At 39.5% G+C, this 72,089-nt stretch overlaps 1 protein-coding gene and 2 pseudogenes across 2 annotated transcripts; 2 read left to right on the top strand and 1 right to left on the bottom strand.

Annotated features, from left to right (window-relative positions):
* Nucleotides 1–32,978: 32,978 nt before the first annotated feature.
* LOC121767091 lies at nt 32,979–34,819 on the top strand (annotated as a pseudogene).
* A 2,827-nt stretch (nt 34,820–37,646) lies between these two features.
* Nucleotides 37,647–48,342, top strand: LOC121767092 (annotated as a pseudogene).
* Nucleotides 48,343–63,187: 14,845 nt separating this feature from the next.
* Nucleotides 63,188–66,217, bottom strand: LOC121768075 (probable serine/threonine-protein kinase PBL11). 2 transcript variants are annotated; one of them, XM_042164426.1, is made up of 6 exons: nt 65,836–66,217; nt 64,770–65,047; nt 64,558–64,704; nt 63,935–64,071; nt 63,743–63,857; nt 63,188–63,518 (listed from the first exon to the last, which is right to left on the bottom strand). In XM_042164426.1, the coding sequence occupies exons 2-6, from the start codon at nt 64,924–64,926 to the stop codon at nt 63,376–63,378; spliced, it is 699 nt and encodes a 232-aa protein (XP_042020360.1). In that variant the 5' UTR covers nt 64,927–65,047; nt 65,836–66,217; the 3' UTR covers nt 63,188–63,375. The 2 variants fall into 2 exon arrangements, with proteins under 2 accessions (XP_042020360.1, XP_042020361.1); XM_042164427.1 differs by having other exon boundaries at nt 64,558–64,693; nt 64,774–65,047; nt 65,836–66,196.
* Nucleotides 66,218–72,089: the final 5,872 nt, after the last annotated feature.

The following is a 72,089-nucleotide window of genomic DNA, read 5'->3' on the forward strand; positions in this document are numbered from 1 at the left end:
GCACTACTAGGACTACCGCCAGACAGGAAACTAGAGTTATAAAACGAAGAACATCAAGATTCAACAATCACGCAATATCACAAGCATAAAAACAATCATCCATCACTTTTTTCAAATATGTAGATCTACACGAGTGGAACACAACAGACATAGATCTAGAATAAACTATCATAGATCTACAATATTCTTAATCAAGAATATTCTTATAGATCTAGAATATTCCATTTAATTACTAAATAATATAGATCTAGAATATGTTCTATAGATCTTGGAATACTCTATTGTAGATCAAGACATTCCTCATCAATTTTGAATAAAATTCATAGATCTAGAATGTTCTTTAGCCGATCTAGAGTATTCACTTATGATGTGTGGAGGCTAGGGTTTCACTCTTGTGATGTGTGTTTTTGTCAAGCCTCATTCGTCCCTTTATATAGAGTTTGTGTGGGCTAGAATAGGGATCTATGGGGCTTGGATTGGGCCTCCCTCATTGGACCTTCTTTACTAATAAAATAATAACCCATAATTCAATATAAGGCCAATGGAATATTTCTTGTTCCACTATCGAAGAAATATTGACCGTTCATCCAATCCGTGATTACAAGCAATCCGAGTTAACCTCTTTAATATATTATTTCCTGTGTCTAAGACTTTCTATATCCATTAATTAATTTGTAGTCTGCTATGGACTTTAAATTAATCAATATCTTTTATTTCCAAGTGTTTGTCTAGTACGAGAAGTATATCAAAATATACTTTGCCTTTTCTATTATTCATGGATAAAATCCAAACCGCCCGAGTTTCAGAATAATAGAACTTTTCTCGAACACCTCTTGGGGATATAGTCATACACACGATTCATTGTAATAATAAAACTGACACCATACTAGTAATCAATTACTACTACCCAAGATATCAGGAATATTGGGTTACGAAAAACCTGCACCTACTGATAAGTCAAAGCAGCGTATGATCGAATAACGTGTGTCCTATATTATTACAAAGATTAAGAAATGCTAAATCTCCAAGACATCGTCTTACAGTAGATAGCAATAAAGACGTGTCTATTATTTAGAAGACTTAGACTGATTTTACTCTCCGGCGCTTTAATTATATAATTTAATATATAATTAAATACGGCCAATACCCATTAAAGTAAAATACACAGTGTGAAGAAAACATTTATTATTCTCATTAAATGAGGAGAGTTTACAAATATACAAGCAATTTATCAAAATCGGTGCCTCCTCCCTCTCATTCACTTGTCTCGATTTTCGTGCCTAGCACGTGGGAGAATTAGGGTTTTGAAATTGAAATCGAAATCAAAAAACAAAAAAAAAATCGAAACTAGGGTTTCGAAAAACCCTAGTTGATCACCCACCGTGAATCGCGACGGAGGAGCGGCTAGGGGCGGCGGCCGGTGCTGGTCGTCGTCTAGTGGGTAGCTCGGGTCCAGTGGGAGCAGCGATGGACGGCGGTGGCGGCAGGCGGCGCGGCTGTTGGCGACGCGTCGGATCTATCAAGAGATCCGACGACGTAGGTCGCTGGCGGCTGCTACGGCGGCTGGTCGATGTACGTGGTGGCTCCAGGAGGTGTTGAAGGCGGAGGTTCAGGCAGGCGGAGGTGTTGGCGGCTCGTCGGGTCTGTCTCGGTGGATCTGGCGGCGTAGGCTGTCGGCAACTCTCTGCGGCGGCTGACCTTCGTCCGCAGCGACGCCAAACGACGTTTTCAGGCCGTGGCAGCGATGGCAGGGGCGACTCCAGACACCGGTCGTCGGAGGGAGCAGTTCCCGACCAGGGGAGGCGGCGGCCCCAACGGCCGCAAGTGTCGAAACCCTAGCTAGGGTTTGAGCGCGCGTTTCGTCTCGTCTCGTTGATTCATTTCTTAACTCACAAGTAATTTATAATTGTGGTTTAAAATCCTAAACCTAGAATAATTCAATAACTTGTGGAAATTAGAATGATTCTCTAATTAAATCAAGATTCTAATTTAAAAGAGAATAATTGCGTTCTTTAAAATTGCCAATTGAATAATTAGGTAAATAATTGATTTAATTTTTTAATTAGTTGATTTTGATGGATTATTTCCATCTAGATAATATCATGGTAATTAACATAAGGAAATTCAATTTTAATTTATCTAATTTTTGGCTTCTCCATAATAAGATGGAAATTTAAAGAATATTATCTCTAGATGCTTTCATGTTTTATTTTAAGATTTAATTGAAAAATTGTCTACATTTTAATTGGTATGTTATGGAATGATTTCCTAGATATATACCTAAGTAAAAGACATAAGTTTTTCAATTATATGATCCCTTCAAATTTTTCGAAAATTACACTAGTTTGAATTAATTGGTATGTTATGGAATTATTTCCTAGATATATACCTAGTTGGAATTTTATCTTTAATTTTGATGAAGGTGAATTTTGTTTCATCTAGAAAACGTCAATTTAGTAAAAGAAGTTAGAAATTCATTTAGCATTATCATGCTACTAAAATCCTATATTATTAATGTGTGAAGTGATTAATTGGATTTTAATTGGAATTCAATTCCTAGTTTAAAATTTGAATTTTTATCTTTAATTTTGATGTAGGTGAATTTTGTTTCATCTAGATAACATCGAATTGTCTTAAAGATATGAAAAATTCATAGCGCATTAATCTTGCTATTAAAATCCTTAGTAATCCACAAAGTTGAAAGTTGTCTTTAATCTTTGATGAAGGTGAAATTTGTTTCATCTAGAAAACATCGTTATAAGTTCAAGATGCAATAAATTTCTTCTAATCATGAAAGCTAAGAGTGTTTTAAATGGATTTAGTCTTAATTTGATAAGTGCGGATTTATGTATCCAAGTGGGCATTTTAAATTAAGACTTAGCTAATCTTTTATGATATACACCTAGATATTAATTTTTAGGATAATGATTGATTAATTCTATCTAGGTAAATCCTAATAGTAATAAAAGGTAATTCTAATAATCAAGATACGTTATTTTAACTAATAATGTATGATTGTTTAAGATTGGACTTAAAGTCAAGATAATCTTGTTTATGTGAAGGTAGAATTTTGTTTTTATCTATATTTATTTAAGATGCTTAATTAAATGATCAAGTTTCGTCATTATGGTTATGTGAACCTTTTATAAGTGTGTTTACATGTTTTTAATGATGATTGATGGATATTTAATTGGAGTTATGATTTTATTTGTTAAAATCTAGCTTTAACTCATGCATCGCCTATGTACTTATTGCTTTGCATGCATAGATAGTACATATTTAATTATGCTTTGAATGTGGATGCCTACCTAATCTACTTAAGTGATAATTAAATTATTAAAACCACCAACACAAAAATATGAAGCGATAATTACAACACGTTTGTATATAGCCTCCATAAAATTGATCTAAGTATGAAGTAGTGACCGGTCTGTCTTTACGGGAGGAACATTACCAGTTTGTATGTTTAGATTTCTCTAGATAAAGGTTATTAAAATCGTAAAATTAGTTTTCAGTAATATCGCGACTGGTCTTTACCGGAGCAATATTGCTGCGAAATTATAAGGATTGTATTTTAATAATGCTTAGAGGGAACTATAGGAGGAGGTGCTTGTCCGGTCCGACCATTCTTTAGAGGAGTTCACGCACAAGTAAAGAATCCTTAGTGCTTAATTTTATGGTTATACGCTTTAGCAGTGTTAGTCAGCCATGCCATTCTTATGGTCTCTGGACTATCTGTCGACATTGTGGCCAGTAAAAATTATGGATTTCTTGCATGAATATGACACAACTTCCTCGTTGAAGAACGTTTGTGCTTGATTTTTGTTGATGTAAAATGGAAAAATTGTTTTGTGGTTATTTGCAATTCTTTGAAATTTTACATGTTTATATTATTGGTCTTTTGTTCTCAGCTTGAACGAAAGATGTTTACTACTTGGGATGTTTATAGTGCGATCTTTAAATAAAAGGAACGCGATTCTGATTCTTATTTGGACTGGAAAAGGAGACTTGATTTTGATCAGTTGGCTCGTGATTTGAAATTAGTCCTCAGTAAGAATCGCCCCTCTGCTTATTACATATCAGACAAGGAAAAGGATGCTTATGATCGATGGGATACCGAGAGCGGTCATGTCAAGAAGTTTTTGTTGGCTTTGGTTGGCAATGCTCTTGGCTGGATTGACAAGCCCGACAGGTGGATTGAAGAACCTAAATGATTTGATGAAATGTCCACCAAGTGTCTCATGAGATCAGTGGTGAACATTTTGAGGAGAACTGTCTTGAAGGAGAACCAAAACATTAACGACTACGTCGTGGAAATGGTTGACGGTTTTGATAGACTCGAGGCGTTGGTGGGAAAATAGGCCCAGAAACCCAACAACTCATGATCCTCGACGGACTTCCAAAGAGCTATGAGAAAGTAAGGAAAGAGATAATGGACAAGTTTTGGCCAACATCTCTTCTAGTACTCTCTACCAAGCTCATTGAGGCACAAGTCCAGATAAGGAAGATGGAGGGTGGGATGGTCAATAACTCCACTGACCTAAGACGCAAGTCTGACATGGCAGAGAGTTCGACCCAACCCAATGTGAGTAGGAGGAAGACGTGATCTCAATCTAGCTATGACATTTATGTTTTGAACAATGAGAGTCTTATTTTGCTTTATTTACATTGTTGAATTTTGAGGTTTTTGATATTTATACATTGTTTGGTTTTGATATCATATGGATTTTTGATATGGAATTATATTCCTGGATTATCAATTGTGTTTTTGGATTATCAATATCATTTTATAATGCTTGCATTATTAGATAAATGAAGTTTTGACTATCCGAATATTTATGACATCAAGTGTAACATGGTTTTAATATCAAAATGTTTACTTGTGGATATATTTGTTGATTCAATTATTAAGAAGTTTACTTCTAGTAATGTTGGTTATTAAGTTTCTTTAATCCTTAAGTCCTTTGAACCATTATTTTGTCGATGAGTCAATAGAACATTTATGTTCGACATGGATTCAATACAAAATAAAATGATCTTATGATCGCGTTTGTTCAAATAAAGGTGTAAGAAAAATAATCACAATAATTGATTACAAGACAAGTAAATTAAATTCAACTAGTCACAAGATAAGTATTTGTTTTAAATACTAGAAGTTCTTGTATAGTAAATATAGTATGCACATTAATTTTATTTTAATGTTCCAAGCCAAGAGTTGACTATTTGAATAGTTATTATTTTATTTATTTTATTCTGAAAATGATAATTAAAATAGTGGGAGCTTCTCTTAAGAAATAATTAAATTCTAAGTGTTTAATAAGAGCGTCATGACTCGTTTTATTAAACTAGGATGAATTTAACTCCAAGACACTGTTTAAATTGTTTTAATAGTTTTAAAATGTAGCATCCCAAAAATTTTGTGACTTTTATTTTTTTTTTAATGCGGATGTCAAGTGAAAACTTCTTTTATGAAATTTATTGGTTTCTATGTGATTGAGTTGATTATGTGAAATAATTGCCATTAGTGATGTGGAATGAAGTGCTATATATTTTTATATTTTTCAATGTGGGGAATTAATTAAGTGAGATCATGCATTTTTATTCTAGCCAATTTAATGGGATATTTTCGGCCCCTTCAATTATTGGAATTAATATTCTCTTCTTGGATTTAGTTAATTGTTTTGGGATATTTATCCAAATTAAATCCAAACCAAATTATCCCTAAATTGTGTTACATGAAATTCGAACCCTAGCCTATTTCTTTCGGGAGTTTTCAAAAAATCCCATATTCAATAGGAGGATGAATTATTTCTTTTGATTTAATTGGTGTCTTATTGATTCCCTTCTTTTATTTTAAATCCAATTAAATCATACCACATTTTATTTTCTCACCCTAATTAAATTGATATTTGAAATATTTCCTTGTGGCAATTAAAGCCAAATTTTTGCTCCTTCCCTATTTGTTGAGAAATTGTATTTGTTTCCTATTGTTGTGGAATCCTTTTATTTTTTTTATTCAAATAAATGCCAAATTAATACCTTTGCCTAATAAATTGGGGATGTGAATATTTTCATTCTATTTTGTCTCCGTCCCACACGCCCCATATGCTTCTATTTTCCTTGTGGAAATTTATTTAGTTGTTACCTATTTTATGGGAGTCTTTTCCTATAAAAAAAAATTACCAAATTTAAATCCTATTCCCATTTAATTGAGGATTTAAATATTATTCCTTCCATGCCTTCAAAATACACGCCCCCTCCCTTATTTTTCCTACTTGGAGATTTAAATTATTTTGTTCCCTTAATTGTGAAATACCCGCTATTTTATTTCCTAAGTTGTGAATATATTTCTCTCCAAATAAATATTGCTATTTTTCCTTGCTAATTAAATCAGCAAATTTCGAAATCCTCCCCCATTCACACGCCTATTTTTATTTCCTCCATATTGTTGGATTTTATTTTATTCCTTCCACAATTTAATTACCACTATTTTCACACGCCTCCCTCTCCCTCATTCTCTCCTCACACGCCTCTCTCCTCCCTCTCTTCATTCTCTCCAAAAATCCTCCATTCATCCTTGTTCTTGCATCAATTGGAGTTGAAACTTCAAGGTTCACCGAAGAATCGCATCAATCTTTGTTTCTACCGTTCGTTTTGATCAAGAAAGGTATATTTGTTTCACTTTTCCTCATCCCTTCCATTGGAACCTTGATTTTGATTCATTCATGCATATAGTGAGTGTAGAGATCGTAGATCTAAGTTTTAATCGGGGGGAATTGTTTGATTGCACAAGAAAAGATGTGTGTATGCGTTTATGGTTGTATATGAATGAATTTGCGGACGATTTATGGTAAATGCTATGTGAATATATGAGAATATGATTATGAAATCTTTTTGAATCATGATTATGTGTTAGAAGCATGAATATATGTGTTTAGATGAATATTTGAGAAACCCTAATTCGAAATTGTGAAGCATGAAAACTGTGGTGTTCGGGCAGTAGGTTCCGACGTGTGTTTGACCGACTAAACGTTTTGGACGAAAAATGAATTTTTAATGAATTTTTGAATTTGACTGCGCAGTTCTGCCAGAATTTGTATTCTCGTCTAGTAAGTTTCGTTTTTGATTTGAACGACCTAAAGATGTGAGTTTGATGTGAAATATTAACTGTATGATATTTGATGTGTCTACTTTATTTTGGTAAAATTTCAGCCCCAACGGATGTCGGATGAGTTTTTAATAATTTTTACAAAATGATTGCGCTGTTCTGCCAGATTTCTATCTTACAAAAATAATCTTTGTTGTTAAGTCTTGAAGGATATACATGATGCATATGTGTTAAGGAACTCATTCTATGATGAAGTGATGTGTTGTTTGTTGATGTATGTTATGGTGTGTTTCCTTGTATTGATAAACGTTTGGGATGGGTAAAAATTAAAGAGACGATGAAAGGAACGTTAGGGCATGCATGATAATGGTTGTGATGAAGGGCTGATTTTATTGTGTTGTTGATAAGGGTTGTCGTGCGTACGTGAGCACAAGGAGCGAGAGTTACATTGAATTGTGTTTTGTGATATCTAAGCAAGCGAGGTGGGCTTTCTTTAACTGAAAACTCTTTTATTTTTCTAAAGTATGATTGTGGAGCTATAAGGGTGGTTTAAAGTGTTATGTCATGCCATGGACAGTTTTGATGTTGAGATTGTGTGCCTGATGCCTAGTTCGTCTGAGGTTACTCCGTTAGGCTATATGGCTTTGTGTGAAACGAATTCGGGTCTGAGTAGCGCCGCAAACCCTATCAGGCTGTGTACACTGGTGGGATCGGGAGCCGTCTTAGCTAGTCGGCCGGTCTCGTGGGCGAATAGTGTGGCCACACTTTCGTCGCACTGTGGATGATGATGTGATTGTTGGTTTGTGATGAGAAAGTGGGGAGATTGTTTGACTGGCCAGTCTATGAAAATGTTTTGGTGATACTCGTGATATTTTCTTTTAAATAAACGTAAAACTCGAGTTCACTATGGTATGGATGACATAACTTATATAAAATACTTTGGCACGTGTTCACTGAGTATATCAAATACTCAGCCATGCACATGTTTTCCTTATGTGCAGGTTGAGCGGGATGTTGCAATGGATGTTGAGTCGGCATAGGAAAATTGGATGCGTTGTGTATTCATACATAGGCGTCATCCTATGACTCTCTTTTGATAACTCTTTTCCGCTGCTATTCATTGAAACTTATGTCATAAGAATTTACTTTACGTCGTATGGTTTTGGCTGTGTAAAACACTTAGATATTTTGAATTCCGCTGCTTACTTTAACAACTAAAGCGTTTTGTGGTCTAAACATTTATTCTTTTGGAAATTAATTGACTTTGGCCTTAAGTGTCCATTTTTTGTGCGTCCCCCATTTCTTCCCCGCTTCTTAGTCCCTCCCTTAGTCGCGATTTCCCCGTCCTTGCTATCCTTAGTAAGGGCGGCCGTGATAGAGTGGTATCAGAGCTTCGTTTCTTTCGCTCTGGTCCGAGAGCCTTCTTTCACCGTAAGTCTAGAATAGTAAACCTTAGACTAGAAGTGTCCCGAAGGCTCAACATCCAAAGCATCACGCTCAATCAAAGAAAGTGAGGTATGTTTTAAGTTGTTGAAAGAATGTGAGATCGATGTATGAAATTGATGATGATATGATGATGATGTTTGGCAAGTGTATGCAGGTAAATGAACGCTAAGCATGAAGATGAATTGTAATGACATGATTATGTGAAATATGAGCATGATTGCCATGAAAATTTAAGCATGTGTTATGTGCGTGAATATGATGTTGTGATAGTATGATTCTGTGGAGTATGAGCATGATTGTCAAGATAATCTAAACACGTGTGGTATGTGTTAACGTGATATTGTTATGGTATGAGTATGTGAGACATGAGCACGATTGGCATGATGACTTAAGTATGTGTTATATGTGTATAAGTGATATGACAAAAGCATGTGAACATAGTGAGCCTTTAGGTGTCCTCACATTAGTGATGCGTGACAAGCCTTAGACTTAGCACGAATAGCGAGTTGAAACTTAGTTTGAGGAATCTTCGGTTACTAAAGAAAATCTTCGTCTTCGCGTAGATGGCACGGATGAAACGAACCGCACTTAAGAGCTCCCAGTATAGTGACCGAATGCGACAGGCGATACACGATTTTCGCAGCTACGAGAGAGAAGAAGGAAAAGCTCTAGGGGAGGTCGTCACTCACTTCGAAACCCTGTGGCGAGATGTCCTCGGGTACCATGCGACATCCTATGGTGGCATAATGAGACTAGTTGAGCTGATGCCCGAGAGTTGGAAAGATTGGATGGAAGCAACGTCCAATCGATTCACGTGGTACGAACCACGAATTGACGGGATGGATGGCGACATGAAAGGCTTTCTGAAGGTCTTGAAGTGTGCTCTAGTTGACTCCCGTTTTGAGCGACCACCGTCGGCAGAGAAGAAGGAAGATGAGATAGTATGGGAGGACAAGCACATGGTCGAGATTGAACTCGTAGCAGGGGGCGAAGGCGGAGCAAGAGTAGGAATGGTTCCGGGCTTCGAGGATGACTATGTGATGGACATGATGGATGATGATGAGGCCCTCCGTCTGATTGATGAGTATCACGGGATAGAGGACCTGGAAGAAGAAGAGGATCCGGAAGAGGAAGAGGATCCGGAGGAAGAAGAAGACCCAGAGGAAGAAAGTTAGCGATAGCTAGTTCGATGTCGTTTTCCTTTTAAGTTGTTAGAACTAAATAGAAGTAGTATGTTTCCTGTTTTTGAGTCGAACGAGTGTTTTGTTTCCTTTTCCGAGCTTCTATAAAAGTTCCACGTTTTGATCGACCTTGCGTGTTTTTTTTTAGTTTATCGTTTCATGCCATGTTTAAATGCAAGCGAGTTATGTTTTGGTTTTGATCACAACGAATACTATCAAAGATGCTAATTTGTATTTTGGATCAGAATGCCACCGAGACGAGGACGTGGACGTGGACGTGGACGTGGGGCAGGCCGAGGCCCACGAGTGGAAAGTACTGTGGAAGAAAGATCCGAGGGAAGTATCGGAGGTCAACCCCCGCCTCCACCGCCACCTCCACTACAACCTCAAGATAAGGAATACATTAAGACGTTCCGCAAAGAGAAACCCCCAAAGTTTGATGGGTTAGGAGAGCCACAGAAGGCAGAGGCCTGGATCCGCGAGATCGAGCGCATCTTTGAGTTCATGGTGTGCACGGACAGGGAGCGTCTGGCATGCGTGACTTATCAACTGACTGGGCCAGCAGATCATTGGTGGGAAACTAGGCGAAGAACAGTGGACCCCGCCTGCCGAGAGGCTTTGACTTGGGATGAGTTCAAGGAAGAGATATATAATAAGTACGTCCCTATGAGCTACCGACGAGCCAAGACGGCAGAGTTCCACACTTTGAAGCAGGGAAATATGACAGTGTCGGAATATGACCGCGCACTTTGCGAGATGACTCGTTATGCACCTGAGTTGGTGGACACGGATGAGAAGGTGGCCGCGAAGTTTCACTCTGGCCTTAGGACTGAGATAAGAGTGGCCGTGGCTATCTGACAAGGAGTTCCTTACGCCGAGCTTTTGAGTTGCGCCTTGGACGTAGAAGAGGCACTTCCTAAGAATGAGAGAGTGACAAATCCTACACCACCCACACAACAACAAAATTATCGGGACAAGAGGAAGTGGGAAGGAAACCGAGCCCAGTATGACAACAAGAGACACCATCCTACTTTCCACCAGCCTCAGAATTTTGGCCGACAGGTTGTGCCACAACAAAGAGGAAATCAGCCAAGGACACCTTACTGCAATCGGTGCTCCAAGTTCCACGTTGGGGAGTGTAGAGTCGGAGGCACCCGATGCTTTGCTTGTGGTGGGAATGGCCACATGTTCCGAGAGTGCCCGAACAACAACAAGGGTGGTGTAACGCCCGTACTTTTTATGAAAGAATGACGACGATATTGCTACATTTAGCATGACGAATGAAATACGTGGAGATGAATATTTTCTTATGGAAGACGACGTGCGTAAATCGAGGAATGGTTGAAGGAATTATATTTGGAACAACACCAAATATAAGTTGTATGATTTTCCCGTACTTTAATTTTTTGTTATGAAGAACGAGATAACAAAATAGCTTGGATCCTAGTTATGTTAAATCCACCAAATAATAGTATATTTATTTTTTTTGGGTTTTTCTAATTTGGGCTTCCAATTATTTTGAGCCCAAATCAAAGTAAATTAATTTGAGCCAACAACATAGAAGTGAATTATTTCCAAGCCCAAAAGCTTTTCTTCTTCCTCTTACTCAAAGGTGGCCGACGGTTTCCTCCTTCATGGAAGAGACTCTCCAGTTTTCCGCCCCTCTATCTTCCCCCATGAGACAACCACTACCTCTTTAACCCATTCCTATCAAAGCATGAGTTTATTTTAGCTTTGCATATATGTTTTTATACCTTCTTGTTCCATAATCAAACCAAATAGCAATCCACTAAGAGTCAACCAAACGATCGCCGTACGTAACCGAAACTATGAAAGAACTTAACTTTATAACTATAACGTATATTGCAGGACGTTTCGGAGTGGTTTCGGAGGAGGAGAAGCCACCGCCGGCGACGGGCAGCGGCAGACAGCCGCGCTCGACGTTCCGGTGCGGGCGACGGCAGGAGCTTTCCCCGTGGCAGCGGCGTCGTGCGACCCTTCCCGACGACAGCAGCTACCCGACGGACAGCCGCGTCGACGACCGCAGCAGCTTCCCGACGGCACAGCAACTCCCGGCGACTCCAGCTGCGACGGCGGGCGACTCCAGCAGCGACGGCGTCGAGCCGGAGAGAGGGCGACGGCGGCTGCTCGCTGTTTCGGTCGGCAGAAAGAGAGACGGGGAGAGAGAAAGAAGAAAGAGAGAGAGAAGATAGAGAGGGGGATAAAAGAATGGGCCATGTGTTTTTTTTAGTTGGGCATTTTGTTGCTTATGGAAATTGGGCCTCATACTTTTGTTGGGTATTGTTTTGTTTATGGAGGAATAAAGTGGCTAAGTAGCTTAATCTTTTGGGCCGGTAATTAAAGATAAATCGGGGGAAAATATGTAATTAATTCCCGGAATGATTTTGAAGAATGAATAATTTTATCCTAAGGATGGAATAATTTCGAGGAGAAATAATTGTGATAATTAAAGTATACGCTTAAATAATTTTTAGAAATTAATTTCGACGTCAGGGAAAATATGAGGAGCCAACGGAGGAAAGAATGGGTGTAAGCGGCAGACCGGCGACGCCTTGGGCAGCCGCCGAATAATCAAAAATGCACGAAAACCGAGAAAAGGAATTAAAAGATTTTAATTAGAGTGCATGCATTCTAAATACCTTCGTTACCGAGAATTGATGTGAACTTTATGTATTTTCTGAAAAGGTGGTTCGCACGCACGCTAGAAGTCGGAACGAGGAACTATTTACGGAAATTCTTAGCTTTTGAGGTGGGCTCTATTACTTAAACTCGTTTATTTGCAATGATATGTAAATGGGAGAGATAAGGGTGGTTTGAATGTTATGTCATGCCATATTTTATGTTTTGAATTGCATATCTGATTGTCTACTAGGATAATGTCCTACTAGACTTTGATGGTTACCGAATTCGGGTCTGACTAGGGAGTGAGTCCCTACTCAGGCTAGTGCACTGATGGGGATCGTGAGCCGTCCTATGAGTCGGCCTGTCCAGTGATCGAGTTTGTGGCCACATTCTCGTTTCACATGATGGTTCAGATATGGTACATGATGGGGGATGACGATGATATTTGCCTGCAGACACCTATTTACTTATGGAAATGATTTTAGTGTTTCTCGGCATTTTTAAAGTAAAACCCGAGTTTCACTCAACGGTGGCTTGACATAACTTTATTGATGAAATGTATTTTGGGCATGAGTTCACTGAGTGCATCAAGTACTCAGCCCCTGCATATGTTTTCCCTATGTGCAGGTTGAGCGTTGACGAGGACGGATGATGTTGAGCATTTGGACAAAGACAGTATTCAATAAATGTTCCGGTTGCTATTGTGTCTTCATACATAATAGTAGCCAACTCTCAAATGCTTCCGCTATGTCAAGTTTTAGAACTCTGATGTTTTCTTTAATCCGTTGGACTATTTTTATTCGAACTTTGTGATCTAAGACTATGATTTGTTAATGAAGTTCGTCTTTTGATCTACATGTCGTACCCTTTGATTGTTTTTCCCCTTTCTTTCCCGCTTCTTAATTCCCCCATTAGTCGCGACCCACCGTGCTTTCTATCCTTAGAAAGTGTGGTCGTGACAGGTGGAACGAGGACGGGCAGGGACAGAGACCGCCGCAGCAACCACAACCGATTCCGGCAAGTCGCCCCACAACCAGCAAGGGCGTATGCACTGAAAGGGAATCCAAGACAGGAGCAACAGGCCAATAAGGGCAAAGATAACTTGGCAGGTATGGGAAAGATCCAACAACTCCCTATTATTGTGTTGTTTGATACGGGTGCTTCGCACTCTTTTATATCAATGTCATGTGTGAATGCCCTAGAACTTCCTACTGTTAAGCTTGAACCGATTTTGAACGTGTCTTCACCTGTTGGAGGTCTGATTGACATGCACGAACTTGCTCGAACGTAGAGTTTGTGTTAGGAGAATTAAGAGTAGTAGCTCGACTTTTGCACATTATGCCTTTGGAGAACGTAGACATAATTTTGGGATGGATTGGCTGACCGAGAACCACGCAACGATTCACTGTAAGGAGAGGCAAGATTTCTGTTTCGAGCTCCTGGCGACGAGCCGACCATCTTGCATGGGATTTTCCTTGAACCGACGAACCTCCATAATCTCTGCTTTACAAGCAACCACGATGATAAGAAAAGGGCGTTCGGCGTATCTTGTGTACTTAAACGGAGAAGAAAAAGAAGGAATTGAAAGTGGAAGACGAGGCAGTAGTGCGAGACTTGACCGATGTGTTCCCTGAAAACTTACCTGGACCGCCGCCCGACAGACCAAGTGGAGTTTACGATTGACCTTGGAACCCGGATCTGCGCCAGTATCGAAGGCACCATATCGAATGACGCCTAAAGAGTTGGCTGAATTGAAGATTCAGTTGCAAGAACTGCTACACTTGGGATTTATTCGGCCTAGTGTATCACCGTGGGGAGCGCCTGTTCTGTTCGTAAAGAAGAAGGAATGGAACGATGAGGACGTGCATTGACTATCGCGAACTCAACAAGTTGACATTGAAGAATAAGTACCTACTGCCAAGAATCGACGACTTATTTGACCAACTTCGAGGAGCGGTCGTATTTTCAAAAATGGATTTGAGGTAGGGGTATCATCAACTAAATGTCCGATGAGAGGATGTGCCTAAGACTGTTTTCGCACTCGTTATGGCCATTATGAGTTCGTCGTGATGCCATTTGGACTTACTAACGCCCCGGCAGTCTTTATGGACTTGATGAACCGAGATTTCCACGAGTATCTCGACAAGTTTGTTTTAGTCTTCATTGATGATGTGTTGGTATACTCGAAGAACGAGGAAGAGCATGGATGGAACCTGCAAACCGTGTTGGGAGACGTTACGAAAAGAAAAGCTTTATGCCAAGTTCAGTAAGTGTGAGTTTTGGTTGACTCAAGTTGAACTTTCTTGGCCACATGATAAGTTTGATTTGACCGAGCTAAAGATGTGAGTTTGATGTGAAATTTTAACTGTATGATATTTGATGTGTCTACTTTATTTTGGTAAAATTTCAGCCCCAACAGAGGTCGGATGAATTTTTAATAATTTTTACAAAATGAGTGCGCTGTTCTACCAGATTTCTATCTTACAAAAATCTTTGTTGTTAAGTCTTGAAGGATATACATGATGCATATGTGTTAAGGAACTCATTCTATGATGAAGTGATGTGTTGTTTGTTGATGTATGCTATGGTGTGTTTCCTTGTATTGATTAAACGTTTGGGATGGGTAAAAATTAAAGAGACGATGAAAGGAACGTTAGGGGCATGCATGATAATGGTTTGTGATGAAGGGCTGATTTTATTGTGTTGTTGATAAGGGTTGTCGTGCGTACGTGAGCACAAGGAGCGAGAGTTACATTGAATTGTGTTTTGTGATATCTAAGCAAGCGAGGTGGGCTTTCTTTAACTGAAAACTCTTTTATTTTTCTAAAGTATGATTGTGGAGCTATAAGGGTGGTTTAAAGTGTTATGTCATGTCATGGACAGTTTTGATGTTGAGATGTATGCCTGATGCCTAGTTCGTCTGAGTTTACTCCGTTAGGCTATATGGCTTTGTGTGAAACGAATTCGGGTCTGAGTAGGGCCGCAACCCTATCAGGCTGTGTACACTGGTGGGATCGGGAGCCGTCTTAGCTAGTCGGCCGGTTCTCGTGGGCGAATAGTGTGGCCACACTTTCGTCGCACTGTGGATGATGATGTGATTGTTGGTTTGTGATGAGAAAGTGGGGAGATGTTTGACTGGCCAGTCTATGAAAATGTTTTGGTGATACTCGTGATATTTTCTTTTAAATAAACGTAAAACTCGAGTTCACTATGGTATGGATGACATAACTTATATAAAATACTTTGGCACGTGTTCACTGAGTATATCAAATACTCAGCCCTGCATATGTTTTCCTTATGTGCAGGTTGGGCGGGATGTGGCAATGGATGTTGAGTCGGCACAAGAAAATTGGATGCGTTGTGTCTTCATACATTGGCGTCATCCTATGACTCTCTTTTGATAACTCTTTTCCGCTGCTATTTATTGAAACTGATGTCATAAGAATTTACTTTACGTCGTATGGTTTTGCCTGTGTAAAACACTTAGATATTTTGAATTTCGCTGCTTACTTTAAAAACTAAAACGTTTTGTGGTCTAAACATTTGTTCTTTTGGAAATTAATTGACTTTTGCCTTAAACGTCCATTTTTTTTGCGTCCCCCATTTCTTCCCCGCTTCTTAGTCCCTCCCTTAATCGCGCTTTCCCCGTCCTTGCTATCCTTAGTAAGGGCGGCCGTGACGTAAAGAATATTCAGACTTGTATTTTTCTACTTTTAAAAGTGGATTATTCATAAATGGAATTAAATGTAATGTTTGATAGAGTTAAAAAGGGCTCACACCCTAGAATGAAAGGAGTGATGAATTGCACAACTTTTTCGAAACTCTAATAACATTAAAAGGTATTTCGGCCCATGAATTTATTATTTTTGTCTAATATCTTTGAATTCCTAGTGGTCTATCTAACCCACCTAGAATAAAAAGGATATAAATTATGATAATATTATTATTATCATACATGGTTAAGTACACAACTTCGTGTACAAATTTTTAACATGCATGTTACGTGGAAGCAACTGCAGAGATTGGCAGTCATTCTATAATTAATTAAATAATTTATTGAAATTACCCGACAAAGACGGGAGCATCACTATAAAAAAAAGGTTAAATAAAATGAAATCAAATTAAGTATGCCATTCTATTGTTCAATAAATAAATGTTGAATTGTTGAAAATTCGGTGCAATATCTCTCTCTAGGAACCGTGTATTTAGTAATATTTTAAATCAAAATTGACAAAGTATTAGATGCAAGTGGTACCATAATAAGGATTCAAATCGATTAGTTATATATGCAATACATCAATAGGTTGTAATGACAAGTTAATCCGACTTAACTTCACATTCCTCCACCTACCCAACCAATTTTCCTAACACTGAATTTAGAGTAAAATAAAGTTAATCAATTAGTAGTATAATTCTTATAATCTCTACACAAATATAAGGACTAATTAAATTGAATTTAGTGTTTCCGGTATTAAATGGTCATTTAAAGGACATGAAAAATGAAGTAAGGAATATAAGTTATTTTTCACTTTTCACCTGTCCAAGGTCGTTCCCCCAGCAGCACCGCCCCTGACAGAACCATCCTAATCGAGTTCAGGTCGAAGTTATCCACCAACGGAATTATTATTGACATAGATGTTTCACATTTTTATTAAAGTGATGGTAGAACGTGTCGCAGAATTATTTCACCTACTGACATAGATCAATTGTTGTAATACCCCATATTTTGTATTTACATTCACATATATATATATATATATATATATATATATATATATATAGGGAGATGATCAAAATAAGTATGTGTTTAAATCCAGAAATGCAGCCCAATCTTAGCCCTAGGATTAGATGATCTAATGGTTAATAATTAACCAAAAACACGGAAGGTCATAATTAAGCATTTTTTAGGTCATGCTTCGGTTGCCGGTACGTCAACCGTCATCTCAGGGAACATTGTTCCGTACATCTTGGATTTCTTATTGTGGCGGATGAGATGTCTATGCACTACAAAGATGAGTTGAGATTGAGAGGGTTATTATTTATAAAATAAGGGTGTGGTTGAATTGGTAAATAGGGGCATTCATAGTGCATTTAATGGCCCAATGTAGAATTTGATTTGTTGGTTAAATTTTCTCTGTGACTCGTTTAATGGGCAAGGGCCCGTTGAATTAAGGCTGGAAATGACTGTTTTATTATCATGAAAAATTCAGTGATATTAATATATGCAACACTATTTCAATCTTAAATTACATAGAATTTACTAATAGAGCCCAGCGGTAGAAATATAAAAATCATCTTTATTAGCTTTGAAACATCACTTGAAATGACTAGTTCAAGACAAAATTGATCTATGTCAGTAGGTGAAATAATTATGCGACAATTCAACCATCAATTCAACCTCACACTAATAAAAAATATGAAACATCTACGTCACTAATAATTCCACTGGTGGATAACTTCGACCTGAGCTCGATTAGGATGGTTATGCCAGGGGCGGCGCCGCTAGGAAGGAGCTGGAAGCGGCTCTGCTCAGCCGTGTGTCGCATGTGGTTTTTGGACAGGTGAAAAGTGAAAAATAACTAATATACTTAACTTCAATTTTCATGTCCTTCAAGATTATTTAATACTAGAAACACTAAATTCAATTCAATTACTCTCTATATTTGTGTTGAGATTATAAGAATTATACTACTAATTGATTACTTTATTTTACTCTAAATTCAGTGTTAGGAAAATTAGTTGGGTAGTTGGAGGAATGTGAAGTTGGTCAGAAGATTTGTCATTACTCCTTATTTATGTATCAATATAATTTAATCGATTCGATATTTTATCATGGCACATTTTGCATCTATACTTTGGAATTTTTTTGTTTCCTATTGTTGTGGAATCCTTTTTATTTTTTTTTATTCAAATAAATGCCAAATTAATACCTTTGCCTAATAAATTGGGGATGTGAATTTTTCATTCTATTTTGTCTCCGTCCCACACGCCCCATATGCTTCTATTTTCCTTGTGGAAATTTATTTAGTTGTTACCTATTTTATGGGAGTCTTTTCCTATAAAAAAAATTACCAAATTTAAATCATATTCCCATTTAATTGAGGATTTAAATATTATTCCTTCCATGCCTTCAAAATACACGCCCCCTCCCTTATTTTTCCTACTTGGAGATTTAAATTATTTTGTTCCCTTAATTGTGAAATACCCGCTATTTTATTTCCTAAGTTGTGAATATATTTCTCTCCAAATAAATATTGCTATTTTTCCTTGCTAATTAAATCAGCAAATTTCGAAATCCTCCCCCATTCACACGCCTATTTTTATTTCCTCCATATTGTTGGATTTTATTTTATTCCTTCCACAATTTAATTACCACTATTTTCACACGCCTCCCTCTCCCTCATTCTCTCCTCACACGCCTCTCTCCTCCCTCTCTTCATTCTCTCCAAAAATCCTCCATTCATCCTTGTTCTTGCATCAATTGGAGTTGAAACTTCAAGGTTCACCGAAGAATCGCATCAATCTTTGTTTCTACCGTTCGTTTTGATCAAGAAAGGTATATTTGTTTCACTTTTCCTCATCCCTTCCATTGGAACCTTGATTTTGATTCATTCATGCATATAGTGAGTGTAGAGATCGTAGATCTAAGTTTTAATCGGGGGGAATTGTTTGATTGCACAAGAAAAGATGTGTGTATGCGTTTATGGTTGTATATGAATGAATTTGCGGACGATTTATGGTAAATGCTATGTGAATATATGAGAATATGATCATGATTATGTGTTTGAAGCATGAATATATGTGTTTAGATGAATATTTGAGAAACCCTAATTCGAAATTGTGAAGCATGAAAACTGTGGTGTTCGGGCAGTAGGTTCCGACGTGTGTTTGACCGACTAAACGTTTTGGACGAAAATGAATTTTTAATGAATTTTTGAATTTGACTGCGCAGTTCTGCCAGAATTTGTATTCTCGTCTAGTAAGTTTCGTTTTTGATTTGAACGACCTAAAGATGTGAGTTTGATGTGAAATATTAACTGTATGATATTTGATGTGTCTACTTTATTTTGGTAAAATTTCAGCCCCAACGGATGTCGGATGAGTTTTTAATAATTTTTACAAAATGATTGCGCTGTTCTGCCAGATTTCTATCTTACAAAAATAATCTTTGTTGTTAAGTCTTGAAGGATACATGATGCATATGTGTTAAGGAACTCATTCTATGATGAAGTGATGTGTTGTTTGTTGATGTATGCTATGGTGTGTTTCCTTGTATTGATAAACGTTTGGGATGGGTAAAAATTAAAGAGACGATGAAAGGAACGTTAGGGCATGCATGATAATGGTTGTGATGAAGGGCTGATTTTATTGTGTTGTTGATAAGGGTTGTCGTGCGTACGTGAGCACAAGGAGCGAGAGTTACATTGAATTGTGTTTTGTGATAACTAAGCAAGCGAGGTGGGCTTTCTTTAACTGAAAACTCTTTTATTTTTCTAAAGTATGATTGTGGAGCTATAAGGGTGGTTTAAAGTGTTATGTCATGCCATGGACAGTTTTGATGTTGAGATTGTGTGCCTGATGCCTAGTTCGTCTGAGGTTACTCCGTTAGGCTATATGGCTTTGTGTGAAACGAATTCGGGTCTGAGTAGCGCCGCAAACCCTATCAGGCTGTGTACACTGGTGGGATCGGGAGCCGTCTTAGCTAGTCGGCCGGTCTCGTGGGCGAATAGTGTGGCCACACTTTCGTCGCACTGTGGATGATGATGTGATTGTTGGTTTGTGATGAGAAAGTGGGGAGATTGTTTGACTGGCCAGTCTATGAAAATGTTTTGGTGATACTCGTGATATTTTCTTTTAAATAAACGTAAAACTCGAGTTCACTATGGTATGGATGACATAACTTATATAAAATACTTTGGCACGTGTTCACTGAGTATATCAAATACTCAGCCATGCACATGTTTTCCTTATGTGCAGGTTGAACGGGATGTGGCAATGGATGTTGAGTCGGCATAGGAAAATTGGATGCGTTGTGTCTTCATACATAGGCGTCATCCTATGACTCTCTTTTGATAACTCTTTTCCGCTGCTATTCATTGAAACTTATGTCATAAGAATTTACTTTACGTCGTATGGTTTTGGCTGTGTAAAACACTTAGATATTTTGAATTCCGCTGCTTACTTTAAAAACTAAAACGTTTTGTGGTCTAAACATTTGTTCTTTGGAAATTAATTGACTTTTGCCTTAAGTGTCCATTTTTTGTGCGTCCCCCATTTCTTCCCCGCTTCTTAGTCCCTCCCTTAGTCGCGATTTCCCCGTCCTTGCTATCCTTAGTAAGGGCGGCCGTGATAGAGTGGTATCAGAGCTTCGTTTCTTTCGCTCTGGTCCGAGAGCCTTCTTTCACCGTAAGTCTAGAATAGTAAACCTTAGACTAGAAGTGTCACGAAGGCTCAACATCCAAAGCATCACGCTCAACCAAAGAAAGTGAGGTATGTTTTAAGTTGTTGAAAGAATGTGAGATCGATGTATGAAATTGATGATGATATGATGATGATGTTTTGGCAAGTGTATGCAGGTAAATGAACGCTAAGCATGAAGATGAATTGTAATGACATGATTATGTGAAATATGAGCATGATTGCCATGAAAATTTAAGCATGTGTTATGTGCGTGAATATGATGTTGTGATAGTATGATTCTGTGGAGTATGAGCATGATTGTCAAGATAATCTAAACACGTGTGGTATGTGTTAACGTGATATTGTTATGGTATGAGTATGTGAGACATGAGCACGATTGGCATGATGACTTAAGTATGTGTTATATGTGTATAAGTGATATGACAAAAGCATGTGAACATAGTGAGCCTTTAGGTGTCCTCACATTAGTGATGCGTGACAAGCCTTAGACTTAGCACGAATAGCGAGTTGAAACTTAGTTTGAGGAATCTTCGGTTACTAAAGAAAATCTTCATCTTCGCGTAGATGGCACGGATGAAACGAACCGCACTTAAGAGCTCCCAGTATAGTGACCGAATGCGACAGGCGATACACGATTTTCGCAGCTACGAGAGAGAAGAAGGAAAAGCTCTAGGGGAGGTCGTCGCTCACTTCGAAACCCTGTGGCGAGATGTCCTCGGGTACCATGCGACAACCTATGGTGGCATAATGAGACTAGTTGAGCTGATGCCCGAGAGTTGGAAAGATTGGATGGAAGCAACGTCCAATCGATTCACGTGGTACGAACCACGAATTGACGGGATGGATGGCGACATGAAAGGCTTTATGAAGGTCTTGAAGTGTGCTCTAGTTTACTCCCGTTTTGAGCGACCACCGTCGGCAGAGAAGAAGGAAGATGAGATAGTATGGGAGGACAAGCACATGGTCGAGATTGAACTCGTAGCAGGGGGCGAAGGCGGAGCAAGAGTAGGAATGGTTCCGGGCTTCGAGGATGGCTATGTGATGGACATGATGGATGATGATGAGGCCCTCCGTCTGATTGATGAGTATCACGGGATAGAGGACCTGGAAGAAGAAGAGGATCCGGAAGAGGAAGAGGATCCGGAGGAAGAAGAAGACCCAGAGGAAGAAAGTTAGCGATAGCTAGTTCGATGTCGTTTTCCTTTTAAGTTGTTAGAACTAAATAGAAGTAGTATGTTTCCTGTTTTGAGTCGAACGAGTGTTTTGTTTCCTTTTCCGAGCTTCTATAAAAGTTCCACGTTTTGATCGACCTTGCGTGTTTTTTTTTAGTTTATCGTTTCATGCCATGTTTAAATGCAAGCGAGTTATGTTTTGGTTTTGATCACAACGAATACTATCAAAGATGCTAATTTGTATTTTGGATCAGAATGCCACCGAGACGAGGACGTGGACGTGGACGTGGACGTGGGGCAGGCCGAGGCCCACGAGTGGAAAGTACTGTGGAAGAAAGATCCGAGGGAAGTATCGGAGGTCAACCCCCGCCTCCACCGCCACCTCCACTACAACCTCAAGATAAGGAATACATTAAGACGTTCCGCAAAGAGAAACCCCCAAAGTTTGATGGGTTAGGAGAGCCACAGAAGGCAGAGGCCTGGATCCGCGAGATCGAGCGCATCTTTGAGTTCATGGTGTGCACGGACAGGGAGCGTCTGGCATGCGTGACTTATCAACTGACTGGGCCAGCAGATCATTGGTGGGAAACTAGACGAAGAACAGTGGACCCCGCCTGCCGAGAGGCTTTGACTTGGGATGAGTTCAAGGAAGAGATATATAATAAGTACGTCCCTATGAGCTACCGACGAGCCAAGACGCAAAGTTCCACACTTTGAAGCAGGGAAATATGACAGTGTCGGAATATGACCGCGCACTTTGCGAGATGACTTGTTATGCACCTGAGTTGGTGGACACGGATGAGAAGATGGCCGCGAAGTTTCACTCTGGCCTTAGGACTGAGATAAGAGTGGCCGTGGCTATCTGACAAGGAGTTCCTTACGCCGAGCTTTTGAGTTGCGCCTTGGACGTAGAAGAGGCACTTCCTAAGAATGAGAGAGTGGACAAATCCTACACCACCCACACAACAACAAAATTATCGGGACAAGAGGAAGTGGGAAGGAAACCGAGGCCCAGTATGACAACAAGAGACACCATCCTACTTTCACCAGCCTCAGAATTTTGGCCGACAGGTTGTGCCACAACAAAGAGGAAATCAGCCAAGGACACCTTACTGCAATCGGTGCTCCAAGTTCCACGTTGGGGAGTGTAGAGTCGGAGGCACCCGATGCTTTGCTTGTGGTGGGAATGGCCAATGTTCCGAGAGTGCCCGAACAACAACAAGGGTGGGTGTAACGCCCGTACTTTTTATGAAAGAATGACGACGATATTGCTACATTTAGCATGACGAATGAAATACGTGAGATGAATATTTTCTTATGGAAGACGACGTGCGTAACTCGAGGAATGGTTGAAGGAATTATATTTGGAACAACACCAAATATAAGTTGTATGATTTTCCCGTACTTTAATTTTTGTTATGAAGAACGAGATAACAAAATAGCTTGGATCCTAGTTATGTTAAATCCACCAAATAATAGTATATTTATTTTTTTGGGTTTTTCTAATTTGGCTTCCAATTATTTTGAGCCCAAATCAAAGTAAATTAATTTGAGCCAACAACATAGAAGTGAATTATTTCCAAGCCCAAAAGCTTTTCTTCTTCCTCTTACTCAAGGTGGCCGACGGTTTCCTCCTTCATGGAAGAGACTCTCCAGTTTCCGCCCCTCTATCTTCCCCCATGAGGACAACCACTACCTCTTTAACCAATTCCTATCAAAGCATGAGTTTATTTTAGCTTTGCATATATGTTTTTTATACCTTCTTGTTCCATAATCAAACCAAAATAGCAATCCACTAAGAGTCAACCAAACGATCGCCGTACGTAACCGAAACTATGAAAGAACTTAACTTAATAACTATAACGTATATTGCAGGACGTTTCGGAGTGGTTTCGGAGGAGGAGAAGCCACCGCCCGGCGACGGGCAGCGGCAGACAGCCGCGCTCGACGTTCCGGTGCGGGCGACGGCAGGAGCTTTCCCCCGTGGCAGCGGCGTCGTGCGACCCTTCCCGACGACAGCAGCTACCCGACGGACAGCCGCGTCGACGACCGCAGCAGCTTCCCCGACGGCACAGCAACTCCCGGCGACTCCAGCTGCGACGGCGGGCGACTCCAGCAGCGACGGCGTCGAGCCGGAGAGAGGGCGACGGCGGCTGCTCGCTGTTTCGGTCGGCAGAAAGAGAGACGGGGAGAGAGAAAGAAGAAAGAGAGAGAGAAGATAGAGAGGGGGATAAAAGAATGGGCCATGTGTTTTTTTTAGTTGGGCATTTTGTTGCTTATGGAAATTGGGCCTCATACTTTTGTTGGGTATTGTTTTGTTTATGGAGGAATAAAGTGGCTAAGTAGCTTAATCTTTTGGGCCGGTAATTAAAGATAAATCGGGGGAAAATATGTAATTAATTCCCGGAATGATTTTGAAGAATGAATAATTTTATCCTAAGGATGGAATAATTTCGAGGAGAAATAATTGTGATAATTAAAGTATACGCTTAAATAATTTTTAGAAATTAATTTCGACGTCAGGGAAAATATGAGGAGCCAACGGAGGAAAGAATGGGTGTAAGCGGCAGACCGGCGACGCCTTGGGCAGCCGCCGAATAATCAAAAATGCACGAAAACCGAGAAAGGAATTAAAAGATTTTAATTAGAGTGCATGCATTCTAAATACCTTCGTTACCGAGAATTGATGTGAACTTTATGTATTTTCTGAAAAGGTGGTTCGCACGCACGCTAGAAGTCGGAACGAGGAACTATTTACGGAAATTCTTAGCTTTTGAGGTGGGCTCTATTACTTAAACTCGTTTATTTGCAATGATATGTAAATGGAGAGATAAGGGTGGTTTGAATGTTATGTCATGCCATATTTTATGTTTTGAATTGCATATCTGATTGTCTACTAGGATAATGTCCTACTAGACTTTGATGGTTAACGAATTCGGGTCTGACTAGGGAGTGAGTCCCTACTCAGGCTAGTGCACTGATGGGGATCGTGAGCCGTCCTATGAGTCGGCCGGTCCAGTGATCGAGTTTGTGGCCACATTCTCGTTTCACATGATGGTTCAGATATGGTACATGATGGGGGATGACGATGATATTTGCCTGCAGACACCTATTTACTTATGGAAATGATTTTAGTGTTTCTCGGCATTTTTAAAGTAAAACCCGAGTTTCACTCAACGGTGGCTTGACATAACTTTATTGATGAAATGTATTTTGGGCATGAGTTCACTGAGTGCATCAAGTACTCAGCCCCTGCATATGTTTTCCCTATGTGCAGGTTGAGCGTTGACGAGGACGGATGATGTTGAGCATTTGGACAAAGACAGTATTCAATAAATGTTCCGGTTGCTATTGTGTCTTCATACATAATAGTAGCCAACTCTCAAATGCTTCCGCTATGTCAAGTTTTAGAACTCTGATGTTTTCTTTAATCCGTTGGACTATTTTTATTCGAACTTTGTGATCTAAGACTATGATTTGTTAATGAAGTTCGTCTTTTGATCTACATGTCGTACCCTTTGATTGTTTTTCCCCTTTCTTTCCCGCTTCTTAATTCCCCCATTAGTCGCGACCCACCGTGCTTTCTATCCTTAGAAAGTGTGGTCGTGACAGGTGGAACGAGGAACGGGCAGGGACAGAGACCGCCGCAGCAACCACAACCGATCCGGCAAGTCGCCCCACAACCAGCAAGGGCGTATGCACTGAAAGGGAATCCAAGACAGGAGCAACAGGCCAATAAGGGCAAAGATAACTTGGCAGGTATGGGAAAGATCCAACAACTCCCTATTATTGTGTTGTTTGATACGGGTGCTTCGCACTCTTTTATATCAATGTCATGTGTGAATGCCCTAGAACTTCCTACTGTTAAGCTTGAACCGATTTTGAACGTGTCTTCACCTGTTGGAGGTCTGATTGACATTGCACGAACTTGCTCGAACGTAGAGTTTGTGTTAGGAGAATTAAGAGTAGTAGCTCGACTTTTGCACATTATGCCTTTGGAGAACGTAGACATAATTTTGGGAATGGATTGGCTGACCGAGAACCACGCAACGATTCACTGTAAGGAGAGGCAGATTTCTTTTCGAGCTCCTGGCGACGAGCCGACCATCTTGCATGGGATTTCCTTGAACCGACGAACCTCCATAATCTCTGCTTTACAAGCAACCACGATGATAAGAAAAGGGCGTTCGGCGTATCTTGTGTACTTAAACGGAGAAGAAAAGAAGGAATTGAAAGTGGAAGACGAGGCAGTAGTGCGAGACTTGACCGATGTGTTCCCTGAAAACTTACCTGGACCGCCGCCCGACAGACAAGTGGAGTTTACGATTGACTTGGAACCCGGATCTGCGCCAGTATCGAAGGCACCATACCGAATGGCCCCTAAAGAGTTGGCTGAATTGAAGATTCAGTTGCAAGAACTGCTACACTTGGGATTTATTCGGCCTAGTGTATCACCGTGGGGAGCGCCTGTTCTGTTCGTAAAGAAGAAGGATGGAACGATGAGGACGTGCATTGACTATCGCGAACTCAACAAGTTGACATTGAAGAATAAGTACCTACTGCCAAGAATCGACGACTTATTTGACCAACTTCGAGGAGCGGTCGTATTTTCAAAAATGGATTTGAGGTAGGGGTATCATCAACTAAATGTCCGATGAGAGGATGTGCCTAAGACTGTTTTCGCACTCGTTATGGCCATTATGAGTTCGTCGTGATGCCATTTGGACTTACTAACGCCCCGGCAGTCTTTATGGACTTGATGAACCGAGATTTCCACGAGTATCTCGACAAGTTTGTTTTAGTCTTCATTGATGATGTGTTGGTATACTCGAAGAACGAGGAAGAGCATGGATGGAACCTGCAAACCGTGTTGGAGACGTTACGAAAAGAAAAGCTTTATGCCAAGTTCAGTAAGTGTGAGTTTTGGTTGACTCAAGTGAACTTTCTTGGCCACATGATAAGTTTGATTTGACCGAGCTAAAGATGTGAGTTTGATGTGAAATTTTAACTGTATGATATTTGATGTGTCTACTTTATTTTGGTAAAATTTCAGCCCCAACAGAGGTCGGATGAATTTTTAATAATTTTTACAAAATGAGTGCGCTGTTCTACCAGATTTCTATCTTACAAAAATAATCTTTGTTGTTAAGTCTTGAAGGATATACATGATGCATATGTGTTAAGGAACTCATTCTATGATGAAGTGATGTGTTGTTTGTTGATGTATGCTATGGTGTGTTTCCTTGTATTGATAAACGTTTGGGATGGGTAAAAATTAAAGAGACGATGAAAGGAACGTTAGGGCATGCATGATAATGGTTGTGATGAAGGGCTGATTTTATTGTGTTGTTGATAAGGGTTGTCGTGCGTACGTGAGCACAAGGAGCGAGAGTTACATTGAATTGTGTTTTGTGATATCTAAGCAAGCGAGGTGGGCTTTCTTTAACTGAAAACTCTTTTATTTTTCTAAAGTATGATTGTGGAGCTATAAGGGTGGTTTAAAGTGTTATGTCATGTCATGGACAGTTTTGATGTTGAGATTGTATGCCTGATGCCTAGTTCGTCTGAGTTTACTCCGTTAGGCTATATGGCTTTGTGTGAAACGAATTCGGGTCTGAGTAGGGCCGCAAACCCTATCAGGCTGTGTACACTGGTGGGATCGGGAGCCGTCTTAGCTAGTCGGCCGGTCTCGTGGGCGAATAGTGTGGCCACACTTTCGTCGCACTGTGGATGATGATGTGATTGTTGGTTTGTGATGAGAAAGTGGGGAGATTGTTTGACTGGCCAGTCTATGAAAATGTTTTGGTGATACTCGTGATATTTTCTTTTAAATAAACGTAAAACTCGAGTTCACTATGGTATGGATGACATAACTTATATAAAATACTTTGGCACGTGTTCACTGAGTATATCAAATACTCAGCCCTGCATATGTTTTCCTTATGTGCAGGTTGGGCGGGATGTGGCAATGGATGTTGAGTCGGCACAAGAAAATTGGATGCGTTGTGTCTTCATACATTGGCGTCATCCTATGACTCTCTTTTGATAACTCTTTTCCGCTGCTATTTATTGAAACTGATGTCATAAGAATTTACTTTACGTCGTATGGTTTTGCCTGTGTAAAACACTTAGATATTTTGAATTTCGCTGCTTACTTTAAAAACTAAAACGTTTTGTGGTCTAAACATTTGTTCTTTTGGAAATTAATTGACTTTTGCCTTAAACGTCCATTTTTTTTTGCGTCCCCCATTTCTTCCCCGCTTCTTAGTCCCTCCCTTAATCGCGCTTTCCCCGTCCTTGCTATCCTTAGTAAGGGCGGCCGTGACGTAAAGAATATTCAGACTTGTATTTTTCTACTTTTAAAAGTGGATTATTCATAAATGGAATTAAATGTAATGTTTGATAGAGTTAAAAAGGGCTCACACCCTAGAATGAAAGGAGTGATGAATTGCACAACTTTCGAAACTCTAATAACATTAAAAGGTATTTCGGCCCATGAATTTATTATTTTTGTCTAATATCTTTGAATTCCTAGTGGTCTATCTAACCCACCTAGAATAAAAAAGGATATAAATTATGATAATATTATTATTATCATACATGGTTAAGTACACAACTTCGTGTACAAATTTTTAACATGCATGTTACGTGGAAGCAACTGCAGAGATTGGCAGTCATTCTATAATTAATTAAATAATTTATTGAAATTACCCGACAAAGACGGGAGCATCACTATAAAAAAAAGGTTAAATAAAATGAAATCAAATTAAGTATGCCATTCTATTGTTCAATAAATAAATGTTGAATTTGTTGAAAATTCGGTGCAATATCTCTCTCTAGGAACCGTGTATTTAGTAATATTTTAAATCAAAATTGACAAAGTATTAGATGCAAGTGGTACCATAATAAGGATTCAAATCGATTAGTTATATATGCAATACATCAATAGGTTGTAATGACAAGTTAATCCGACTTAACTTCACATTCCTCCACCTACCCAACCAATTTTCCTAACACTGAATTTAGAGTAAAATAAAGTTAATCAATTAGTAGTATAATTCTTATAATCTCTACACAAATATAAGGACTAATTAAATTGAATTTAGTGTTTCCGGTATTAAATGGTCATTTAAAGGACATGAAAAATGAAGTAAGGAATATAAGTTATTTTTCACTTTTCACCTGTCCAAGGTCGTTCCCCAGCAGCACCGCCCCTGACAGAACCATCCTAATCGAGTTCAGGTCGAAGTTATCCACCAACGGAATTATTATTGACATAGATGTTTCACATTTTTATTAGTGTGATGGTAGAACGTGTCGCAGAATTATTTCACCTACTGACATAGATCAATTGTTGTAATACCCCATATTTTGTATTTACATTCACATATATATATATATATATATATATATATATATATATATAGGGAGATGATCAAAATAAGTATGTGTTTAAATCCAGAAATGCAGCCCAAATCTTAGCCCTAGGATTAGATGATCTAATGGTTAATAATTAACCAAAAACACGGAAGGTCATAATTAAGCATTTTTTAGGTCATGCTTCGGTTGCCGGTACGTCAACCGTCATCTCAGGGAACATTGTTCCGTACATCTTGGATTTCTTATTGTGGCGGATGAGATGTCTATGCACTACAAAGATGAGTTGAGATTGAGAGGGTTATTATTTATAAAATAAGGGTGTGGTTGAATTGGTAAATAGGGGCATTCATAGTGCATTTAATGGCCCAATGTAGAATTTGATTTGTTGGTTAAATTTTCTCTGTGACTCGTTTAATGGGCAAGGGCCCGTTGAATTAAGGCTGGAAATGACTGTTTTATTATCATGAAAAATTCAGTGATATTAATATATGCAACACTATTTCAATCTTAAATTACATAGAATTTACTAATAGAGCCCACAGCGGTAGAAATATAAAAATCATCTTTATTAGCTTTGAAACATCACTTGAAATGACTAGTTCAAGACAAAATTGATCTATGTCAGTAGGTGAAATAATTATGCGACAAATTCAACCATCAATTCAACCATCACACTAATAAAAATATGAAACATCTACGTCACTAATAATTCCACTGGTGGATAACTTCGACCTGAGCTCGATTAGGATGGTTATGCCAGGGGCGGCGCCGCTAGGAAGGAGCTGGAAGCGGCTCTGCTCAGCCGTGTGTCGCATGTGGTTTTTGGACAGGTGAAAAGTGAAAAATAACTAATATACTTAACTTCAATTTTCATGTCCTTCAAATGATTATTTAATACTAGAAACACTAAATTCAATTCAATTACTCTCTATATTTGTGTTGAGATTATAAGAATTATACTACTAATTGATTTACTTTATTTTACTCTAAATTCAGTGTTAGGAAAATTAGTTGGGTAGGTGGAGGAATGTGAAGTTAGGTCAGATTAATTTGTCATTACTCCTTATTGATGTGATGCATATATATTTAATCGATTCGAATATTTATCATGGCACAATTTGCATCTAATACTTTGTTAATTTTGAATTATAATATAACTAAATATTACTTATGAAAAAATATAGTATGGACAAACATGCAAGGAAATTTATGTTTATTAGTCAGCCCATGAATTTATTATTTTTTTCCAATATCATGAATTCCTTGTGGTCTATCTAACCCACCTAGAATAATGGACAAACGGGGTAGGAAATTTATGTTTATTAGTCAACCCATGAATTTATATTTTTGTCTAATATCTTTGAATTCCTCGTGGTCTATCTAACCTACCTAGAATAAAAAAAGGTTAGAAATTATGATAATATTATTATTATACATGGCTAGTACATAACTTCGTGTACAAATTTTTAACATGCATGTTATGTGGTAGCAACTGCAGACATTCACAGTCATTCTATAATTAATTAAACAATTTATTGAAATTATCGGACTAAGACGGGACAATCACTATAAAAAAAGGGTTAAATAAAATGAAATCAAATTTAGTATGCCATTCTATTGTTCAATAAATAAATGTTGAATTTGTTGAAAATTTGGTTCAATATCTCTCTAGGAACCGTGCATTTAGTTATATTATAAATCAAAATTGACAAAGTATTAGATGCAAGTGGTACCATAATAAGGATTTAAATCGATTAGTTATATATGCAATACATCAATAAAGAGTAATGACAAATTAATTCGACGTAACTTCACATTCCTCCACATACCCAACTAATTTTCCTAACACTGAATTTAGAGTAAAATAAAGTAAATCAATTAGTTGTATGATTCTTATAATCTCTACACAAATATAAGGAGTAATTAAATTGAATTTAGTGTTTTCGGTATTAAATGATCATTTAAAGGACATGAAAAATGAAGTTAGGTATATAAGTTATTTTTCACTTTTCACCTGTCCAAAACCGTCTGCGACTTCCAGATCCTTCCCCAGTGGCGCCGCCCCTGACAGAACCATCCTAATCGAGCTCAGGTCGAAGTTATCCACCAGCGGAATTCTCCAACACTGAACACTTGAAAAAAAGGTCCAATTACGTGGGCCCACCAGGCCATATAAGGGAAACTGAACGAGTCTCAGTTTGTATTTTCTTTTATGACTTTAGGTTATGGCTGGCAAAATTTATTGTATTTATAGGTCATTAGGTATTAAGTTCACTACATTTGACTAATTCACTCACAACATTTGTAAAGTTGTTTTCAATACTTTCAATTTTTCGTAAAATGCGACACAATATTAGACTTATTATTTATTTAGTTTGACTAAAGTTTAAATTTTGTCTCGCATATTTATTTAAAAAGATATTTTGATCCACTGTTTAAAGATTTTGTCCATTAGGTAGAGTACTTGTATTTTAAAGTCTAAAATTAGGCTTGTATATTAAAAAAACATATTTTGTCCTATACATTAATAAATTTTGTCAATTAGATAGAGTACTTGTATTTTAAAGTCTAAAATTAGGCTCCTATATTAAAAAAACATTTTTATCCTATACATTAATAATTAGTAGAGTACTTGTATTTTAAAGTCCAAAATTAGGCTCGTATATTAAAAAAACATATTTTGTCCTATACACTAATAGATTTTGTCAATTAGGTAGAGTACTTTTATTTTAAAGTCTAAAATTGCTCGTATATTAAAAAACATATTTTATCCTATACATTAATAATTAGTAGAGTACTTGTATTTTAAAGTCCAAAATTAGGCTCGTATATTAAAAAAAACATATTTTGTCCTATACAATAATAATCAATTAAGTGTTTTCGCTTCTGGTCCTAACCTATATATTTCAATTCATATTTAACATGTTAATCAAGTCAATCCATATTTATCTCATTCATCAAGTCAAAATGAGATTAATTAACCATTAGTTATTAACAAAATTAGTATTTTAATATGGCCAAGACATATAACCATATCTAGGAATGAACGGCGATTGGGGTCGAGGGGGGCCGACCGACCCCACCGCCGGCCCATGAATACCGCCAGAATCAAGCTTATGCCGTTGTGCTTCAAGTCTTCGACCCAATGATGTAGAAAGAATAGCAGATATACAACGGCTAATGAAAAGGAGAGTGTTAATCAAGGATCAATTGAGAATTTATACTTTATTTATTGGAGGCTATGAAGAAACTACACGTTTTGGCTTAATAAAGTGTTTATTTAGGCGCTATAAAGTTATTTATGAAGGTATTAAGACACTAAATGTTCTAGTGTATTTTTTTTTCATAGTCATAACATAATTACATCACTTTATATGTGTTCATGGATTAATGTGAAAATCACATTTTATGTGAGAATCGAGAATAATATTTTGAATGTATAAACTTGGATAATTCAAGGTAAAAATTAACCGTATGAAAATAATATATTTATTCGTGACTAGTGGGATTTTAAAGCATATCTTTCACTTAATTTAATATATAAAACGCCAAACTATAAACAAAGTTCAAGAAACAAAAGAAAAATATAAGTAGGGTTGAATTTAATATACATCACATTTATTATAAATCCCTTCTGTGGATGTGCCTCTCTCCTATTACACTGGAATTCTTGGTAAATTTGTTTGTCAAATTAGCCACCGTATGTATCGTGTCAGTGCATATTATTGTAGGATAATTTGCCTATAAATTTATAATATTTAATCAAAATATAGTTTTTGCATACAGACTTTACAATTCATATGTAAATTATCAAACTATTAATTTGTTCTATTTTGCAACCAAACTATTAAATTCACATGTAAACGATCAAACTATTAATTTGTTCTGATTTTGCAACCAAACTATTGATTCGATTTGATTTTGCATTTTAACTATTAAATGTGACATCAACCAAAATAATGTTAAATTTTATAGTTAAATAATTCATTGGTTGAATTATGATTATAGAATTATATCAAACCATTTTAAACTCAAAATCTTAATCGGAAGCAAAATCAGAATAAATCAATTGTGAATTACGTGTTTTAAAATGTTAACAATAATAACACATAACCACATCATACACGCATCGCTAACAAAAGTATTAGACTTAAGTAATAATCTTTAAATGAAATTTTCTGCGTCTATCACTGCATATTTTGACGATCATTTTGTGAAGGTATGGCCGGTATCACTGCATATGTTGGATTTTACGAGATTTGCTCTCCAAAAAAGGTTGAACTCGTCTTTATATCGGCTGCATCAGGAGTTGTAGGTTAGCTTGTTGGCCAATTTGCTAAGCTATTTAGGTGTTATGACGTTGGAAGCGCAGGATCACAACATAATGTCTTTTAATTATTCTTTTAAATTAATTTATAAAAATCCATTCACCAACTTCTTTTTTCAATTTGAATTTGCATAATTTGTCGGTGATTAAATGAATATGGAATATAATAGTAATAATTAACATAAATAACCATACAGTCAAAAGTCAACTCTAATTCAAGGTTTAAAATATTCAATAAGCATTATCTTTAATAAAAAATATTAATAAAAATGACCTCAGCAATTATCTTCATACTGAAGTAGCAATTTTCTTTTTGGGGCTGTAATTACTTTATATTTTTTAGAGTTAATTTATTTATATATATTACTTTGTTCAAGGTTGACCTTTTGAAGAACATATTGGGGTTTGATGATGCATTCAACTACAATGAAGAATCGTACCTGAATGAAGCCATAAAGAGGTATATATATAAAGTGACAAAATTAATTAATTTCTTTTACATATATAATTAACTGATCTGACCATATAGATTATGGGCCAACAAGATATTGGGTCGGGTCGGGCCGGTCCAATCCAAAGATATATATATATATATACATATAGCCCATATGGCCCTGGCTAGCCACATAAATAAACAAAAAACATATATTTATGATCAAAATTTCTCTTTCGGTCTAATGAGCACAACCCCGGCCCGTACTTTGTTATCTCTAATAAGTGTATGGAATTAATCACAACTATTTAGGTACTTCCCCGAATGGATCGACATATATTTCGAAACTGTAGGAGGCAAAATGCTCGATGCGGTGCTACCGAACATTAGACCCCACGGTCGCATCACCGCCTGCGGGACGATTTCGCAGTATGACGAGGAGGAGCCAGACGCGACACACAACTTGATGTATGTGATCGTAAAGAAAATCCGAATGCAAGGATTCGTCGTCTTCGACTACTTCATTGTTGAAGGAATTGAGGCTGCGCCAGCTGCTTTGGTTGGACACTTTTCTGGTCGCAATGTGGGAAAGCAAGTTGTTCTTGTGGCTCGTGATTGATCAATTTGGTCCTATCGATCTTGATTTAATGGACGGTGAGGATTGATTTGTGTATTAATTTATATCTAAAATAATTTGTGTAAGCTTCAATAAAGAATTACCATTTCAGAAACGAAAACTTTCATAACCACGAGATTCAAACTTCACAAAAACAAAAGAACGCCGAGCTTCGAACCGCGAAGTCTCGGACGAGATTCCAATAGAAATTAACTAAAAAGCAGTAAATTGTTTCCTCGCCCTACGTGAGGACGGTGGTACACAACAACGAACAACTAAGAGCCCCGATGAACCCTCATAAATCCCCTATGCCCCAAGTGTGTGTGGATTGTGTGTGAAAGTGAGCTAAGAGCGAAAATGTGATGTAAGTCCTCTCATGTGTGTCGCGTGCTCTCTATTTATAGATGCGGAGTCGATCTTCTAGAATCTCTCTTTGAATTCTCCACTTTGCCCTTCGTCTAGTGATCTCCTCCGTCTGGCAATTTGTTACTTTTCCGCTCACTTTCTGCTGAATTCCTTCGCCTGACAATTATCTCCTCCACTTCCTGGACCTGGCGATTTCCTCCACACACCTGACTTAAAAAATGTGTTAGACCCCGAAAATTACTGAATTTAACCCCATAACCGATGCATGAAATTAGACTTATCATACATAATTATAGAGATGGATTTTTACTAATCTGTCTATATTAAACATAGCGCAAGATCTCATGGTTGTTCTATTCGAATATGGGCGTGAATTATTCCATTTAGAATTGTTAAGTAAATAAATCTAGAATGTTATCAAATAATATATATAGCCCAATCAATATACATGGAAAATATCCCTAAAATCCAACCCTAAAAACAGCCGACAATATTACAATTTAATATGTACTCTAATTCTTTTATTTGATAAATGCATTCATTATTTTAAAATTTTCTTACTCTAATTAAATCCTTAATTTAAGACATTTGAGAATTATTCTTTAGCTAAAGGGGAGTTTTGAGGAATAGACAGAAATGGCAGTATAACTATTATAATAATAATAATAATAATAATAATAATAATAATTTTAATAATAAATTAAAAATCAAACAAATAAATAAATAAATAAATAAATGAATAAATAAATGAATAAAATAGAATGAGGACATTTTAATACACGAAATGTCACAATAAATGACAAAACCCAACAATGGCACATGGATTAATTCCAATCACAATATTTCATTTTGAATGAAAACAAGTTGAAAATTAAATAGCTGCATTTGATCACATTAAATGATGAAACCCAATAATAGCCCACGATTTAATTCCAAATACTCCATAGTATTTCATTTTATTTCAGTTCATCTCGAAAAGAAAATATCATGTCGTAATATTTGGGTTAGGTGAGCATGGTGTTAGGGACAAGTAAATTGGTGTGTCAATTAATTAGTGATGCATTATACTGCGAATCATTACACTAATACCTACTCCATATGTCCCACGTTAAGTCATTTTTTTTACACTCATTTTGAAAAAAAATTATACTACCTCCGTCCCATTAAATATGAAACATTTGATTTTCGGCATGAGATTTTATGTAGTATTATTTTGTGAGTTAATGAGTACATGTTAAAGTAAGAGAGAGGAAAAAGTAGAGAGAGTGTTGTTTCCATTTTTAGAAACGTTAAATAGTTAAAATAGATAGAGAATATAATAAGAGAGAATAATGTAAAATTTGCAGATTTATTGATAGAGTACATATGGATATACTCTATAAATCAATTCATATTAGTGCACTTCAAGCACATTAAATGTTTATAGTTTTCAGGGACGGATGAAGTAGCACATAAAACATGTTTCAAGAACTTTTTAAAAATGGTAATTATAGTATTTTTAGTAAGATTAATAACAACAATCATGAACAAAGGCTCAGCGCAGGTGTATGGTTGATCATGTATTCATGTCTCTCATAAAAAAAATAACATATCAATCACACTTTAAGACAACGAAAATAAGAAGAAGAAGATGGAGATCCGAAAGCAGCCATAAAACAACGAAATGAGTAGTTGTCACGGACTTCACCGTTGCCGACCACCATCTATTTTTATTTTCTCCTCTTATCCTTTTCATCCCAATATTTCTACTTCAAATCTGAATAGTCACTTAATTATGATTATAAATTTAGATAGTAAAACTTTTGAGATATTGAAATTTGATACCAAACTGAAAATTAAATTGTTGATTTTTTTAAGAGTGTCTCTAACCATTTATCCCAAACTTATACGTCACTTAATCATAATTTTAATTCAATCAAATAAATCAAACTCAAATTCAAAAAAGTATTCAATATTCACTTATTGTTTTTTATATTTTTCAATCATACCTACATATTATTTACATTTCACCCTAACTCCACAACACGTTGTCAATAAATTATACTACTACAAATTAATTAATATATACAATAAAAAATACACTAACATAAAATCGTAAATTTGGAATATTATATATTCTATGCTAGTATGTTATAATTCACATATAATACAGTGAAAGGAATTTTTAATGGCCCAAGCTTATTTAATTAATTTTAGTTATTTTCTATTTCGCTTAATATGCTTATTAATTTAAATAATGGATTCAAATTATTATTTAATGTATTTATCTATTTCACAAATTATATTATTAATCTTATATTTTATTGTAAAATAAATCAACAATAGTTTGAACCCTAAATTGTTAATTTTGATAATTAAGCGAAGAGATTAACGTCTGACCAAGAAGAGGCGGTCTCAGATTAACGTGCAACAGCCTCCGTTCGTCCACCTTTCTCCCACAATTCTCCTCTTACTCAGCCACGCTTCTAAACTCACTTTTTTCTCTCATCAACTATTTAATTCGATTTTGGCGCCTTTTTGTAGATATCTAAAACGGTATCCCAGTTGCATTGCATGCACGTTCATGGACCAATCCAACGCCTCTTCTTCTGCCGGCCGCCGTCATCCTTCGTCAACCGCACCGTACCACCGGAGATCACAGTTCCCTTCCAGCAACTACGATCGCCCACCGCCCCGGGCATAAGCGGGCCGACGCGGAGGCCGTGGTCCGGAGACCCGCCGCAGAGATCGAATTTCGCCGTGTCGAATTCTATCTCCGTCTCACTCGATTACGAGCAGTGGTGCGAGACTCTGGCGACGGTGGTTCAGCTCTGGGAGATGAAATTGGAAGGAAAGGGGTTTGGCTTTGTGCCCCACCTTGTTTCCAACATCGAGCTTCCCTCGGATAGGCTGGAATTGAACGATAGGCTGAAGGTGTTGTTTCTCGAGAAATTGAAGGGGTTGAAGGAGGGTGTGTTGGTGGAGAAGTGGATGAAGAAATTGGATTATGTGGAAGATGAAATTAGAAGGATTTCTAGCGTCTTGAGAGATAAGGGAAGGTTGCGGGTTTTCAATGAGCTGTGTGAGAAAAGGGAGGTTTTGGTGGGTGAGACTACCTTTATATCCAACAGGATTGAGGAATTCAGAAATGGCATTAGGTCTATTGAGGAGGATTTATATGCTGATTGTTAGAATAGTATCGAGAAACACAATCAAGAATCAATGAACAAGAATGATGAACACACTTTGGGAAAAATTTGGAAAGCTTTCTTGAGAAAAATCTAAAATGGATGTTATCTGTTACAAACTGAAAACATCTCTCTCTCGTTCTTATGTATGAGAACCGAATAAGAGAGCTTAACAACTAACAAACTAGAAAGCTGAAAACAAACACAAAACTGTTACAAATCCAACGGCTAGTTGAATCTACGGTTGACATTCAATCTTGCAGATGGCGCGCTTGATCGGACGGCTCCTGAAGCTCGGGAGCTGTGACCTTCTTTTCGGCAGCTACGAGCTCGGGACTCTTCTCGGTAGTTACGAGCTCGGGACTCTTCTCGGTAGTTACGAGCTCGGGACTCTTCTCGGTAGTTACGAGCTCGGGACTCTTCTCGGTAGTTACGAGCTCGGGACTCTTTTCGGCAGTTACGAGCTCGGGACTCTTTTCGGCAGCTCGTAACTTTACTATTTTCCTCACACTCAGCAACTAATAATCATTATTCACAATCTCCACCTTGAATATTATTTGCTGAGTGATCAACTTCTTTTACACATCCCAACCAACTTCAAACACAACTCAAACTTCTCCCTCGGTAAGGTTTTGGTGAGCATGTCGGCTGGATTTTCCAAGGTGTCTACCTTAAACACCTTCACCCTTCCCTTCTCTATCTCTTCACGAATGAAATGCAGACGCACATCTATGTGCTTGCTCCTCTCATGAAACACATTGTTCTTAGCTAAGCTGATGGCACTTTGGTTGTCACAACCAATGGCTACTGCCTTCTGACTAACACCAAAATCTGCAGCTATCCCCTTCAACCAAAATGACTCTTTCACAGCTGCTACCAAGGCCATATATTCGGCCTCTGTGGTGGACAATGCAACCACACTTTGCAAGCTGGATTTCCAGCTCACTGCACTTCCATATAGGGTGAAAATGTAACCTGACTGGGACTTTCTACTGTCAATATTCCCAGCATAATCACTATCACAATAACCCACCAACGCATCCCCTTTTACCTCCTCATTTCCCTTGAACAGGATCCCAAGGTTTCCTGCTCCATTCAAGTACTTTAATATCCACTTCAAGGCTGACCAATGCTCCTTGCCATGGTCACTCATGAACCTGCTGGTTACACTGATGGCTTGAGCCACATCTGGCCTCGAGCTGATCATTGCATACATGATACTCCCCACAATATTGGCATAAGGGACTTTCTGCATCTCAGCTCTCTCTTCCTCAGTTTGTGGCTTCTGCTCAACAGACAATCTGAAGTGTTGGGCCAGAGGAGTTGCTGTAGGTTTTGTGTCTTGCATCTTGAACTTTCTGACCAATCTCGAAATGTAATCAGACTGGTTCAACCAAATCTCCTTCTTGGATCTATTTCTAACAATGTTCATGCCCAAGATCCTTCTAGCATTCCCAAGATCTTTCATATCAAATGCTGACTTCAGATCCTCTTTGATCTCTTGAATCACCTTCTTGCTTGAACCAGCAACTAGCATATCATCCACGTACAAGAGCAAATAAGCCACCACCAGACCCCCTTTCTTCTTGATATAAACGCATTCATCATATTTCGATCTAGTGAAGCCATTTGCCAAGATATGATTATCAAACTTGATATGCCATTGCCTACTAGCTTGCTTGAGGCCATATATACTCTTTTTCAATAGACAAACTTTGTTTTCCTCCCCAGCTTTGGCAAAGCCCTCTGGCTGTTGCATAAAGATTGTTTCCACCAAATCTCCATGCAAAAAAGCCGTTTTCACATCGAGCTGCTCCAGCTCCCAGTCCAGCCTTGCAACCACTGCCAAGAGAGTTCTTATGGATGTGTGCTTCACCACAGGAGAGAAGACCTCACTATAATCAACTCCATACTCTTGTGTGAAGCCCCTTGCTACAAGTCTAGCCTTGTATCTGATTTTCACATTATCAGCCGACTCCAATTTCTTTTTGAATATCCACTTGCAGCTCACAATCCTTCTTCCTTCAACTTTGTCTACCAATATCCATGTCCCATTTTTCAGCAAGGAGTCTATCTCCTCAACCATGGCTTTCATCCACTCACTTCTTTCTTTGCATTCCATGGCAGCTTTATATGTGGCTGGTTCCCCAAACTCCACCTCCTCAGCTACACATAATGCAAAGTAAAGCATCTCTGAGTCAGCATATCTGGCTGGCATTTTGACATTCTTTCTCCTGACTCTATCTCGAGCTAACTGATATTGGCTGAGATCCTCAGTCTCTGCATCTGACCCTTCTTGTGGCTGATCAATATTTCCATCATTTGCTCCACCTGGAACCACCTCTTCAGACTCCACTTCAGGCTCCACCTCAGGCTGTATTCCAGATCTCATAGCTTCATCAGATACTGCAGCAGCCTTTGCAGAACCTTGTGACTTATTGAAGGGCATCACAAACTCATTGAAGACTACATCTCGGCTCACAATGATCTTGTGATTTCCAGGTTCAATGCTCCAAAGCCTGTATCCCTTTACACCGGGTTGGTATCCCAGAAGCACACATTTCACTGCCCTTGCATCCAGCTTACTTTGCTTGAGGTGTGCATAGGCTTGGCAGCCAAATATCTTGAGATCTGAGTAGTTTCCATATGTCCCATACCATTTAAAGTCTGGAGTGTCACTCTCAATGGCTGAAGAGGGGCATTTATTCAATAATTTCACAGCAGTTGCAGCAGCTTCAGCCCAAAATTTCTTCTCCATTCCTGAACTGAGCAACATACACCTTACTCTCTCTAATATGGTGCGGTTTGCCCTTTCTGCCACCCCATTTTGTTGGGGGTTTAGTGGAACGGTTTTGTGGCGTCTGATCCCTCTATCCTGGCAGAATCTATCAAATTCTTTTGACAAAAATTCGAGTCCATTGTCTGTCCTCAGACAGCCCAGAGATCTGCCTTTCTCTCTTTCAACCATAATGCACCAATCTCTAAACTTAGTAAAGGCCTCAGATTTTTCCTTCAAGATATATAGCCATATTTTTCTGGAATAATCATCTATTATGGTCATATAATACCTCCCTCCTCCAACTGAATTCACAGGGGAGGGTCCCCACAAATCACTATGTGCATAATCAAGAGGTGCTTGTGATAGATGTTTACCTTTTGGATAAGGGAGCTTCTTTGACTTGCCAAGAATACACTCTTCACATGGCTCACCATTCTTGCTTTCCAGCCCATGAATAACTCCCTTTTTAATCAACTCCTTAATGCTCCCAGCTGCTGGATGCCCGAGTCTCATGTGCCAAGTTTTCACAGATTCTGGCACAATGATGTTCAGTTGACTGCCCCTGATCCTTACTGCAGCTCCACACAAGTAATAGAGGCTTCCCTTCCTCTCTCCATGCATAATCACAGTGGCCCCCTTCTTGATTTTCATCACTCCATCCGAGGACTCAAAAGTGCACCCCTTCTTCTCAAGCATCCCTAGTGATATAAGGTTTCTCTTCACTGTGGGGATCAGCCTAACATCGCTCAAGATTTTCTCAGAGCCATTATCCAGCCTGAGTTTTACATTCCCTATAGCTTCAACATGACATACTTGATTGTTCCCAAGTATAACTGTCCCAGTTGACTCTCTCAAATCAGAGAAAAATTCCACACATGGACATATGTGGAAGCTGCACCCGGAGTCAAGAATCCATGAACTCCCATCCTCATATGCCATAATATTCAATACCTCAGGGGACTCCTCAGCTTCTTCCACAAAATCAGTGGTGTTCTTCCCCTTTCCAGATTCAGCAGCTTGTTTCTTTTTCCAAGCGAAGCAATCCTTCTTTAGGTGACCCGGCTTCTTGCACCAAAAACAAGCTCGAGTCTCCTTTTGATCAATTGAGGGTGCCTTGCTGTTCTCACCAATTTTCTTGAACATCTTCTTGACTTTGAACTTTCTGACATTGAGGCTCTCTGGAACAACTTCAGCCTCCTTGCATCCCTTCTTGTGCAGTTCTTTGGCCCTCAGAGCATTTTGAACTTCTTGGAAAGTAACCGTGCCTTCCCCTCCAAAGAGTATGGCATCTCTCAATTGATCATAGGACTTTGGCAAGGCATTTAACAATAGTATGGCCTTGTCTTCATCACCAATGGAAACATCAATGTTTTCCAAATCATCCACTGCCTTATCAAAGTCTTCCAGCTGCTCTAGTATTCCCTTTTCCTGCGAAAACCGGTATGAATATAGCCTCTGCTTCATGAAGAGGCGATTTGCGAGGGACTTTGTCATGTATAGATCCTCAAGTTTCTCAAGAACCCCAGCGGCGGTTGTCTCTTTTGCAACTTCCCGCAACACCTTGTCGCCCAAGCACAGCACCACCGTGCTGTGTGCCTTTGCAAAAACCTCTGCGCGCTTGGCCTTGGCCTTTTCATCGAGCACTTGGCCTTCACCTTCCTTGCTCGCCGGCGCTAGAGCCTCAGACAAACCCTGCTGGATCAACATCGCCTTCATCTTCATTCTCCAAAGGCTGAAGTCGTTTTTCCCGGTAAATCTTTCTGCTTCGAATCTTGAAGCCATCATCAACACCGATTCAATCTGATTTTGATCGATACTCTTGCCGGATAGTTCCCACAGACGGCGCCACTTGTTAGAATAGTATCGAGAAACACAATCAAGAATCAATGAACAAGAATGATGAACACACTTTGGGAAAAATTTGGAAAGCTTTCTTGAGAAAAATCTAAAATGGATGTTATCTGTTACAAACTGAAAACATCTCTCTCTCGTTCTTATGTATGAGAACCGAATAAGAGAGCTTAACAACTAACAAACTAGAAAGCTGAAAACAAACACAAAACTGTTACAAATCCAACGGCTAGTTGAATCTACGGTTGACATTCAATCTTGCAGATGGCGCGCTTGATCGGACGGCTCCTGAAGCTCGGGAGCTGTGACCTTCTTTTCGGCAGCTACGAGCTCGGGACTCTTCTCGGTAGTTACGAGCTCGGGACTCTTCTCGGTAGTTACGAGCTCGGGACTCTTCTCGGTAGTTACGAGCTCGGGACTCTTCTCGGTAGTTACGAGCTCGGGACTCTTTTCGGCAGTTACGAGCTCGGGACTCTTTTCGGCAGCTCGTAACTTTACTATTTTCCTCACACTCAGCAACTAATAATCATTATTCACACTGATGATGAGGGAATGCAGGAGGCTCGATGACGGACTGCCTATTTATGCCCATCGCTGCGAGATCATGAAGCAGATATACTGCTAACAGGTTGCTCTAGCCTCATTCTCTTGTAGTATTAATTGTCACATTTCAAACATGGAAAATTATAATTATATGAAAGAAAGGGTGACAATTTCCAACTCAATCAACTTTTATGCAAGGATGGAAGTTAACATCATATAAAAATCATTGTATAAAGAAACAAAATTGATGTCTATTACATTTTAAGGTCATTTTGGAGGTTCTTATTTTAATAGGAATGATTGCTTATTGATGTTGATTATTTCATGTAGACTTGCAATTGTTGGTAAAGCATTCGGAATGTATTTTAATTGTTTCGATGGGAACTTTCACAGGTGACAGTACTTATAGGAGAGACCGGTTCAGGAAAGAGCACGCAGTTGGTTCAGTTTCTTGCTGATTCTGGAATATGTGGAGACGGTGCCATTATTTGCACGGAGCCAAGAAAACTTGCTGCAATCACATTGGCGGAGAGGGTGAAAGAGGAAAGCTTTGGGTGCTATGATGATACTCCAGTTGTGTGTCACCCGTCATATTCACCGCTTCAGGAGTTTGAGTCCAACATGGTGTTTGCTACTGATCATTGCCTGTTGCAGCACTACATAAGCGACAATCAACTATCCATGGTATCTTGCATTATTGTTGACGAGGCTCATGAAAGGAGCTTGAACACAGATCTCCTTCTGGCTTTGCTCAAGACTCTACTCTGTCAGAGGCCCCGTCTCAGGCTTATCATCATGTCTGCTACCGTGGATGCAGACCGATTCTCTGATTACTTTTTTGGCTGTAGGACCTTGCATGTGTCTGGGAGAAACTTCCCTGTTGTTGTTAAATATGAACCCTGCCATTCTCAAGTGTCTAAATTAATGCCGTCGTATGTACATGATGTTCTAACTACAGTAGTGAAGATCAACAAGACTGAGAGGGAAGGCACTATTCTCGCATTCTTGACGTCGCAGAGTGAAGTAGAATGGGCTTGTGAGAATTTCCAAGCTTCGTACGTTGTAGCATTGCCCTTACATGGAAAACTTTCATATGAAGAACATCATAAAGTGTTTCTAACCTATCCAGGTAAAAGAAAAGTGATATTTTCCACCAATGTTTCTGAGACATCACTGACAATACCCGACGTCAAGTATGTGGTTGACCCTGGAATGGCAAAAGAGAGCATGTATGAACCTGCTACAGGGATGAACATTCTCAAGGTTAGCAGAATCAGTTAGAGCTCTGCTAAACAACGAGCTGGTTGTGCTGGGAGAACAGAGCCTGGGACATGCTATAGACTCTACTCTGAAGATGATTTTAAATCAATGCTACCACACCAGGAACCAGAAATTCGCAAGGTGCATCTTGGCGTAGCAATTTTGAAAATCGTGGCATTGGGTGTGAAGGATCTGCAGGAGTTTGACTTAGTTGATGCACCTAGTGCCAGTTCCATAGATATGGCAGTCAGAAATCTTGTTCAGCTAGGAGCAATTGTGCTGAAAAACGATGCGTATGAGTTAACAAGTGAAGGGAAAGACATAGTGAAGTTGAGTATTGAGCCTCGGCTTGGTAAAATAATTTTATAATCCTTCCGCCAGCGGTTGGGTAAAGAGGGTCTTGTTCTTGCTGCAGTAATGGCAAATTCTAGTAGCATATTTTGCAGAGTCGGAACGGTGGATGCTAAGTTGAAATCTGATTGCCTGAAAGTGAGGTTTTGCCATCCTAGCGGCGATCTTTTCACATTTCTTGGCGTTTACAGAGAGTGGGAAGCTGTTCCGCGTGAAAAGAGAAACACTTGGTGTTGGGAAAATAGCATTAATGCAAAGACATTGAGGAGATGCCAGGACACTGTTATGGAAATGGAAGCTTGCCTTAAAAATGAATTGAATATCATTGTGCCACACTATTGGCTTTGGAATGGTGAGCATGAAAAAAGTTTGAAAAAAGTAACACTCTCTTCCTTGCCTGGAAATGTGGATATGTACTCTGGCCACGATCAACTCGGTTATGAAGTGGCACTAACAAAGAAACATGTGCAGTAGCATCTTGCGTGTTCTTTGTTCAACTTCGACCAAAGGCCGGCCTGGGTGGTTTTCTCGGAAATATTATCTGTGTCAAATGAGTATTTGGCATGTGTTACAGCATGTGATTTTGATTGTTTTCCGACCCTGTCTCCTTCTCTACCATTTTGATTTCTTGGCAATGAACAGGCAACGGTTGCAGAAGAGGGTTCTATCAGGGTTTGGAAGTGCTCAGTTAAAAAGGTTTTGTGGGAAATCTAATAGCAATGTGCGCTTTCTTGAATCAAAAGTAAGAGAGTCGTGTGCTGATGAAAGGATTGGTGTTGTGGTTGATGTTGACCAGAATGAGGTGCTTGTGTATGCTTCTTCACAGCATATTGAGAGAGTGATGGGTTTAGTTGTAGAAGCATTGGAGTATGAAAAGAAGCTATTGCGGAATGAGTGTATTGAGGAATTTATGTATGGCCCTAAGGTCTTGAACTCCGTTGCTCTCTTTGGTGCTGGTGCTGAGATAAGGCATCTGGAACTTGAGAACAGATGCCTGTCTGTTGACATATATCATTCTAATGTTAGCGCACTTGATCGGAAAGAGCTTCTACTCTTTATTGAGAGTTTCACTTCGGGTTTGGTTTGCTCTGTTAGCAGGTTCTATGTCTCTAGTCAGGAAAATGAAGAGAAGGACAAGTGGGGAAGGGTGACATTTTTTACTCCTGATGCTGCAGAGAAGGCTTCTGCGTTGAATAATGTCGAATTTAGTGGTGGTTTGTTAAGGGTCGTTCCTTGTATAAAAAATCAAGACAGTGATCTCAGAATGATGTCGTCCAATCGTATCAAAGCCAAAATCTCGTGGCCTCGTCGGCGCAGCAAAGGGATTGCATTTGTGAAATGCAATCCAGATGATGTCGAAGCAATGGTGAATGATCTCGCCAATCTAGTTATTGGTGATACGCGTGTTTGGTGTACACCAAGTGCTAAGTTTCGAGACAGCATTAGAATTACTGGGCTTGACAGGGAGCTTTCTCAAGAAGATATACGTCCCGTCATAAGAGCTTCGACAAGTAGGCAAATCACGGACTTCTTTCTGCTGCTAGAGAATGCAAATGACGATCTTCTACCACCACCACCGGCTTGTGAGGATGCCATTTTGCGAGAAATTTCTCCCTTCATGCCTAGAAGGATCCAGGGTGCCCCGGTTAACGTTAAGGTATTTCCACCAGAAGCAAAGGACAATATCATGAGAGCCCAAATTGATTTTGATGGAAATTTATATTTGGAGACAGCCAGGGCCCTGGAGCATATCGACCGAAAAGTACTACCTTGGTGTGGCTCGTGGCAAAAAATTGTATGTCGTCCACTGTTTAATGGCTCTGTGTATTGCCCTCCCTCTGTATATCATGTTATCGAGAACGAGTTTCATCATTCCCTCAGAAGGCTTCATCGTGATCCGCGTTATCAAGGTACTAAATGCCCTGATTTTGATTTGTGGAAATGCATTTCATTAAAATGCCTTAAATGTACTGTTATGTTGCTGATGTTCAATTTTGTGCAGGTGTAGAATGGTGTATGGAGAAAACCAATAATGGTGGCTACCGAGTAAAGATATCGGCTAGTGCCACTAGACTTGTTTTCGAGTTGGAAAAGTCTCTGTCGGAGCTCGTTGGAGGGACAATTGTACATCATCCGGATATAACCCCGGCTGTTCTTGAGATTCTTTTTTCGCGGGATGGGGTAATGCTTATGAAATCCGTTGAGGGAGGGACTGGAACGCATATATTCTTCGATAAGCAGAAAATGACTTTGAGAGTCTATGGTCCCCCCGAAAAGATGGAGTATGCACAGCAGAGTTTAGTCAAAGGTCTCCTAACCCTATATGACAGTAGGCAACTCGAGATTCGACTTCGCGATGGAGTCTTCCCTTCTGATATGATGAAGAGAGTTGTTGAGCGTTTTGGGCCGGATCTTAACGGACTTAGAGATAAAGTGCCAGAGGTGGAGTTGTCTTTAAATGTAAGACGTCACACTATATCTGTTAAAGGTAGCAGAGCATTGATGCAAGAAGTCGAAAGCATACTGCGCGATCTTTCACAGCCAAGCGCGTTGCAAAGCCTGGAGAATGATCATGATAGTGCTTGTTTCCTCTGTCTATGTGAAGCGGAGCCGTGTGATTCTCACATGCTTGAGGACTGCCATCACAAAGCCTGCAAGTCATGTTTGTTGAGGCAGTTTGAATCTGTTATCCAAAGTCGCGGACGTTTCCCATTGCTCTGTTCTAAATGGGATTGCGAGGCTACAATCGCGGTTGCTGATTTGAGGTCTTTGCTGTGGAAAGAGAAACTCGATGAACTTTTCGAGGCTTCGTTGGGTGCATACGTGGAAGCGAGTGGAGGTGCTTTGCAGTTTTGCCCGTCGACCGACTGTCCTTCAGTGTACAGAGCAGCGGGTCCCAGTGGCCCCGCTGCAGCCTTCAGATGCGGGGTGTGCTTCATGGAGACGTGTACCAAGTGCCACGTTGAGTACCACCCGCTCCTGTCCTGCTAGAGGTATCGCGAGCTGAAAGTTGATCCCGATGCATCGCTCAGGGAGTGGTGCATGGGGAAAGATAACGTGAAGACGTGCCCGGGGTGTGGGTTCACGGTTGAGAAGGTGGACGGGTGCAACCACGTTTCGTGTAGGTGCGGGAGACATGTTTGCTGGGTATGCTTGGATTCGTTCGACAGGGCCGAAGACTGCACCAGCCATATCAGCTTTGGACACCCAAACATGTTGTAAGATATGCTTCATGTAATATGAAAAATAGTGTTGGTTGCCATTTTTATTCCCTTTAATTGATAGTAATTATTATGCATTCATCACATCCTCAATTTACACACAAAATTATCAAATCTCTATCTCTGCACTATGCAATGCAACAAACTAGTAAAATCAGAACATGTGCAATGTTGTGTAAGAAGTAAGTAAACATCAGGGAGCAGTTTGCATCATTCTCTGATCCTTTTCTATTATTCAACATCTCTACATGAACACCAATCCTCCAACCACACTTAACAATATTATCTAATGATTATTCTGGAAACAATATTTTTCTCCTTAAAATCCAGACTGAGTCTTCAAAGGACAAAAGTAGAAAAACAAGTGATTTGTTAAAGATAGAAGGGTATCCAGAAGAACACCTACCGGAAGTCAATTATGAAGACTGAATTACTAGTATGTAGATCATAGATACAATATATAATAACTATATTAAAAAGATTAAATGTTAAATATATTAGTTTTTAAATTATTAGTATAAATACATGTAATGGTTTTAGTTTGTTGCATAGTTAATTGAGATAGGAACTCTAATATCTTAGAAAAAAAAAACTTCATAGCTTTAAAAATAATGAAACAAATGAGTTGGAAATGAAAACATGTCTTTATTTTTTTTTATCAAGTTTCTATGTAATACTTCAAAAATAAAGAATTAAAAGAAAATAAAATTTTCTAAAGTAAAAAAATTAAAATCAAAATTATGAAATTCATAAATTGAAACCGTAAACTCACACTACAAAAAAAAGGCGCCGTTTGCTACCATTTTTCGAAATACTTTCTAGCACATTTGTGAGCATAAATGGAAAAACGACCATTTTTCGAAATATTGAAAATTTACCACTAGTCAAATTTCCTTCCGTTTGCGAGCACTCGTATGTGCTAGCAAAAAATTTTCATGTAAAAAGGAAACATAATCATTTCCACCGGCTGTTTGCGTTCTTACAAAGTAAACTTACTGACGAAGATGTTAAACATATAGGCTGGAATTTCAGGTAATTGTATAAACCATTAGCATAAAGAATGGTCAAGGTTTTACTTATGTTCTGATTGTATCCTAGAATTTCTTGATGTAACTGTAATCTTATATATATATTTGATATGTTGTTCTAACTTTTTTTTTTTTAATTATTTTACAGAACCATGCTAACACTGAGCAATATAATCAAGACCACGTCAAATTTGCTTTTGGTAGAAGATGTAGAAACAAATACGGTGATCATATAAACAAATTGAAACATAAGAAAAAAAAAACCACCTTATTTCATTGAAGCTTTATGGGAGGCTTACTCTAATGCATGGGAGGATCCGGTTGCCAAGAAATTCTTAGAAAACCGCAAACAGGGGTATGAAAAGGCCCCGCCCACACATGCTAATGGATCTGTTTCATTTGAAGTCACTGTAGAAAGAATGGTAAATATTGCATTTTATAATTTAACTTGTTTACAGTTTGTAATTATTGTTAACTTTTTGAATATTGTTTGCAGACCAAAGAGAACAACGGGAAGTGTCCTGAATTTATAGAAGTCTATAAAAGAACTCACACGCTAAAAGGCAAAGATTCAGAAGAAGGGGTGTTGTGTTCGCATCGCTCCATAGAAACAATGGTAATTTCATATTCATATTAATATGCATACTAATTTATTTGTCTACAATTATTTTGAGTGACAACTGCTGGAATATTTACTAATATCTAATATCAAAGAAGATATGAAGCATTTCTTGATCTTGCATTTGGAATTTTAAATGAAGAAAATGGAAACTGCCTTGCATCTATGCTATGCTTCTATGGTTGATTCTATGCAATTTTTGAAAAACCAAGGCAGTTAGGAAGGGGGTTTACCATCTGTTGATATCGTATTTGCTCAATGATGGGGTACGAACTAAACCCTAATGGCAAGCCCAATAACAGTGACGGCCCATCAGCCCAGAGCCCAAGAAAGAGTATCTGTTCGGCACCAAAGAGTTCGGCACGACCAAAGAGTTCGGACTCAGCCTACAGCTCGGTAAAAGCCGACCAGTCAAGCTCTCCTCTCAGATCGGCAAGAGCTGATCGGTAAAGTCCAGCAGTTCGGTCTCAGCATTCGACCGAACTAGGAGTTAGTGGACTCATGAAAGGCCTCCACGACCTCCACTATACCCACGATCTATTTAGTGGTACGAAGCAGTTATTGAGCAGTTATTGCTCACCCACGATCTTGTTAGTGGGGCTGCAAACCACGATCCTAGTTCAATGTATAAATAGAACTTAGATCAGATAGAAAAAAGTTAAGCTCTCTAGAGATAAAAGCATATAGCAAGTCTGTGTTGTAAGCTGTAATCCCAGATCAAGCAATACAATCTTGCCCTCCCTTCTTCCCGTGGACGTAGATTTACCTCAGTAAATCGAACCACGTAAATTCTTTGTGTCGTAATTTATTTTTACGAGCATTTATCATCATCAGAAATTCGCGGAATCATCACTGGCGCCGTCTGTGGGAAACAGAGAACAAAATTTGTGATAAAGCGAATTTTTGATCCATTTTTTCCACCCAAAAAATGCATACCAGATCGCAGAATACCCGTATTCCAGCCCGTGAGAACCAGGAGGAAGCCAATCCATCCCATAGGTCGGGAAAACAGCCTAGGGATAAATCTACCACCAGTTCTCATGGCGAAGGAACAAGCCGCTCCAAAAATCGTCCCACTGAGTCTTCCCAGCAGCCCGATTTGAATGAGGCTGTCAAGCAGTTTTTGGCTGAAAAGCAGGAGGAATTCTTAACCTTCCTGCGAAAAAGCCAAAAGCAGCCGGAGACGAAAACGACGGATTCTCCTTCTCCCTCCGCACAAGAAAGTCACTACCGCAGTAGTGTCGCATCTCCCAGGAGAAAGAATCCTCAACCCCGACATATTCCTGTTCCTCCTCGGTACCGGAATCACAGGAGAACTCAATCTCCTCCATACCGACGAGATATCGGATTCGCCGTGTACGGAGCACTGAAGACTCCGTTCTCGGACGACATCACCCGAACTCCCCTACCACAGAACTACCGAACTCCGTCGATGACTTACGACGGGCTCGTGGACCCTCACGATTTCTTGGGGCGCTATCAATATAACATGGCGAACCAGGGTCTCAACGAGGTCCACATGTGCAAGCTGTTTCCCGAGCTGCTCATCGGGAACGCGAGAAGGTGGTTCGATAGCCTCCCCCAGGGCAGCATCAGATCTTACCGAGATCTAATGGATGCCTTCCACAGGAGGTTCTTTCAGAAAGCGGAAGCCCGAATCACTTCGGCTCAGCTGCTTTCCATTCGTCAAGGTCGCGACGAAAAAATCAGCGACTTTATGACAAGATTCCACAAGGAATGCCTGCAAGTAGACGATCTCAACGATCTGCTTGTCATCTCGGCATTCCAAAATGGAATCCTGCCCGGAGCTCTCTACAGGAAGCTCGTTGAGTGCGGTCCGCAGACAGCTCAGGAAATGTGGGACATTGCGGACCAGTATTCCCGGGCCGATGAGGCAGACCGTCGCAAACGGTCGTTAGACAGCTCATCGACCCGAGGAGACAGAAGGAAGCCCGATCATAGCGATCAGGGGCATCCTCGCCGGACTCCATTTGAAAGAATTCAAAGGGCTCCGGTGCAAGACAGATTGGGACCTCGTCTCAATCCCGAGAAGCCGCCCGCTCAGTTCGTACCGCTGAACAAGCCGAGAGCGGAAATATTCGAACTGCACTCTGACCTATTCGAAAAGCCAAAGCGGATGACGAAATCAGCCGCGCGCCGACCACAGGATAACTACTGCTCCTACCATCAAGACCACGGTCACGATACTGAGGAGTGCAGAAACTTGGCTGCAGGTATCGATGTTCTTGTGAAGGCAGGGACATTGAAAAAATACCGAAGTAAGCAGCCAAAGAAGAATAAAAAGCAGAGTGGTGCGAACTGCGCTCCTCAGGATCCGAAAAGGCAGCCGGATCCCGAAGACGATGACGAGCCGCAATATGATGGAGTAATCCAGACTATTGACGCGCTCCCTGCCGGGAAGACCAAGTCGTCCCTAAAGTCAGAACGCAGAGGCTCCAATCGAGAGGAGCCAACGCATAAAAGGCTGAAGCAGGACGAAGTGATTACGTTCTCGGCTGCTGATCCCGTCCCGGCCATCTCTCCTCACCAAGACGCCATTGTCATCCAAGCCGGAGTGGCAAACAAACTGATCCACAGGGTGTTTGTGGATACAGGAGCGTCGGTTAGCATTCTTTTTAAAGAGTGCTTCGACAAACTAGAAGTGGACCCAGCTCGGCTCAGTCCGGCTCCGCTTCCCCTGAAGAGCTTCACTCAGGAGGACACCCGCCCTGAAGGTATTATCAGCCTTCCGATCACGGTGGGGAAAGCGCCTACTAGCTCCAGTACGATGATTGAGTTTTTCGTGGTGAAAGCTCGGTCCCCGTACAACGTCATCCTGGGAAGAGACTGGCTCAACACAGTTCGGGCCGTTTGCTCCACCTATCACCTCACCATCAAGATCCCTACTAAAGGAGGGATAGCGGTCATCCGAGGTGACCAAAAGAGAGCAAAGGAATGTCTGCAAATTGCGCTTAGAAGTGCCGAGCAGTCAGATCGGCACCACCAAGCATAGCAATCACAGCAGCCGGAGTCAGAGGCGATGACCGAAGTCATACCGGAGCCGAACTCGATGACAGTTCAGCTGTACGAAGACGATCCATCCAGAACGGTTAAGATCGGCTTCGCGGGAACGCCCCTACTTCGGGAAAAAACCATCCAGCTCCTCAAGGAGTATAAAGACGTCTTTGCATGGTCTCCGTTGGACATGACCGGAGTGCCCCCCGAGGTAATCACTCATCGGTTAAATATTGATCCTTCGGTCCGGCCGATAAAACAGAAGCAAAGACTCTTTGCGGCAGAACGAAGTCAAGTCATCCATGACGAAGTCCGTCAATTATTGAAGGCGGATGTGTTATTCGAAGTGAAGTATCCTTCGTGGGTGGCCAATCCTGTCATGATCAAGAAAAAGGAAGGAGGATGGCGGATGTGCATAGATTTCACCGATCTAAATAAGCACTGTCCCAAAGATTGCTATCCCCTTCCGAACATAGATAAAAAAGTAGAAGCTTTGGTAGGCTTTGAAATTTTTTGTTTTCTTGATCTGTACAAAGGATACCATCAAGTTTTAATGGATGAGATTGACGCTTCAAAAACGGCCTTCATTACTGATTTCGGCATTTTCGCTTATAAAAAGATGCCATTCGGTTTAAAGAATGCCGGAGCCACTTATCAAAGGATGGTAGACAAGCTTTTTCGGCACCTGATTGGAAAGGAGGTCGAAGTGTATGTTGACGATATAGTCGTCAAAAGCAAAAGCACTTCGGAGTACGAGCACAACCTCAAGTCCACTCTCGACGTGCTCAAGAAAGCCAACCTCAAACTTAATCCCCAAAAGTGTACCTTTTTGGTAGATTCGGGAAAGTTTCTGGGTTGTTGGGTTTCAAAGGACGGACTCAAGGCAAACCCCTCAAAAGTTCAAGTCGTTCAGAACATGGCAATGCCGAAGTCCATACATGACGTGCAAAGGCTAACCGGATGTCTAGCCGCACTGAATCGATTCCTTTCCCAAGCAGCCGAAAAGCAATTGTCGTTCTTCAAGGTGTTGAAAAAGGCACCAAAGTTCGAGTGGGGAGCCGAGCAGAAAAAGGCCTTTGACGAACTCAAAAGTTATCTAGCCGAGCTTCCTATTCTCTCTGCTCCAACCGAAGCCGAAGTAATATTCTTATACTTAGCGGCATCGGATCAAACCATCAGCGCGGTGCTTGTACGAGAAGAAGGCCTAAAGCAGCTTCCCATCTACTTTACAAGCCGAGCATTAAGAGGTCCAGAAACAAGGTATCAACCTCTGGAAAAAATTGCTCTGGCATTAGTAAATGCAGCAAGGAGACTGCGGCCATACTTCTATGCTCACAAGGTATGTGTCTTAACTGATCTGCCACTTCGGCAAGTGTTGACCAAACCAGAAGCATCAGGCAGAATCGCCAAGTGGGCTATAGAGTTGGGAGAGCACACAATTGAATATCTACCTCGGAAAGCCATCAAGGGACAAGCCTTGGCAGATTTTCTTGCAGAAGCAAAGTTCGATCAAGCAATTCCTGTTATTGCCGAACAGAAGAATTCTGCCAATGCCGAACTAGCACAGCCCTTGGAATCCGAAGTAGAGCCGCCGGACTGCTGGAGCGGATTCGTAGATGGAGCTTCAAACAAGATGGGAAGTGGAGCTGGTATTTTACTTGTCGCTCCCGACGGACACGAGGTAACCTACTCACTTCGGTTCCTATTCCCCACTACTAATAATGAAGCCGAGTACGAAGCCCTCCTGGCCGGACTCCAGTTAGCGCAAAGTCTGCTCGTCAAATCTCTCAAAGTCCATTGTGATTCACAAGTCATAGTAAATCACATGTTGGGTACAAGTGAAGCTCGTGACGAGAGAATGAAGAAGTATTTGGACAAAGCGCAAAGCATCAGCCGAAGTTTCTCCTATTTTCGGATAATCCGCATTCCCAGAGCGGAAAATAGCCGAGCAGATACCTTAAGTAAGTTGGCCTCAGATCCGAACTCAAAGGCGGAAGAATTAATGCATCGAAGCATTGATGAAGCCGAGGTACATTCAGTATCCAGCTCGCCGAACTGGATGACGCCGATCTTGCAGTATCTGGATCAAGGACAATTGCCCGAGGATAAGAGAGAAGCTCGGAAGATCACATGCCGAGCACTTCGGTACGAACTTCATGAAGGAGTCCTCTTTAGAAAGTCTTATCTCCAGCCGTTATTGCGGTGCGTAGGACCAGAAGAGACGGACTACATCCTCAGAGAAGTTCATGAAGGATCGTGCGGTAGCCACATCGGAGCCAGAGCTTTAGCTAAAAAAGTTCTGAGATGGGGATATTATTGGCCAACCATGGTACAAGAGGCAGTGCAGCTCGTCAAGAAGTGTACGAAGTGCCAAATTCATGCAAATGTCCCAAGGATGCCGCAGACCGATCTATACACTATGCAAAGCCCTTGGCCTTTCATGCAATGGGGCATAGACATAGTGGGACCACTTCCTCAAGCTCCTCGGCAAATGAAATTCCTTATCGTTGCCGTGGACTACTTCACGAAGTGGGTGGAGGCTGAACCATTAGCTACGATAACGAGCTCAAAGGCATTGGACTTCGTCTGGAAGAACATAGTGTGCCGATTTGGCATACCCCACATCCTCATCTCGGATAATGGGACTCAGTTCACCGACAAGACGTTCAAGAATTGGTGCCAAGAGCTGAACATTCAACAGCGGTTCACTTCGGTCTCCCATCCCCAAGCAAACGGACAAACGGAAGTAACGAACCGGATTCTGGTGAAAGGGTTAAAAGCTCGGTTAGAACAAGCCAAAGGACAATGGGTAGAAAATCTCCCTCAAGTCCTATGGTCCTATCGAACTACACCCAAAACCTCCAACGGTGAAACTCCGTACAGTCTGGTGTACGGCACTGAAGCCGTAATTCCGGTGGAGATCGGCGTACCCAGTCCCCGAACTCTAAATTTCTCCTCAGAAATGAATGACGACGGACTGAGAGCAGAACTAGATCTCGCCGAAGAAAGAAGAGAATTGGCGTGCATAAAAGCAGCCAAGTATAAGGAGCAAGTAGCCCGGTATTATAACCAAAGGGTGAAAAAGCTTCAATTTCAAGTGGGAGATCTCGTCTTGAGAAACAACGAAGTAAGCCGAGCAGAAAAGCTGGGCAAACTCGAGCCCACATGGGAGGGCCCGTATCGGGTGTCAGAAGTCCTCGGCAAAGGGTCTTATAAATTGACTCACATGTCAGGAGAACAAATACCCCGAACATGGCACGTCTCCAACCTCAAGAAGTTCCACTTGTAAGAGACAAAGTCCGGTCAGTCTGTCTTGTGTCTAGTTCGGTCATAGGGGTACATGTTTTTATTTGTTTGTTTTTACTTGTACCTTTTACTTGTCGTTTTATAAAAAGTTTAAAGTTTTTTCTTTCGTCTTTTTCATTTTTTCTCTATGTGTTTTGTCTCTATGTGCTTGTCGTCTCTTACAAATGGTACCAAGGTATATCGTTCTTTAAAGACTGATCCCCTTTTTAGATCGATTATTAAAGACTATTGTGAGTCCAAGCTTCTAAGGAGGATATAAGACCACAATTCAGCTTAACAAGCAGTCCGTCTGAAACGAACTGCAATAAGCCAACGATTGTGAGTCCAAGCTTCCAAGGAGGATACAAGACCGCAATTCAGCTTAACAAGCACTTCGTCTGAAACGAACTGCAATAAGGGAAAGTCCGATCCACGCGATAAACCTCGCCGAATTAGGACGACCAAGTTCGGTCAAAGAAGTTTACCTCATAAGACCGGGGACGACCACGTCTAGTCAAAGAGGTTTACTGCATAAGACCACTTCGGTTAACTGGGAAAGTCCGATCCACGCGATAAAACTCGCCGAATTAGGACAAGGGAAAGTTCGATCCCGGCGACAAAAATCGCCAAATTAGAACACAAACCAAGTCTGGTCAAAGATGTTTATTTCATCAGACCAAAGACGAGTCCGGTCAAAGATGTTTATTTCATCAGACCAAAGACGAGTCCGGTCAAAGATGTTTATTTCATCAGACCAAAGACGAGTCCGGTCAAAGATGTTTATTTCATCAGACCAAAGACGAGTCCGGTCAAAGATGTTTATTTCATCAGACCAAAGACGAGTCCGGTCAAAGAAGTTTACTTCATAAGACCAAGGACCAAGTTCGGTCAAAGAAGTTTACTTCATAAGACCGAGGACAAGTACGATGAAATTTTTTCGCTAAGCTGTAAATACAGTGTTAGAAGCGAAAACAAAATTTCATTTTTCAAATCTTGTTCGGCATACAACTCAGCTACCCTACAAAATGGCGTTACGCTATTACAAAGGACTATTCTACTGTCCAGGGTTGCTGAAGTTAAGCCACCTATCTGCAAAATCCTCTGGAAGCCGAGTTCGGTTGTTCCGAGCAGATGAAGAATAAGCAGGTCGACGAGATGCTATCCTCGACCCAACGCCTCTTCCCCGAGCCCGAGAAGTCCTAACACCTCGGCGATGAAGAGTCTCTGCAATAATCATCTGCTGATCTTGCTCGCTCATAGTCACAACTCCTCGGCGAATGTCAGTCCGTCCCTGTCTTGACGATTCCGGTTGCTCCTGAGCCCGTTCTCGTCTTGACGTTTCCGGCTGTTCCGGAGTTCGTTGTTGACTGGAAGTAGGATTTTGAACAAGGGAACCAGAGGCTTGATCTGGAGTGCGAGCATCTGTTGGCACGACATGCCGAAGGAATCTTTCTATGGAGGGGCGCCGAGAAAGAACAATGTCGTACCGAGAAGCCCAGCGCCGTAATGATTTCACAACTTGTTGGCAAGCCGAGCTCTCCAGCGCATTGTTCCTCCGGAGTACATGATATTCCTCCCACAGTTCGTCAACTCGACTCTGAACATCTGATATGGTCAAGCCCCCGCGCACACGGATGTAATCCTCGTACGCAGTCCTCTCAGCAATGGTCGTATTCAGCTCGGCCTCCAGATCCTTCTTATCGGACTCTAAGTCCTTATTATCGGCCTCCAGCTTCACTAAACGAGCCTGAAGCTCGTCATTCTTCGTCTGATCGGCTATAGCTCTTTTCTCAGCTTCGTCTAAAGCCGAAGAGTACAGCCGTTTCCAGTGAAGTAACTCCATCTCCTTGAGTACAAAGCAGCTATGTTAGTTCGGCAGCTGTACCGAGCAGATAGTAAAATACAACAGGAATAAAGGCGAGTACGAAAAGCTATACGAAGACAAGTGTAGAGAATTTTTCATTCACAAGGAAAATTTTTTACACTAGGAGGGCTTCAAGGCCATTTTACAAGGAAGAAACTAGACTAAGAGAAGGGAGACGAAATCATACTCCGCCAGCTTCGTCTCCGGCTCCTTGGTCTGGTTCAGCTTCTTTCTCCTGAGCTACCTCAGCCTCGGCCTCGCCTCCTGCCGGCCTCGCCTCCGCCTCCTGATCGGCTTCCTTCTCCGGATGCCCGGCCCGCTCGACTTCGGCCTCCAGCTCCAGCGGCTCGGCCTCACCCTCTCCATTGTAAGTCGAAGCGGGTGAAACGGGTCCCACGGAGGCAAAGATAGCCTCCAGGTTCTCGTCCCGATCAGCTCGACAACTCCGGACTCGGTCTGCAGAAAGCAGGACCGAGGATGAAGCGAGCTCCTCCAGGAGCGGCAGATTCTGAAGCCGAGCTGCTATCTCTCGGCTGTACAGAGGCAGCACGACGTCGGCCCCCTGCTCGCCCTTATCGGCAATTAGCCTTACCAGGCTACCGACAAAGGCCGAGAACTGGCTGCTCAAAAAGAGTTTCTCCGTGTAAACACAGAGAGCCTCCCCTTGGGCAACCACGGCAGCAGCATCGCTCCGCTTCGTCTGCTCTCGCTGGATGACGAGCTGGTTTTTGGCAAACTGAGCTTCATCCTGGGCCGAAATCCTAGCAGCTCTGGCCTTCTCAAAGTTAGCCTCAGCCTGTTCGGCCCGATGACAAGCAGCCGCCAACTTCCTCTGCATCTCGGCATAGTCATTGGACGCTTTGGAGAGTTCGACGGCGACGAGCTTGGAGAGCATATCGTTCCTCTGAAAATGAATAAAGAAAAAAGTCAACAAAGGGGCCACAAAAAATACAGGAAAAAAGCAAGGCCAGAAAATCAAGAAGAGAATTCACCTCGGCGAAGTCCGTGGGCCATAAAAACGGCTCACAGATATGTTCCGAAGGAGGCGCCAAGACCACGTCTTTCTCTGGCGCTCTCGGGGGCTTCTGGGCCTTCCCCCTCCCCTTTGCCGAAGTCGACTCCGGCTTCTTCGGATCCGAAGAGGTTTTTTGCCTTTTCGGAGTCCTCTCGGCATCAGACGCCGAGCTGGTGGTTTTCGGCCTCTCCGGCTCCTTGGACTCCGAAGATTTTCGGGTAGCCTTACTCAGCATGTACACTGCCAAAAAGCAAGAAAGCAAAGTCAGGTTTTCTGCGTTAAAGCAGTAGAGCATAAAGATAAAGAGAAATCCTCACCCTCGGCCTCTTCGTCCGAAGACGAGATGTCGAACACGACGTCGCCCTTGACGAGCTCAGACTCCGGGTATTGTTTCCTAACTATGGGAATCTTGTTGAGCTCGCCATCGAGCTCGTCCAACGGTTCAGGCCGAGGGTGACGGATAACGGACTCCGGCCCTCTCCAGGGAAAACTAGGAGCCGCGGTCCTATCATAGTAGAAGAAGCGATTTTGCCACTTCGGCCACTTCGTTTTACAAAAGGCTCTAAAGGGCTGTAAAGGGATCAAGTAAAACCAAGACCCCTTCCTCTTAAATTGAAAGAATTTAAGGATCGCCTTCAAAGACAAATCCCTTCCTAACCTACGGAGTTCGGCAGCGAAGGCCGACAAGTGCCTCCAAGAGTTCGGAGTCACTTGGCCTAAAGGAAGCTGAAAAAAATCTAGTAAATCTATAAAGGCAGAAGGGAGGGGGAAACGAAGCCCGCATTCTAAGCAGGCCTCGTACACGGTGGCGTACCCCTCCGGCGGGGAGTCAGCCCTATGATCACCGTCAGGTACCACCGCCTTCCCCCCAGGAAAAAAGTATTTTTCGGGTAGGGATATCACAGTATCCTTACTCAAAATACTATGGAAATACTCTACGGTCTTCTCCCCGGACTCTTTCCGGCCAGAAGACCCCTTATCCCCTTTCCTACCGCTACCCGACTCCGAAGAAGAAGAAGACATTTTTCTTACTTTTTGAAGGTGAAGAAAGTCTGAAGAAGCTCTTGAAAGCGGAAGAAAATTTCTCGAGAAAGAGAGAGTATAGAAGACGCAACAGCAAAGGTGTTCAAATGAGGAAAAAGGAGCATATTTATCAGATTCGGGAAAGATTTCGAGATCGTTGCGCCGTTTCGAATCCCACCTTTTCAGGATTCAACGGCCGGATTTTACTGTCGCATTTAATGCAGGCACGCGCAAGGCACGTCCCCTGACGTCAGCCTCCCCCTTACCATTATCCAGAATGCCGAAGTGACTCACCTCGCCGAAGTGATTCACTCCGCTTTTCGGGGGGGGTAGTGATGGGGTACGAACTAAACCCTAATGGCAAGCCCAATAACAGTGACGGCCCATCAGCCCAGAGCCCAAGAAAGAGTATCTGTTCGGCACCAAAGAGTTCGGCACGACCAAAGAGTTCGGACTCAGCCTACAGCTCGGTAAAAGCCGACCAGTCAAGCTCTCCTCTCAGATCGGCAAGAGCTGATCGGTAAAGTCCAGCAGTTCGGTCTCAGCATTCGACCGAACTAGGAGTTAGTGGACTCATGAAAGGCCTCCACGACCTCCACTATACCCACGATCTATTTAGTGGTACGAAGCAGTTATTGAGCAGTTATTGCTCACCCACGATCTTGTTAGTGGGGCTGCAAACCACGATCCTAGTTCAATGTATAAATAGAACTTAGATCAGATAGAAAAAAGTTAAGCTCTCTAGAGATAAAAGCATATAGCAAGTCTGTGTTGTAAGCTGTAATCCCAGATCAAGCAATACAATCTTGCCCTCCCTTCTTCCCGTGGACGTAGATTTACCTCAGTAAATCGAACCACGTAAATTCTTTGTGTCGTAATTTATTTTTACGAGCATTTATCATCATCAGAAATTCGCGGAATCATCACTCAATCAACTTTGGTATTGGTTGTGATTCTTGACATATGCGAATCTGCACATACTTGATTTGTTGATGATTTTGCATTTGGTTGTACCATAACATCTACTCGTGAGATTGTAAGAGGCTGTCCCAAAATTTATACTCCTTCCGTCCCACAAAAGATGTCACACTTTCCTTTTTAGTTTGTCCCACAAAAGATGTCACATTTCCATTTTTGGAAAAAGTTCTCTCTCACATTAATATAAAAATTATATTTTCTCTCTCCATTTAACACACAAAACAAAAACCTCATAAAATCTCGTGTCATCCCACAAGTGTGACATCTTTTGTGGGACGGAGGGAGTAATATATTAACTGATTTGAGAACAAGAATATGCCTTTGGAAGTATTCAGCTAGAATATTTAGACTTGTAGCATTGTCGGTAAGGTTATGATGCTATAGTCTAATGCTACTGCTTGGAATATGTTGAAGTTAAAGTAAAGTCAGATCTTAAATGTGTTTGTTTATATAGATCTAAGGATATTTTCAATGTGGATTGGAAAAGCATATTTATTTCTGGACCTTGTAATTGTTTGTTCAGTTTTAGTTGATGGATTTAGTTGATCAGATTGTGAGTTCCGGATTACTTGAAAATTTTCACTTTTTTTCCATACATGGTAACTACTTTTGCTTCATTGTGTGGTATTTTACTATTTTTTTTTTGCATTCACCAAATGTTCTCGGCCTTAACTGTAAACCTATTTATTTTTTACACTTACAACTGTATACTTGATGGATAGTAGTTTGCTAATAAATAGGCTGTTTGCTAATTTAGAATACATAGTGTATACTTGATGGATTTAGAGAACATCATTTGTTACACTTTTACTTGATGGATAGAATTAGATTTATTTTCTAAATTGATTTGTTTGTTAATTTAGAATACTTACTACTATGTCTTTTCTGTTTAAAGGAGAAAGTTAGTGCAAGGGCAGATGAATTACGGGCCAACGGGATAGTAGATCCAGATTATGATGCCATTTACTTTGAGCTGTTTGGAAAGCTAAACAAGAGAAAGCAAATTTCTGGAGCCGGACAAACAACTAGCATCTATTTCCCTAATGCTAGCAGTTAGTCCGCTTGTGGCTCATTTGGAGTTAGTACGGAAGAGGTCCAGCGACAGGTACAAGCAATGCGAGAGCAAGTCACTATCGAGGTGCGCGAGGACTTGGAGAAGAAACATGAGCCAATGGTCGCTAAGATAGAAAGGCAAAATACGGAGTTGCGCTCGGATTTAGAGAGAGAATGAGAGGTTGTTAGAACAAATGATGAACTTTAGTGAACAATTTAACCAAATGAGAAGTCAAAAATAGGTTTAGTCTTATAAACTAAAAGTGTAAAACAATATTATTACTTTTATGTAACTTCTGAGTTTTTGTTATTTTTTATTTCATTTCGTTTTTTCATTTAATAAATTATCCAGGTAAAAATTTGTAGAAAAAATAATATTTGAATTTATAATAAAATACTGATTTGCATACTGTAAAATTTTAATGTGGTGCATGTTAGAGTGAATTTATCTAAGAACTCGAATAATTGGAAATAAAAAAGAAAAAAGAAAAAATAAATATTAATTTTACAACTTTAAAATACTAAACAAATGATTTTAAAACTTTATTCCTTCTCCTTCTTAACTCTCTCTTTTTTTTCATACTTTATTTCTCACTCCATTTAAACTTTAAACAACAGCGGACATTTGCAACTTGCACATTACCAACTTGCACATTACATAGCTGAAATTGAAATGGATAATGAGAGATAAAATTTGAGAATGAATAATATAAATTAAAGATACATTTATTGATCGCATCGCTATCGAAATATGTGGAGATAATACATATTAACCATATGAGTAAATCATTAATCCAGACATTGTAGCTAACTTTTGCCCATATTAAAAGAATGAAAGCCAGCACGATTTGGAACATGACTAGAAAAATCACCACAATTTAACACCAAAATTGAATCTCATTTACTAATATTCAACAATGAAATAATTGATTCAACAATAAAGTCATACCAGCATTTTCTCATCTCACTTCATCAGTCAACATTTTCATCTGCTAAGACCATTCCATGTTCAGAGGAATGACTTCGATAAAACATAGTAAGATGCATAGTAATGGTCATATGTTTATAGATACACTCTCATACATTAATTGAGAGTTTGTAACAATTTCCTTTACAAGCATCAAAACATAACCAAGCATACATTGGTATTACAGTGATTCAAGCACACCTACAACCTCGGACATTTTTGGTCGTAGTCTTGGTTCTATACACAGATATTGCGGACAGGGTTTAGGGTTTAAAATAAGGTTTTGCAAAATCAATTAGATTATACTCTCCCGCAGGCTGTTTAGGGTCAATAATTCGATGCCCTGACATTATTTGGAGCAAAACGGCTCCAAAACCATACACATCAGATCCCGTAGTCAAGTGACCTGTACATAAAAAAACAGCAGCATTCAAAAAAGACAGCCAGACCAGTAGCTAGACATATAAACTAACTAGGTTTAGAGATGTGACTGAACCACAGATTGAGCTGAGTTCGTATATAAGGTGTAGAGTAGAAACCAAACGAGCTGAGTTTGAGCTCAGGCCTAGTTTGTTTGGTTTACAGCTCTAAATTCTAATCATTCTTTTCAATTAGTACTTAGAACAGAACCTGTTGTCATGTACTCCGGAGGATCATATTCGTATGTACCAATAACTGGACTTGATACATGAGTCGAAGGACCATCTATTGCAAGACCAAAGCCCGACAACTTGCTGTTAAAGTCCTACAATAGAGCCAAAATTGAGTTTTGATTACATACGAGAACAGTTTAGAAAGATTCAAAAACTTCGCCAAACTTACGCCATCTAAAAGAATGTTACTACACTTAATATTTCGATGTATGACCGGTATTTCCAAGTCATGCAAGAAGGAAATAGCTCTTGCAGCACCTATAGCCACTTTGACTCTTGTTGCCCAATCAAGGAAATTATGCCCTCCTATCGAAACACAAAAATTGACATTTATGACCATGAAAATCCACATTGTAAAGAGTAACTCAAAAATTGTAATGGATATGTGCATATTTTGTTGATGCCATTTAGAATGCTTTTATCGAAAACAAGAGTCAAAGGGTTGTCTACTATAAAGTATTGAGAATATTCAAGATTGGATACTTTTATCATAAATCATGGAAATTAATAAGCAAGAGGCTTGTCATATTCCAAAGTTTCAATCCATCATAGTAAACAGCAGAGTAGACTTGGTATATTTTCCTTTTTGAGTTCTTCTATTAAACTTGGCTTATTTCTGTCTGGCTAATGAGGGCCACACACCTTTACACCATAATCTTACTCTAATGAGACAGAGGAGACGAAGGGAGTACTAATGTTTAATAATGCTATTTTTCGAGAGGAGACATCTAACAATTTTTACGAAGAAAATGGTGAGATGTTATGGAAGTAAGACAAGTATGCCAAATTTACTTGTGAACAAATGGTTGTCCAAGCTTCCTTTGAGTATGAACTCGTATACCAGAATCCTGTTGTCTGCACTGCAGATATATCCGACAAGTTTGATTAAATTTGGGTGATGGAGTTGACTCAAATAATGTATTTCATCCTGCAACAATTCTGAATGGTTGGTAAACATTGCACTGTAAAACTAAGCACTAAAGAGAAGTTAGAGGGGAAAACACCTACTGCCAACTGCCTATTTCCTTGATAACCTCCGCGTTTCAACTTCTTGATAGCAACAGTAATTCCAGTTCCAGGCTTCACTGCGGTAAGATTGTGTTCATGGATCCATCCTTTATAAACACAACCATTTGCCTCTGCCCCTTTCCCCCACAACATGCCTGGGTGAATGTTTTTGGTAGCTTTTTTTATCTCCCCATACTCTATGGCCTTCACATCACGGAAAACGAAAGTTTCCTGACTAGATAGATCTGCATGATCGAGTCTCTCGCCCGAATATCTATAATCTCATCAAGATCACAAGAGAATATTAAAAGATGCAAGTCAGAAAGTAGTTGTATGTAATCATATATCGACACAGAGAAACTTTGGGGACTGTAGGAATGGACTAAAAATTGCTCATTACATGAAATTACCAATTTATATATCTAAATAATTGACAATCTTCCCTGAGAATGGTGCTTTGATTACTACTTCACACAGTTTTATCACTTTCCAATACTAAAACCAACATTGTCTCTTTACAGAAATCAAAACATAAAATAATTGCAAGAACTTAGATATAGTACAAAATTATATTGAACCATATAGTGTTCAATATAGGGTGCGTTATAATGCTAAATTTTCTTAAATTGCAAAGTTGCTAACTCATCAACATTGTGTATTAAAATTGTCAACACGATCACATTAAAATGTAGTAACACATTTGTGTTGACATTTTGATGAACTATGTTGACATTTAAATATTAATGTCAACACAATGTATTAAAATATCAAATTAAGTTTATGTTGACATTTTTAATACAATACGTTAATGAGTTAGCAAGTTAACAATTTAAGAAAAGTTAGCAATGGATCACATCCCGTTCAATATAATAGCAAAAAATTGGAATCCGATTTGTTCTAAAACTTCATCAACTCTTCACAATAATGTAGAGAAAGAGAATGAACAAAATCAAGCCTTTAAGCCAAAATATAATCAATAAAAAAACCCCTAATTCCTCATCATCATATTTCTCATAACAAAATAGGGCACAAAAATTGATAACAAATGGAGTAATTGAATACCGAGAGGAACATCGGAATCAAAGCTGAAATTAGTTGAATTTGAGGTGCTGAAGCTGTCGCAGAGTGCAAGCCGCCGGAACTCTTCTCTCTTTAGAACAGCTGCAACCAACTTCTCCCAGTTATCATAGTTCCGATACATTGAATCTCAAAAAATTCAATATCTTTTTTGGATAATTGAGCGTAAAAGCTTGCATAATTGAGAACAGAATGTTGAGATAATCATCCACCACCGCAAGTGGAAACCGCCATCTTTGACTATCAATTTGTAAAATTCTACTGTGATAAATGGTGCACATGCCTTTGAAGTTTTGTCTTCCACAAATGCGGCCATTGGAGATGAAAATCTGCAGCTCAACTCCCATATATGTACCATCTGTTACTATGTCTTTTTTTAATGCAGAGTTTAAGAAATGGATGACGGAAAAATAAAAGTAAATAAAATAGGTAAGAGGATTAACAAAAAAAATATAAATAATGCATTTGAATTTATTTTAAAATAAAAAAATTATTAAATTAACATGTACTCTTTATTCCTTGACGGTACGAATTGTAAGAATTGTTAAGAAAAATAATGAAAAAAATTAATAGAATATGAGTCTTACTTGTATATGGACTAAAATAAAAAATGAAACTCATATTCACGGACGAAGAGACTTTACATATGTACCCAACTTTGGCGCAGAACTAAACAAAATGAAATCTCAGTTCGATTCAATAAATAAAACTGATTCTATGATCGATGTAATTAAACATGTGTGCATTTTTAATGTGCCGAATAAAATAATTAAAAGCTTCAGATGATTGGGCCCAACACCATGCTAAGTCGAGGCCCAGTAGAAATAAACCTGCTCAAACCCACGACCCGGAAACAAAAACTGTAAGTTCCTAAAAAGGTTTCCAGAGATTTTCGTTGATTACAATATACTTCCTCCGTTTTTTAAAAATAACAACTATTTTCATATTGGGTCGTTCTTTAAAAATAAAAATTTTAAAATCTTTTTATTTTAAGAGATGAACCTCACAATCCACTAACTCTGTTTTTCACTATTTTTTCTCTTCTCTCTCTTACTTTAATCATTATTCTTTTCCTCTCTCTTAATTAATTTACTAATTTTTCTCACTTACTTTGCCAATTGTGTATTAAAATCGGTGTCGTTTCAAATATTTTTATTTTTTGAATACAGAGGGAGTATGTTTTGAAAGATTATATTTTGTATCAAGAACATCTTCAATCTGGTTACTCAAACCAAAAGGAAAAATAAGGAAAAATGAATGGAAAAAATTGAACTCATTTAGGCATTTATTAAACAATTTCTACAGCCAATTCAAATCACAAACAAAATAAATATAATCTCCCTATTTCTTCGAAATTTTAGCCAAAACTTGTTGAATCCAGAAACTCCTAACAATTTTCACTCAAAGAATAAAAACCGAAGCCAATTCAACAACATAGAGAATGGCCTTACACATTTTATTGAACACTTTTTTCTCCCAAATTTTATACTCCCGTCTCCGTCCACAAAAAATATGGCATATTTACCATTTTTTGCTGTCCACAAAAAATAGAGCACATTCATTTATGGAAAGTTTCCACTAACACTACTTCTTTCTTATTTTTTTAATTCTCTCTTACTTTACTAATTATACATTAAAACTCGTGTCATTCACCAATCACTCTATTTTCTGTGGATGGAGGGAGTACTATTTATAATACTTCCTCTGTCCCATCCTAAATGAGACGTATTCCTTTTTGGTAAGTCCCAACATAAGTGAGACGTTTCCTCTTTTGGCAACAATTAACTCACTCCCCTCTCCTACTTTTTCCTATCATCTCTCCTACTTTATTCACTATCTTACTTTATTCTTTCTTTCTCTTTCTTACTTTATCATCTCTTTTACTTTTTTCTCTCTTTTTCTTTCTTACTTTACCCTCTCTTACTTTACTACTAATAATTTAATTCACTAAACACTACCAACTAAATTCTTGTGTTAAAAGTGAAAGGTCTCACTTACACCGGGACGGAAGGAGTAATAGGTTGATAATTAGGTGCATATTCATGCTAATTGCAAACACATACGAAAAAGTTGTCGGCAAGAATTGAGATACTGTATGAAAATGGGAGCCAACATGAAAGGCTGTAAAGTGTAAACTGTACTGCAGCAAACCATTCATCCTTATCCCTTTCTTTTCCTACTCTCTCCTTTAGGCACGAGTGATGTGGAACGCAGTGTTATATACATTTTCCAATGTGGGGAATTAAATAAATGATATCATGCATTTTTGCTTTAGCCAAATTATTGAAAATTGTCAATCCCTTCAATTATTAGAAATTATATTCTCTTTCTTGGATTTAATTAATTGCTTTGGGATATTTATCCAAATTAAATTCAAACCAAATTGTCCCTATGTTATTCTACATGATTTTCGACCACTTGTCCATCCCTTTAAATTTTCGAAATTCTCCTATTAATTAGGAGAAGGAATTGTTTTGTAGATTTAATTGGTACTTTGTTTATTTCCTTGAATTAAAATCCAATTAAATCTTACCATATCTTGCCAAATCTTTCCTTAGCCTATTTAAATTAGGATTTAAATTACTTCCTTGTGGAAATAATCATAATTTTTTACCACTCCCTATATTTTAAAGGGATTAATATTTTGTTCCTATTTTGTGGGATTCTTTCTCTCCAAATAAATTTGATTTGAACCATATCTCTAATTAATTAGTAAAAAAAAATCCCACAACCCCTTTCCTCTCAAAAGTACACGCCTACTTCTTAATTTCTATTCTCCTTCAACAATTTTTAATTGTTTTTTTTGTGGATGAATAAATCCTTGATTATAAATATATATAAAAAAACTAACCCTAATCTCTCCCACAATTCACACGCCTCCTCCATCCTCCCCAACACATTTTTTTCTCCCTCACTCTCCATCCTCTCCAAAAACTTCTTCCACCTTTATTCTTGCTTCAATTGGAGTGGATTTTTCAAGAATTTCCGACGAATCGTGTCAACGTTTGTTTTTACCGTTCGTTTTCTTGATTCAAGAAGGTATAACTAAGTTTTTCTTCTCATCTCCTTCATTGAAACTTATTCTTGAATACTACATGCATATAGAGGGTGTAGGAATCATAGATCGCAAGTTAATCGGTGGGAATGTGTGTTTGCATGAGAATTTTGATGAATATGCGTTTTTGAATGAATTTATGTGAAGTTTGATTTGAATCCTTGGTGAATGATGTGAGTTTATGTGCAAACATGATTATGAGAACCTTTTTAAACATGATTGTGTGTTATAAGCATGAAAAAATTGGTATTTGGGATGAATGAAGAAGAAACCCTAAATTCGAAGTTGTGAGCCTGAAATCTGTGAAGTTCGAACAGCGGTTTCTGATGTCTAATTGACCTACCGAACGATCGAATTTTGATATGAAATTTTTACTGAGTAATCTTGAAGGTGTCTTCTGTGTCTCGTGTGAATTTCAGCCTTTTTTTGTCGAAAAATGAATTTTTAATAAATGTTTGAAGTTGACTGCTCATTTCTGCCAGAAACTTGTATTCTCGCCAAGAAAGTTTAGTATTCTGTTTGACCGACCAAATGACCTCCGTTTGATGTGATTCTTGAACTAGATGAAATTTTTAAGTGTCTTCTGAGTCGTGTAAAAGTTTCAGCCTTATTGGGCATTGGATGAATTTATGGTGAATTTTTCAAATGAACTGCGCAGTGCCAGAAATTTTATGTTCCGACCAGAGAGTTTAATTATTTATTTGACTGACTAAACGATGTGATTTCAGTGTGAAAATTTGTCTGGATGAACTTGAATGTGTCTTCTGTGTTGTGACCAAAAATTTAGCTTCATATGAGGTCGGGTGAATTTTTAGTGATTTTTATAACACGGTCGCGCAGTTCTGCCAGTTTTCTGCCTTGATAAAAGGACACTTATTTCCAAGTTTAAAAGTATTATATGATGCATGTATGTCCAAGGAACGTGTTTAACGATGTGATCACGTGTGATACGTCGAAATATATTATGGTGTATTTTTCCACCTTTGTGACGAACGTTGGGTTGGGTAAATTGAGAATAACGATGAGAGAGAAACAATAGGACATGCATAGTAATATGATTTTGTGGAAGGCTAACTTGTGTTGTCGTTGACAAGGGTGATTGTGTATTCGTGAACTCGAGGAATGAGAGTTGCCATAAGTTGGATTGTGAACTGTTAAGCGAACGAGGTGGGCTTTCTTTTCAAACCTCTTTATTTTTCCGAAAATACTATGTGGCGTTATAAGGATGGTTTAACTTGTTATGTCATGTCATGTTGTTTTTGTTTATGAGATTGTTGTTTGATGCCTAGTTCGTCTGAGCTTGCTCCGTTAGGCTATAGGGCTGTGTTGTGAAACGAATTCGGGTCTGAGTAGGGCCACAAACCCTATCAGGCTGTGTACACTGGTGGGATCGTGAGCCGTCCTTGCTAGTCAGCCGTTTCGTGGGCGAATAGTGTGGCCACACTTTCGTCGCACTGTGATATGATGATTGTGATTGATGGATTCATGTGGAAAATGGGGAGATAAATTGTCTGGCCAGACTTGAAATATTTTTGTGTTCTCGTGATATTTCTTACTACATAAAACTCGAGATCACTGGTATGGATGACATAACTATTGTAAAATGTTTTCAGCATGAGCCCATTGAGTACAACAAGTACTCAGCCCTGCATATTCTTTTTCTTTATGTGCAGGTTGAGCGGGATGTTGCGGTGAATGTTGAGCTGGCCTAAGAACCTATGATGCGTTGTGTCTTCATACATATGCGTTATCCTTGACTCTCTTTAAACCTTATTTTCCGCTGCTATATTTTGAACTATGTCTCAAGACTTTAATCCTTTCGTATTGTGTTTGAACATGTATGGTTGTGTTAGGTTTTAACCAAGTAATTACGTTGTCTTTTGAAAATGGTGTTTTCCGTGAATTAAATTAAATGTTTTACTTTAGAAGTTAATTGGTTTTCTTTAAGTTTATTTTCTCCGCTGTTTCTTTTAAAAGTATTTATCATAAGTCATTTCTATGAGAAAGTAGACTATGCATTGAAGCTTAAAGAATTCCAAAAATCAGCTGGGAAATCTCAAGATCTAGCAGCAGAGAGCTTATATGTCAAGGCTGGAGGAAAGAAACATCAAAAGAACAAGAAAGCTAGGTATTAAAAAGGGAAGTCACAGCTACCTAATTTGCAAGAAGTCTGGGCACTTCAAGAAAAATTGCTATGCTTAGAAAAGGATGCAGGCAGAAGGTGAGAAATATATAGATACAGGTGACATCACCGAAGGTGTTGAAGTAGGGCAGATTCAGAATGTTGCAGATGATCAAATGTTGGGATCTTGGGTGATGGACTCTTGTTACAGTTTTCACAAGACATCCAATAGGGCATGGTTTTTTTACTTGGAGGATTCAGATGGATCAGTGTTGTTGGGAAATAATCACACTTGTGATGTCAAGGAATTGGCAGCATAAGGTTGACGATCAATGATGGATCAATTAAGATTCTTTGTGATGTAAGAAATATACCAGCCATCAAGAGGAATTTAATATCTCTAGGCACTCTTGAGAAGAAGGGACTGACATTCAACTCAGCTGGTGGAATCATGCAGGTTTTTAAGCTGGCTATGTAGTGAAAGAGGACATCGGATCAAATAACATGTATTATTTGAAAGCTAAAGTGATATGTGCTGAAGCAAATGTGGAGCAAAAGATAGACTTATCTACCTGGCATATGAGACTGGGGCATGTAGGAGAAGCTGGTTTGAACGATATGATGAAGAAAGGGCTCATTGAGTGTAATGAATCAAGTTTTGAAAAGGACTTGAGCAACTGTGTACAGTTATCAGTGGCGGAACCAGAAAATTGAGTAAGCCGTGGCTAATTTTTTTTTTGTTAAAAATCTCCATAATAAAATATTTAATTTTACATGTAATGTCTATTCAACTTTTACAACACACTAGATGATAACTGTTTTCGACGAGTCGCCATGTTTTCTAATGTCTGTTTCCGTCTTGTCGGGTCACTATTTATGTTTTCCGCAATAGATTCGACACTTACAACATTAATTCTTTCTTGATTTATAATCGGATCCGGATTTGAAATACTACTATCATCTGGAGCACTTGTAATTGAATCGTTCCTTTGTATTTCTGAAAAATTCCGATGCATAACTATAATTCATAACAACAATATTAATTAGTTTTAGATAGGGAGT

Source organism: Salvia splendens, chromosome 15 (genome assembly GCF_004379255.2).
Source record: "Salvia splendens isolate huo1 chromosome 15, SspV2, whole genome shotgun sequence".
Lineage (NCBI taxonomy): Eukaryota > Viridiplantae > Streptophyta > Magnoliopsida > Lamiales > Lamiaceae > Salvia > Salvia splendens.

Excerpts from the sequence above, each read along its gene's own strand:
- LOC121768075 (XM_042164426.1), bottom strand. The coding sequence starts at position 64,926 with ATGTTGTGGGGGAAAGGGGCAGAGGCAAATGGTTGTGTTTATAAAGGA. Across the intron at positions 63,858-63,934 it reads GTAACATTCTTTTAGATGGC|GACTTTAACAGCAAGTTGTC; the intron begins GTAAGTTTGGCG and ends GCTCTATTGTAG. Across the intron at positions 63,519-63,742 it reads TCCGGAGTACATGACAACAG|GTCACTTGACTACGGGATCT; the intron begins GTTCTGTTCTAA and ends TTTTATGTACAG.